A 72,089-nucleotide genomic window follows, 5' to 3' on the forward strand; every position below is an offset into this window, starting at 1 on the left:
GACTGATGATCTCCTGTTGAAGGGTTATATTGATGATCACCTTGTTCACGGTTAGATTGATGATCACATGGTTCAGGGTTACATTGATGATCACATGGTTCAGGATTTGCCTGATGATCACATGGTTCAGGGTTGGATTGATGATCATATGGTTCAGGGTTAGACTCATGATCACCTGGTTGACGGTTACATTGATGATCACCTTGTTCACGGTTAGATTGATGATCACATGGTTCAGGGTTAGACTGATGATCACATTGTTCAGGGTTAGTTTGATGATCACATGGTTCAGGGTTGGATTGATGATCACATGGTTCAGGGTTAGACTGATGATCACCTGGTTCAGGGTTAGATTGATGATCACATGGTTCAGGGTTGGAATGATGATCACTTGGTTCAGGATTGGACTGATGATCACCTGTTTAAGGGTTATATTGATGATTCACTTGTTCACGGTTAGATTGATGATCACATGGTTCAGGGTTACATTGATGATCACATGGTTCAGGATTAGACTGATGATCACCCGGTTAAGGGTTATATTGATGATCACCTGGTTCACGGTTAGATTGATGATCACATGGTTCAGGGTTGGATTGATGATCATATGGTTCAAGACTAGACTGAGAAACACCTGGTTCAAGGTTAGATTGATGATCACCTGGTTCACGGTTAGATTGATGATCACATGGTTCAGGGTTGGATTGATGATCATATGGTTCAGGGTTAGACTCATGATCACCTGGTTTAGGGTTATATAGATGATCACCTGGTTCACGGTTACATTGATGATCACATGGTTCAGGGTTGGATTGATGATCATATGGTTCAGGGTTAGACTCATGATCACCTGGTTAAGGGTCATATAGATGATCACCTGGTTCACGGTTAGATTGATGATCACATGGTTCAGGGTTGGATTGATGATCATATGGTTCAAGACTAGACTGAGAAACACCTGGTTCAAGGTTAGATTGATGATCACCTGGTTCACGGTTAGATTGATGATCACATGGTTCAGGGTTGGATTGATGATCACATGGTTCAGGATTGGACTGATGATCACCTGGTTCAGGGTTAGACTGATGATCTCCTGTTTAAGGGTTATATTGATGATCACCTTGTTCACGGTTAGATTGATGATCACATGGTTCAGGGTTACATTGATGATCACATGGTTCAGGATTTGCCTGATGATCACATGGTTCAGGGTTGGATTGATGATCATATGGTTCAGGGTTAGACTCATGATCACCTGGTTAAGGGTTATATAGATGATCACCTGGTTGACGGTTACATTGATGATCACTTGGTTCAGGGTTGGATTGATGATCACATGGTTCAGGATTAGACAAATGATCACCTTGTTCAGGGTTAGCCTGATGATCACTTCGTTAAGGGTTATATTGATGATCACCTGTTTAAGGGTTATATTGATGATCACCTTGTTCACGGTTAGATTGATGATCACATGGTTCAGGATTAGACTGATGATCACCTGGTTAAGGGTTATATTGATGATCACCTGGTTGACGGTTACATTGATGATCACATGGTTCAGGGTTGGATTGATGATCATGTGGTTCAGGGTTAGACTCATGATCACCTGGTTAAGGGTTATATTGATGATCACCTGGTTGACGGTTACATTGATGATCACATGGTTCAGGGTTGGATTGATGATCACATGGTTCAGGATTAGACTGATGATCACCTGGTTCAGGGTTAGACTGATGATCACCTGTTTAAGGGTTATATTGATGATCACCTGGTTCACGGTTAGATTGATGATCACATGGTTCAGGGTTGGATTGATGATCACATGGTTCAGGATTGGACTGATGATCACCTGGTTCAGGGTTAGACTGATGATCTCCTGTTTAAGGGTTATATTGATGATCACCTTGTTCACGGTTAGATTGATGATCACATGGTTCAGGGTTGGATTGATGATCATATGGTTCAGGGTTAGACTCATGATCACCTGGTTTAGGGTTATATTGATGATCACCTGGTTCACGGTTAGATTGATGATCACATGGTTCAGGGTTGGATTGATGATCACATGGTTCAGGATTGGACTGATGATCACCTGGTTCAGGGTTAGACTGATGATCTCCTGTTTAAGGGTTATATTGATGATCACCTTGTTCACGGTTAGATTGATGATCACATGGTTCAGGGTTACATTGATGATCACATGGTTCCGGATTTGCCTGATGATCACATGGTTCAGGGTTGGATTGATGATCATATGGTTCAGGGTTAGACTCATGATCACCTGGTTGACGGTTACATTGATGATCACATGGTTCAGGGTTCGATTGATGATCACATGGTTCAGGATTAGACTGATGATCACCTGGTTCAGGGTTAGCCTGATGATCACTTCGTTAAGGGTTATATTGATGATCACCTGGTTCACGGTTACATTGATGATCAAATGGTTCAGGGTTGGATTGATGATCATATGGTTCAGGGTTACACTCATGATCACCTGGTTAAGGGTTATATTGATGATCACCTGGTTGACGGTTACATTGATGATCACTTGGTTCAGGGTTGGATTGGTGATCACTTGGTTCAGGATTAGACAAATGATCACCTTGTTCAGGGTTAGCCTGATGATCACTTCGTTAAGGGTTATATTGATGATCACCTTGTTCACGGTTAGATTGATGATCACATGGTCCAGGGTTGGATTGATGATCACATGGTTCAGGGTTAGACTGATGATCACATTGTTCAGGGTTAGTTTGATGATCACATGGTTCAGGGTTGGATTGATGATCACATGGTTCACGGTTAGATTGATAGATAGATAGATAGATAGATAGATACTTTATTAATCCCGGAGGAAATTGCATATATCCACTGCTCAGGCATTACTTAACAAATAATACTGGATAAACACCAGGAGAAAAGGAAACACTGACATCACAGGACATACCACAAGACATACATTACACTAACAGACAGGCACATGCAGCACTAACAGGACTTATATACTAAACTATAACTAAAAATATAAACAGTATAAAATTTAAAAATATTACAGTATTAAAATATAAACAGTATAAAATAAAATCTAAACAGTATAAAATTGAATTAAAAATATAAAAACAGTATAAAAAGTAAATAATAAATTTTATATATATATATATATATACAACAGTATAAAATTAAATTTAAATTAAATTAAATCCATTTTCAACCCCGTGCTGACCTCACCACCTCCCCCCCGCTCCTCCTGAGAGAGTCATTGTACCCCCTGATGGCACGGGGCACGAAGGAGGACCTCAGCCTCTCTGTGGAGGCGCTGTGTGACAGCAGTCTGCCGCTGAAGGTGCTTCTCTGCTGGGAGAAGGTGGTGTGTAGGGGGTGCCTGGTGTTGTTCATGATGGCCTTAATTTTAGACATGGTCCTGCTCTCCAGAAGCATATCCACAGAGTCCAGGCTCAGCCCGACCACTGAGCCCGCTCTGCGGATGAGTCTGTTCAGACGGTCCATATCTCTTTTCCTGGCCCCCCCACCCCAACACACAATGGCGTATGACAGCACACTGGAGACTACGGACTGATAGAACATGAAAAGGAGCTTAGGACAGATGTTGAAGGAGGCCAGCCTCCTTAGGAAGTACATCCTGCTCTGCCCCTTCTTGTACACACAGTTGGAGTTGAGTGACCAGTCCAGTCTGCTGTCTAGCTGCAGTCCCAGGTACTTATAGTTTTCTACCACCTCCACCTCACTGCCATTGATGATCACCGGCTGTGGAGAGGGAGGTGCCCGCCGGAAATCCAGAACCATCTCCTTTGTCTTGGAGACGTTGAGCTGGAGCTGGTTCTGTTGGCACCACTCCACGAAGTCAGCCACCAATGCCCTGTACCCCCCCTCATCACCCTCCCGGATACATGCCACTATCGCGGTGTCATCGGAGTACTTCTGTATGTGGCATGTATCCGAGTTGTGCTTGAAGTCTGATGTGTAGAGGGTGAAGAGAATGGGGGATAGAACGGTCCCCTGTGGCGCCCCCGTGCTGCTGGTCACCATAGAAGACAAGCAGTCCCCCATACGGACGTACTGGGGTCTGTCCGTTAGGTAGTCCGTAATCCAGCTCACGAGGTAGGGGTCCACAGCCATGGAGGTCAGTTTATCCTGCAGGAGCTGGGGCTGGATGGTGTTGAAGGCACTCGAAAAGTCGAAGAAGAGCACTCTGACGGCACAGCCCCCGGCGTCCAGGTAGGAGAGTGTGCGGTGGAGGAGGTACATGACAGCATCGTCAACCCCAACCTTGGCCTGATAGGCAAACTGGAGAGGGTCCATAGCACCCTGCACTTGTGGACGCATGAGCTCCAGGACCAGTCGCTCTAGGGTCTTCATTACGTGGGAGGTAAGAGCGACCGGTCGGTGGTCGTTGAGCTCAGTAGGGCGTCCTTTCTTGGGTACAGGGACAATGCAGGAGGTCTTCCACAGTGACGGGACCCTCCCCAGCCGCAGACTGAGGTTGAACAATTGTTGCAGGGGGTCCCCTAGTTCCGAAGCACAGGCTCGGAGGAGTCTTGGGGAGACCTTATCTGGTCCAGCCGCCTTGTAGGGACGGAGCCTCCTCAGCGTTGTCGTCACCAGGTCTGCAGTGATGATGGTCTCGGTCGTGGTGGGAGCAGGAGGTCGTGGCGAGGTTGGAAGTCCAGTGGTTGAGGTGGGGCCGTTGAGCTTCGCAGTTCTTGGAGTGGGCTCGGGAGAAGTGGCAGGGGTGGAAGGAGAGGAAGCACAGGAGGAGGGAGCATCAGTGGAGCGGTCTGTAGGGCCAGGAGAGGCCTGTAGGCCAGGAGAGGCCTGGGACGAGGAGCCGGGAGTGGTGGGGGAGCTGAACCGATTGAAAAAGCTGTTAAGTTCATTCGCTCGTTCAATATTCCCCTCCACAGTGCTGCGCCCTTTCCCGTGTCCGGTGATGGTTCTCATCCCATTCCAGACCTCCCGCACTTGGTTGCGCCCCAGCTGCTTCTCCAGCTTCCTCCTGTACGCCTCCTTGGCCTCCCTCAGGCAGAGTCTCACTTCCTGCTGGGCCTTCCTCATCTCCTCCTCGTTCTTGCTCCTGAACGCCCGCTTCTTCCTGTTCAGGACAGCCTTGACTTCCTTGGTTACCCATGGTTTGTTGTTGGGGTAACACCTGATTGTCCTGACAGGGGCCACGGTGTCCACACAGAAGTTTATGTAGTCTGTAAAACACTGAGCTGCCCCCTCAATGTCTTCCCCATGTGAGCCCACAATAACATCCCAGTCGGTGGTCTGGAAGCAGTCCCTCAGCATCTCCTCTGCTTCCGGGGACCACCTCCTGACCTGTCGTGTTGTTGCTGGCAGCCGTTTCACCAGCGGGATGTAGGTGGGCTGTAGGTACACTAGGTTGTGGTCTGATTTACCTAGTGGAGGGAGGGGGGTGGCGGTGTATGCCTCCTTAGCATTAGCATAGAACAGATCGATGGTTCTGTTCTTCCGTGTGGGACAGTCTACACACTGGACCATTGTGGGCAGAGATGAGTCCAAGGTGACGTGGTTAAAGTCACCGGTGATGATGACGAGCGCCTCCGGGTGCCGGGTCCGAAGAGCAGAGGTGGTCCCACAGATGGTCTCTCGTGCCGCCTCAGGGTCCGCACGTGGAGGGATGTAGACGGTGAGGACGATGACGTGTGAAAATTCACGCGCCAGGTAGTAGGGTCTGATGCTAACAGCTGTTAGCTCCAGGTCGCGGTTACACAGTGTTGATTTCACCGTCACATGTCCCGGATGGCACCGTCTATCGTTGGTGTAGATGATTAATCCACCTCCTTTCTTCTTACCGGCGGTGTTCGTGTCCCGGTCCGCTCGGACGGAGGAGAAGCCGGTTAGTCGGACGTTAGCGTCCGGCACGTCACCAGTTAGCCACGTCTCTGAGAACACCAACAAGCTGGTCTCCCGGTAGCGATGATCAGTCCTGCACAGCGCCGTCAGTTCGTCCAACTTGTTGGGTAGAGAGTTCACGTTCCCCATGATGACGGAGGGGACGGAGGGCTTGACTCTCCTCCGGTTAGCGGCTCTAGCTGTTAGTCTAGCCCTTTCAACTCGACCCGCTCGGCATCCGCGATACCTCCGTCGGAGCTCAGCGGGGATGAGATCGCGTGTTGCTGGGTCTCCTTTGACCCTCATGGGACATCAACTCCTCCCTGGAGTACACTAGCATATTACTATACATTATATAATTTTACGTTAGAAAAATACACGCAGAAACATAGAAAAAAAACGCAAAATTATGCAAACAAACTCGCTCTGAGCAGAGGAAACTGCAGCCTGCTCGCGCATGCGCAGAAGACTCTGATGATCACATGGTTCAGGGTTACATTGATGATCACATGGTTCAGGATTTGCCTGATGATCACATGGTTCAGGATTAGACTGATGATCACCTGGTTAAGGGTTATATTGATGATCACATGGTTCAGGGTCGGATTGATGATCACACGGTTCAGGGTTAGACTGATGATCACATGGTTCAGGGTTGGATTGATGATGACATGGTTCAGGGTTGGATTGATGATCACCTGGTTAAGGGTTATATTGATGATCACCTGGTTCAGGGTTAGATTGATGATCACATGGTTCAGGGTTGGATTGATGATCACATGGTTAAGGGTTATATTGATGATCACCTGGTTCACGGTTAGATTGATGATCACATGGTTCAGGGTTAGATTGATGATCACATGGTTAAGGGTTACATTGATGATCACATGGTTCAGGGTTTTATTGATGATCACATGGTTCAGGATTGGACTGATGATCACCTGGTTCAGGGTTAGACTGATGATCACCTGTTTAAGGGTTAAATTGATGATCACCTGGTTCACGGTTAGATTGATGATCACATGGTCCAGGGTTGGATTGATGATCACTTTGTTCACGGTTATATTGCTGATCACATGGTCCAGGGTTGGATTGATCATCACATGGTTCAGGATTAGACTGATGATCACATGGTTCAGGATTAGACTGATGATCACCTGGTTCAGGGTTAGACTGATGATCACCTGGTTAAGGGTTATATTGATGATCACCTGGTTCACGGTTAGATTGATGATCACATGGTTCATGGTTAGATTGATGATCACATGGTTCAGGGTCGGATTGATGATCACATGGTTCAGGGTTAGAGTGATGATCACATGGTTCAGGGTTGGATTGATGACATGGTTCAGGGTTGGATTGATGATCACCTGGTTAAGGGTTATATTGATGATCACCTGGTTCAGGGTTAGATTGATGATCACATGGTTCAGGGTTGGATTGATGATCACATGGTTAAGGGTTATATTGATGATCACCTGGTTCACGGTTAGATTGATGATCACATGGTTCATGGTTAGATTGATGATCACATGGTTCAGGGTCGGATTGATGATCACATGGTTCAGGGTTAGACTGATGATCACATGGTAAAGGGTTGGATTGATGATCACATGGTTCAGGGTCGGATTGATGATCATATGGTTCAGGGTTAGACTGATGATCACATGGTTCAGGGTTAGATTGATGATCACATGGTTCAGGGTTGTGTTGATGATCACATGGTTCACGGTTGGATTGATGATCACATGGTTCAGGATCGGATTGATGATCATATGGTTCAGGGTTAGAGTGATGATCACATGGTTCAGGGTTAGATTGATAATCACTTGGTTCATGGTTAGATTGATGATCACATGGTTCAGGATCGGTTTGATGATCACATGGTTCAGGATTAGCCTGATGATCACATGGTTCAGGATTAGACTGCTGATCACCTGGTTAAGGGTTATATTGATGATCACCTTTTTCGCGGTTAGATTGATGATCACATGGTTCAGGATTAGCCTAATGATCACATGGTTCAGGATTAGACTGATGATCACCTGGTTCAGGGTTAGACTGACGATCACCTGTTTAAGGGTTTTATTGATGATCACCTGGTTTACGGTTAGATTGATGATCACCTGGTTCACGGTTAGATTGATGATCACATGGTTCAGGGTTGGATTGATGATCATATGGTTCAGGGTTAGACTCAAGATCACCTGGTTAAGGGTTATATTGATGATCACCTGGTTCACGGTTACATTGATGATCACATGGTTCAGGCTTGGATTGATAATCACATGGTTCAGGATTGGACTGATGACCACCTGGCTCAGGGTTCGACTGATGATCACCTGGTTACGGGTTATATTGATGATCACCTTTTTCACGGTTATATTGATGATCACCTGGTTCACGGTTACATTGATGATCACATAGTTCAGGGTCGGATTGATGATCATATGGTTCGGGGTTAGACTGATGATCACCTGGTTCAGGGTTAGACTGATGATCACCCGGTTAGGGGTTATATTGATGATCACCTGGTTCAGGGTTAGATTGATGATCACATGGTTCAGGATTAGCCTGATGATCACATGGTTCAGGATTAGACTGATAATCACTTTGTTCAGGGTTAGACAGATGATCACCTGGTTAAGGGTTATATTGATGATCACCTGGTTCAGGGTTAGATTGATGATCACCTGGTTTACGGTTAGATTGATGATCACATGGTTCAGGGTTGGATTGATGATCATATGGTTCAGGGTTGGATTGATGATCACATGGTTCAGGGTTATATTGATGATCACCTGGTTCAGGGTTAGATTGATGATCACCTGGTTTACGGTTAGATTGATGATCACATGGTTCAGGGTTGGATTGATGATCATATGGTTCAGGGTTAGACTCATGATCACCTGGTTAAGGGTTATATTGATGATCACATGGTTCAGGGTTGGATTGATGATCACATGGTTCAGGATTAGACTGATGATCACCTGGTTCAGGGTTAGACTGATGATCACCTGGTAAAGGGTTATATTGATGATCACCTGGTTCACGATTAGATTGATGATCACATGGTTCAGGGTTGGATTGATGATCACATGGTTCAGGATTGGACTGATGATCACCTGGTTCAGGGTTAGACTGATGATCACCTGTTTAAGGGTTATATTGATGATCACCTTGTTCACGGTTAGATTGATGACCACATGGTCCAGGGTTGGATTGATGATCACCTGTGTCAGGTTCAGGCAACCTAGAACATTCAAACACACTCAAAAAGGAGAAGACAACAGTTAGACTCGCGAGGGGAAACGAACAGAGATGTGCCCAGTTACAGATGTCTATCCGCTCCCAGGATTTCTCTGCCGAACCCTCTTTTTATTTAGGGCAGTCCCTGTTTACATTTATTTTTCTAAGGGATGGGGGGCAGAAAGACAACAGTAAAACAACATCTGGCATGAAGCAATAAAAAAGTGACACAGTCATTCTAATCTGTTTTAGGGCATCCTCTCCTTTGAAGATAACAACCAGTGTCATTCTTATTGTCATTCAGAGGTCGCATCCTGCTCAAATGGCTCCCACCAACACTCTGGTGGTCCCCCTGCTGGTCTCGTCTGCCTAGAAAAGAACTTAAAACATAGCAATACACTTCATACAGATATAAACATTAACATGGCCATGCTACAAAGAATAAAAGAATATAAAAAGAGTAAATATGAGATAAATTATATACATTATTCTAACATTTCCCTCCTGTTTATCACATATTTGCTCAAAATCTCATATCTCTGTATCAACTTCTTCATATTGATTTTTAGTTATCAGTTCATTCTTATGAGCACAAATATGTTTACACTTGGAGATCATGTCTATATGTCTACGTCAAAATTGTCACTGTCGTCGTCAGTGTAGTCGTCAGGAGCAAGCAAAGGATGCATTTGAGCCATGTTTTCCTCCAAAGGTGAGATTGCTGTGGTGATCAGACGATTAACAAGAGAACGCAGACAGGGTACACAACAACATCCACACAAACTCATAATTGCAGAGAAAACTGCAATTGACACCAAAAATGAGGTTACTAAGCCTCTATACCTGCCAAAGGTATTCATCCAGGAATCCCACATGGACGTGTCGACACCAGAGTGTTCCTTCATCTTGCCATTGAGAGTTCTAAGTCCCTCTATGGCTTTGGTGAGGCTTCCATCAGCAGCTGTGTTATTGGGGATAAAAGTGCAACACCCTTCCCCAAACATGGAACAAACCCCTCCCTTCTCTGCCAACAGCATGTCCACGGCTATTCTGTTCTGGAACGCCATGAGGGAGGTTGCTGATAATTGATTGTGAACTGCTTCAAATCCACTCTGTGTCCAGTTCCCCAGTTTTTGGACATTGTAATGGATGTAGTTGATTCTGTCTACATTTTTGTTAATCGTACACAAACAACAAAACAAGGACTCAAATCCTCCTGCTACCTGATTGACTAATTTGTATTCGTCAGGAACCCCACGCGGCACACCAATGGCATCGATATAAGTGGGGTCATTATCATGAAGTGAACGTTTTTGTTGGCGTATCATTGGGAAATCCTCTCTATCAGCTAACGCGGCGACTCTATCAACAGACATTTTGTGAATTGACACCGGCAGCATCAATGTAAACAGAGCACAGGTTCCTGTATAATTGTGTGGCAGTTCGTCAAAGAGTCTGTCGTCCCCACACCACCACCAAATATCTGCTCTAGCTACTGGTTTGAACTTTTTTGGTACTCTAATGATTTTGTCACATAAATTTCGAGTAAGATTTCCTAATTGTTTCCCAAGTCCAGTTATATTGATGCAAGAAAAATTACCAGGTGCAACATTTTTAGAGAACAATGGTTTTTCTTTATCAGTAGTGGTAACTGGAAAGACATAATCCCACTTGTCACACTCTGCGTTAGGGTTAGTATTGTTCATGACTTCTATTACACATCGTTTAGGGATGACTGCTGGAACCACTTGTAAAATCGGTCTTGGTCCCATGCATACAACGCAGTCACTGTTTGTCACTTTAGCAGCCTGTTCTACCATAAGTAGCCAATTGTTATTTATTGCACTAACACCGGTTTTAACGTGTAGCCAACCATCGACATTGTCAAAAGATACACTGACGGCTCTAACGCCAGCTTGTTGCGTGTAGTTATTCATTTTTGGTTGTTCCTTTGATTCCATGGTGCTGTTTACGCACACAACAACAGGGAAATAAGGGTCTGATCCTTGGGACCAGGCCCACAGCAGTAATCCCCAACAAGATGTGTTAAATAATGTGGCATTTGGGGGCCGTATTTCACCATCTGGAAGGGAAAAGGTTCATCTGAGTTGGTCTCCTAAATGACTGAGGGTCACTCTATCTTTAAAAAAGGTGGCCTCTTCACTATGACCAGGTGGCCAGTACTGCCCATCTTGGGTCGTAATAAAAGCGCTCCAATCAAGTCGTAAAATGTGTCCCGTCAAGTACCACCAATAGCCTGTCCAATATTTACCCAAGGTTTCTGTTTTACTCCAGAATCCTTTCAATGCTGTTATGGGAATATCTACAGAGGTCGTAGTATTAGGAGGCACAGTAAGGGTTATCGAGTTGTTATACACCCAGGATGTTATCCATGGAATGTAAGTTTCCGGTGCAACGTTTCTTTTTGCATATTTGATGTTTTGCAGCTGAAATGTGTGAGGCTTTGACACCTCACACAGATACCTTATAAAAAGAAAGATTGACAATAAAAAGAAAATCGATGCCCAAAATCTTAGAACTTGTTTTAAACATTTAGGGGTCATTTTGGCTGAAATACGATGCCCTCTACCAGGATTGGTGTCTTGTAAGATCTTCACTGACTTTCGGATCTCACCAGTCTCTACACGTCTGGATCCACCCTATTATCAGGCTTTTGCTCACCTCCCCTATAGGGCCTTTCAGCCGAAATGACCTTTTTACAATGTGGTATAATTTTGATGTATCTGTCCTACCATCCCTCCTGTTGAGACATGTGTAACAGCATGGCTCAAAATAGTGTGCTGTACACTTACAAATGGCTAAGGTTTTTGGCAGTTGTACTGCTTTTAAAAGATCAGATAAAAGTTCTGCATGTGTCACTGGTTTGCCTGTAGATGTTATCATGCCTTGGTTTTTCCAGTATTGAGCAAAGGTGTGAATTGTAGCAAATGCATACTGACTATCTATATAAATTGTCACATCCCTATCTTCAATTTGCATGCTTCGGTTAATGCTACTAATTTAGCGGCTTGAGCTGAATAATTTGACGGTAAGAATTCGGCCTTTACTACAGTTTTTTGCGTTACTACTGCATATCCTGTTTGCGTTTTACCTAAATCATTTTTCTTAGAGGAACCATCTACAAATAGCACTTCTCCTGTTTTGAGTGGTTGATCTTTTAAATTATTTCTGCTTTTAGATGTCTTTTCTGCTATTTCTTGACAATCATGTTTAATGCCATCATCAGGTAGTGGTAACAATGTAGCTGGATTTAACGTTGTGCACCTCTCTATAGTCAAATGTGGTTGGGATAACAATGTTGCCATGCAAGACAAGTGTCTTGCAGGTGATAAAAATGTCATATTAGTCTGTAGGAGCAGAGCAGAGACAGCATGTGGTACTCTCAAAATCAAATGATGAAACAAGACTTAAGTAGCGCTTGTTTCCACAGCCATGGATACTACAATGACTACTTTAACACAGTGTGGCAATACACATGCCACACTGTCCAATTTAGATGAGGCATACGGTATTGGCTTCATTTTATCTCCGCATTGTTGTACCAAAACTGAGGTCATAAAATGACCTTTACAATCTACCATCTAAATAAAAGGTTTACTATAATTTGGCAAGGCTAGATTCCAGTGCTAGATACCAGAGTTTGCTTTATTTCACAAAAGGCATTTTCAGCCTCTCCTGTCCATTTCAAAGGTGAGGTCATTTTAAGGTCTTCATCATACATCATTTTACTCAAAGGTGAGATTATCTCTGCATAATTTGGCACCCAGTTTCTACAATAATTTGTCAAACCTAAAAATGACATCATTTGCTTTTTAGTTTGTGGTATAGGTGATTGAAGTATTGCAGTTTTCCTATCTTCTACTATTGTTCTTCCTCCTGCACTCAGATTATGTCCCAAGTATTTCACCTGTTGTTTGCACATCTGTAACTTATTTTTACTCACTTTATGTCCCTCCTCAGCCAAATGTTTCAATAGGGCCACTGTATCTTTTTTGCATGTTTCTTTGTCAGGTGATGCTAGTAAAACATCATCCACATAAATCAAAATTTGGCTATTTCCTGGAGGTTGGAATTTTGTCATGCTAGCATTCATTGCCTGAGGGTAAATAGTTGGACTCTCACAATACCCTTGGGGTAATCGGGTATAAGTATATCTCTGGCCACCAAAGGTAAATGCAAACCAAAACTGACTGTTCTTATCAACAGGTATAGAGAAAAATGCATTACTGATGTCTACAACAGTGAAAACTTTAGCATCTGGTCTGAGTGAATTTCGCAAAGTGTAAGGGTCTGGGACACATGGTGCTCTTTGAAGACAGCATTATTTACGGCCTGTAAATCTTGGACCATACGCCATCCTACAGATGGTGCTTGTTTTTTTACTGGGAATATTGGAGTATTACATGGCAGCTATTAAGTCATTAATTACTGGTTTTATGCCTTCATATGCATCCTGTTTTAATGGATATTGTCGCACACAAGGTCTATGTTCAGTTTTAGGTCTAATTTGTACAGGTAGGGTTCCTTTTATTAAACCAACATCAGTGGAATTTCTAGACCATAATTTCTCTGGAACGTCTTTTAACAGTTCTTCCTCTTCTTGTGTGAGCACAAACAGTCATTGGTTAGACAGATTTTTAGTATACATGTGTACGCCTTTTTGTACTTGGATTGTCCAGAACAATGCTTTTCTGGTCAGTCCAGTGGCAGCACTTATAACCATAGTATCAGAGATGTGTTCCCAATCAACTGCATTTTCACCTTTTACCACCATTTTACTCCAATCTTTCCAATTTTCTGTATTACTTTTATACAAAGCAATAAAAGGTGCTGTCCACATTTTTAACAGTCTTACTGTCTCTGTTGATAACAACTTAACTGCTGCAGCTGCATTAGCTTCCCCATCTGAATAGACATAAGTTACTGTGACTCTTGTTGGCGTGGCTTTAGTTAAACTCTTTTCATAATTTTCATCAGGTCCTGGTGTGGTTTTGTACCAGAGTGTGATATGCAAATCTTCCTCTGACATTTTGTTCTGTATTTTAGGTACTATCTTTTGTCCCTCTGTCATCAGAGCTGTGGCTGTCTCATGAGGTGTTTTATTTGGAATATCAAGGGAGTAATAATAAAACAGTTCACCTGTTCCCTGGAGAACAAAAATGTCTCCCTTTTGAAGGTCTGCTTTTCTCTTTACTACAATGTTTCCCTCAAAACTTGGCATTAATGCTAATCCTAGCAATAGCAGACCGTCACGGCCTAATAGATTTACAGGACAATCAGGAAACATTAATATTGACATTTGACAGGACTGTCCTTGGGGATCTCTCAACCAAACGGGTTCTGATTGTGGTACAGCGGACATTTTGCCATTAGCAGATTTTACTATCACACTCTGGTTACTTTGTCTGGAGCCTGGAATAGACTCCTTACGTATCATTCTTCACGCACCAGTGTCACAGAAGAAAGTCATAGGTTTTCCATTTACCATTAGCAATGTTTCTGGTTTTACTCCATCCATCAAGAACAAATCTTTTAAGTTTATAATTAAGAACTTCTTTTGTCTCACATTCCACTTTAAAGTCTTTCTCTATCTATTTATTTATTTATTTTCTGTCAACGAATCACATTCTCTTAGTCAATCTTAATCTACTCTTTCCTTATCAGGACAATCTCTGGCTACTGTATATGTCCTTCCTTCCCACAACATTAACATTCTGACATGTTCTATGTAGCTCCACCTCTTCCATCTCCTCCTCCATGTCTCCTACCTCCAAAGCTGCCTCTAAAACTTCCCTGATAGAATATGTCTTCTTCTTTCTGATTAAAGGCTCCTGCTGACTTCCTGTTTCTTTTCTTTCACTTATCTTTACTTTCTCTTATCAACGTGCTTAAACTTTCTAAAGAATTCCCGTTCAATATTCCCATTAATGTAAACCCCTTTTTATGATTCGGTGCCAAAATAAAACATTTATAACCTCATATTTACCCCATAATTTGAATTGACTCAATGGGTAATATAAATTTAATACTTATACTTTCAATGGCTTATCAATCACACAATGCACACTCACACTGATCTCCCCATACGTATATGGTTGGATCTTATCAAACACGCACTAACTTGGGTGACTTTATTTCAGCCAGGTGGCTGGTATGACACTTTCATACTGAGCAGCTCTCACCTATAGTATACAGAGAATATATACCAGAAACTGAAAGACTCACCACAAAGTTTATATCACTTATATAATTTATACATTCATATGCCCATTTTATTTCAATGGAATATACAGTATGTGCTAATTCTTTCCTTTTCTTACTTTGTGTTTATACTTTTCTTTTGTTATTTCTTTTTTCTCTATTTTTATTTTTTCCCCATTATGTTGTAGCTACCCTTTATTATTATTATTATTATTATTATTATTATTATTTCATGAAGCGCTGCTATTTTTATGTGTTTAATTGACCTCCAATTTATACTATCCTCTATTATCATCTGTCTTTTATTTTAAACTTTTTTTAGGATCCTGTTTTTCAATAAGTTTCCAATCTTAACACTGCAGTGTATCTTTGGCCTTTATTTGACTTATTCCTTTCCCCATTTTAAAATTTTAGTCCAGTCTGTCAACACCTAGGGTGTTCTAAAAACTGGTTTTCTGTCAGTAGGGCAGCAAATCAATTTCCTGTTGTGGTAATTCTCACTTCAACTCTTTCGAGTGGAGAATTCTTGCCTTTGCATCCACACCAGTCTGCTGCTTACAATCCTACTGTTAGTATGAAATAATAACACCTAGTGGTATTTTATTTCCATTCACACTCTCACTTTCTCACACAAACGTTTGTCCACGGAATTTAAGCACCTATTTTGCAGGACTCCGCCATCCTTTGATTTAGTCAGCCAATTTACACGGATCTTCCGGACTCCGTCGTCCAAATTTGTTACACGGAATTTGTCGGACTCCGTCGTCCATCAATTATCACGGAATTTATCGGACTCCGTCGTCCCTCGTTTACCTGCTAGTGACTAGTATTTTCAGGGTTTGTACTCTTCAGCCAATTTACACGGATATTCCGGACTCCGTCGTCCAAATTTAGTTTACTTTGCGCATCGGCCCACATTCATTCATTTCCTTTTAAACAGCTTGTACTCACCACTGTTGTCTTCCCTCTCGGAATGCCGTCAACCCGTGGATCCCAGCTGGTGACTAGGAGGCCGGTCCTGGAAAGGATCTGTTAGGCTGCTCCTAGGCTAGCCTGCCGTGGCCACGGTCTTTCCGGTGTCCTCGTCACCCGCTGGAATCCTTAGGTGTATTGGCATCCGGCTCGAAGGACCAATTTAATGTCAGGTTCAGGCAACCTAAAACATTCAAACACACTCAAAAAGGAGAAGACAACAGTTAGACTCGCGAGGGGAAACGAACAGAGATGTGCCCAGTTACAGATGTCTATCCGCTCCCAGGATTTCTCTGCCGAACCCTCTTTTTATTTAGGGCAGTCCCTGTTTACATTTATTTTTCTAAGGGATGGGGGGCAGAAAGACAACAGTAAAACAACATCTGGCATGAAGCAATAAAAAAGTGACACAGTCATTCTAATCTGTTTTAGGGCATCCTCTCCTTTGAAGATAACAACCAGTGTCACTCTTATTGTCATTCAGAGGTCGCATCCTGCTCAGATGGCTCCCACCAACACTCTGGTGGTCCCCCTGCTGGTCTCGTCTGCCTAGAAAAGAACTTAAAACATAGTAATACACTTCATACAGATATAAACATTAACACGGCCATGCTACAAAGAATAAAGGAATATAAAAAGAGTAAATATGAGATAAATTATATACATTATTCTAACACATATAAAGGTGTTAGAATGGCCAAAGTCCAGACCTCAATCCAATGGAGCATCTGAGGAAAGATCTGAACACTGCTGTGCACAAATGACATCTATCAAACCTTAAGGAACTGGAGCTGTTTGGTACGGAAGAGTGGGCAAAGATTTCTGTCTAAAGATGTGTAGAACTTATAGAAACACACCCAAAAAGACTTGTGGCTGTGATCGCAGCAGAAGGACAAAGTATAACTCAAAGGGGGCCAATGCTTCTGCACGTCCTACTTTTCAGTTTTTTATTTGTAACACAATATAAAATGTTGAATAAATTTGGTTCAACTTCATTATTGTGTCTCACATGTTGTTGATTCTTGAAAAATATTTTCAGTTTTTTATCATTGAGTTTGAAGCCTGAAATGTGGCAAAATGTCAGAAAGTTCTTGGGGGGCCAATACTTTCGCAAGGCACTGTGATTCAAGCACCGGGGAACCAAAGTAAACCAATGTAAGAAAGTATGATTGCCCTCTGTAACCTTCATCAGTTTGTTCCTGTGCCAGAGAATGCATGGAGTTGCATCTAGAGAAAAAAAATATCATTAATAATTAATTGTCTCATGAAACACGTCATTTATATGCCTGACGTACCCCATTACCCCAATTCCCAAATGCCCCTCCGTGTCCTCTGTGAGAAGTGGTAGGTTGTGATGTTGGGGCAACACATAATGAAAACAGATCATGGTTTGCATTATAATATACCAAGGCTACTGCCAGTGCGGAAGCTGTCATATCTTCCATGATATAGTAAATTTATCCATGTATGATCATACAGTTACAACTTCATGTTTAAAATATCTGCGCCTGTGTTCTTTATATTAAACAAAAAAAAGTGTTTACATCCAATGTTCAACTAATCGATCACATTGTATACACTATCTATATCAAGTAACATTGTGTGTGGTAGTTCTTTATTTGTCAACAATATTGCAGTGATGTTTTTCTCTTACGTCATGAATAAGTAGTGGGGATCAATATTATTGCAATTGATGGGCTATTTGATAACTGAGACTCAAGTCTGATCACTCACGCATTTCTAATCAATTATAGACAAAATGATGTGCATATACTCTGCCTCATACTAGTTATATAAATCCTGGAATCGTCACTTCAGTAGAGTAGAATGAAGTGTAGAATGTGTCCGCTGCATCAAATCAGGCCCCTTCTAGACCACAAATGGATCTGAGAGGTCTTGAGATGATAAATTAAAGAGACAAATAATTTAAGTGTTACAAAATCTCTGATTTTTTAAAAATGTCTTTTATCATACTGTCTTTGAGTGTCAAATACTTAAATTACACAACCTCAGATGATAAAATCACTCAAAAACATGAAATATTTTAGTGGCCACTGGTGACGAATCACAAACCAAAAATGATTTCAACAATTCATTTATTATATTACGCTTCTTAAAAAAATGTAATCACACAAATATAGTGGCATCAAAATAAATAATGAGGTAAAAGTACATGAAGCCAAGATCACACTGCTGTCTCAGTACTAGTGTAGCACAGAATCCAACACACCATCTGTATGAATACGTGGTGAACCAGAAAGTTAATGTGGTCGTACTTGCCTCTCTCAAAGCAGGGCTCTCTCCTCCTCATGTCTGCCTCCCAATGTCCTAATTATCTGAAGGACTTATTCCCAACAAAATTAGTTTTGCTGATGCAGGTTTATCCACTTAATGTCTTAGTTGGTCAGATATCAGGTCAAGGATCTTCGAGGAATCGCTTCACGTCGGTAACAGTTTCTGAGTCACTGCCCACCCATCTCATGAATAATGGATGATTGGTACACATCACCCACTCATCACCCACTTCACCGCTCTGACTGGCCTCTCTAATGCCAACCGTACACAAATAATATGAAATAAATGTTTGTTTTTTCTTTACACCAACAGAAATGGAAGTGGTCGAGCTTTCTTATCTTCTTCAGGATTTCCTCTCCCATAAGTGAATAATGTCTTGTGTAAAATCTATTTGATTAGACCAACTGAGCCAAAGTACCCCACACAACTGGCATCGTTGTTGGTGCTGAAGACTTTAAAATGTGGCCTTCATTGTTGACTGGAGTGAGCGATGGAACAGAGGATGAAATTTGGTTTCTTGCCTATTAATTTTTATAAAAACCGGCAAATCTGTGGTCATGTGACCAATAGTGCTGCAACAGATGGAAAAGTTCCAAACTCAACAATTTAATTTCCAACCTTCTATCCTATAACACGCTGTGCCGTCCGGGTGTATCTCTTCCATTTGTTTCAGATGTTTCATCTCAACAATTAGAACACATCCAGTTTTTCAGAAAACCCAATTTTTCACAGAGCTTTCCACGTTAATATCCTTACAGGATGAAAAAGGTCAATGGAATTCATGGTTTTCAGTGAACTGTACCAAAGGAGACAGACGGACGGACGGACGGACGGACGGACAGACAGACACAGGAAATACAAAGACAAGCTGCATGTGTGAACACAGGTACCATCTCACGGTCATTAAGTCTTGACCCGTGCCGGCTGTCAGATACCCACATGGTCAGAGTGAGGTTAGTCATTGATATAAAATATTACTTTTCTGTTCAAATTTGTTGCTGATTACTCAAGATTTTATGTTTTTTTTTCATATTTAGAAATATGATCTGATGGATTGGACTCTCATATCTCTGAATCTGATGCTTTGCATCCCCTGGCCTCTCCACCCACAACAGACACACGACTTGCTTCTGACACACGTGACAAAAGCAGACGCTTCTCGGCTGTCAGACTTGGTCTCCTCCCCACCAGTGGAGCAAAGTGGGCCTGATAGTGAGCGGTGATCAGTGCCACCAACCCGACTGCACCCTGAAGAGGCAGACAGAACCAGGTCCAGGGCTCAGATGGCGTGTGGGAGGAGGCTTTCAGCTGCACAACCTACCTGCTCAAACCCGCTTCTCTGCCCTTTGACATCACCACTCAGGGATTGGGGTCCAGAGGATGGAGCAACACTGTTGTTGTGGAGCATTAAGTCATCACCGATTCATGATGGACAATTATACAAGCTGATGTTTTCACTTGAAGGTGACACAAGAAAGATTCAGACCAATTAATTAGAGAGGAAAATGAAAGCCTTCACCAACCTTCATAACAAGTCAACAAAGAGCTGCCGAGGCATTTTACTTAAGCGGCTAATGTTGACCCCATGGTGGTGCTAGAAGAGAAGTTAGCATGAAAAGGGTTCAACATCACACACACTGAATTTCTCGACCAAGGGGAACGCCACCGAAAAACAGACTTCGTCCCAGATGTCTCACACAACCTTGTTGAGCGGGATCTGACCAATCCCACTGCTCTATATAGAGTATGACATCATTAAAACCTAGAATTGGATGGGTATCGTGAAAGGAGGAGGAGGAGGAGGAAAAGGAGGAGGAGGAGGAGGAAGAGAAGACTCTAAAGGAGTGTCTTCATGTTGGAAGATTGCGACGGTGAGCGTCTCAGCGGTCACACCTTTGACAGGTGTGTAGTTGCTTCCCCTTGATGCAGTGGAGGTGGATTCTTCTCTCATTTCACATCATATTAGTCTTATCTATCACTTTGTCATCTTAAAGCAAATGACAAGAAAGATAACAGAACCCCGACGGGACGGTTGGGTCGCACCGAACAGCAGACAGGGCCTGAAAGCCTGTTAAAACAATTCCATTGTGGAATCCACAAATCAATGTGACATCATCTCCACCATGATGGGAGAGTGGAGTTAAACAGCAATGACCAGTCATGAACTCATTAGTCGATTAGGTTCAGCTTTCATTCAGCTCCCATCAAGCAATAATGAACAACAGGCTGCTTGAAAGACCAAATACTTTCAGTTGTTCTGTGTTGAGGCAGAACCACGAACACACAACCCTTAATATTCTATATTAATCATTTAATCCAAATATAAACTACAAAACAAGAAGGACTATCATGGTAAAATCAACATTTCCACACATGGTGGAAGAAAATTTAAATAGAGTGCCTGGCAGGGTCTCAATCAACAAATCACCAAACACCTTGAGTCAGACAGGGATGCTGGTTACCCCCACAATACAGCAGTCCTGACAGGGTGTATTATTCAGGATTTAAAAGCCACATCCATAGACAGTGACTCACTTGTAGTGAGTGAGTCACACACCCTAACCCTAAAACGGGGCTCCCTTGTTTGACACAGTGGGGTGTGGAAGCATTTACGCTTCACACAATGGAGGTAGCAACCATTGGATGTGACTCAGGTGCGCATCTCCATCAGGAACCGACTCATTCCCATCTCTGCTTCAGCACCCAGGCCCTCTCACTCATCCAGTCCCTGGTCCTGCTGAGTGCGGAGCGTTCTGCTCCGAGCACCAAGCACAACCTCGCCAGTTTGGGCCGATTTCTCTCCAGGTATCTCCGGGTGTCCCCCTGCAGCAGGTCCAGGGCCTTCGGCCGGCTCTCATCCAGGGACACCAAAGCGCTCAGCATGGGGTTGAAACGGAAGTAGACATCCGGAGCCAGTAGATCGTCCAGAAGGGTGTGGACCCCTTCGGTATCGGTAGCGCTGCTGATCAGGTTACTGATTTTGGCCCTCAGGCTAGTGGAGGTGACGGGGCCGCGCTTAGCATTGTCATAGCGACCAGTGCCAAGAGACAGAACGCACTGGAAGGGCTGGTTGGGCCACAATAGACGGCTCTCGTGAACAGCCAGGGCGCAGGGATTGTTCAGGATAATTCCTCCGTCCTACGAGAGGACGGAGGAAGAAGAAATCTTAAAAGTGTGGAAGTCGTGTGAAAGATGCAAACTCTCCTGACTGACTTTTTACATTTTAATAGCATATCAATCCTTATTTACCCTATATGACTCATTTGCAGGTCATGAGTAAGATAATTTTGACTCCACTGACAACAGAAGCAACTCAGTCGTACCTGGTGAACGTCACTTTGTAAGGGGAACTCCTGGAAGTATCCAGGGGCAGCTGAAGATGCTCTCACTGCCTGCCACATCTGGAAGCTCGACCCTCCTGCGTAGCGGCTCAGAGAGCCCGGTTTGTGGTTGTAGTTCCGGAAGACAAAGGCCTTCGGACCGGTACCCCAGTTTACCACCGCGCTGACTGCTGAAACCTGAGCAGCAACAAAAATCTATTTAATGCTTCCAGAAACACAACAGTGTTTTTTCTGGGTTTGAACTTCAGGGAGCCATAAATCAACTCACCTTAGGACTCGACGCATCCCCGGCTGTTTTAATAAGTAATTTATGTCCCAGCTTTTCCCTCAATGAGACAAAAGCAGGAAACTATAAGATAGTTCTGATAAAGCAGATGTACTTATCTTGTATTCGTTTGTGCATACTGTAGTATTGTCTCCCAGGTCTCAGTGTTATAGTAGGAGTGACTCCAGCCCATCTTCATGGTGCCGACCAGCGGGTTCTGCTGAAACACTTCAGAGCCAAAGCGTCGATACATGTCAGCACACTCCTCCAGAGAAAAGTGGACCAAGCCCAGCATGAAAGCCAGAACAGCCCCTTTAGAGAACATGAGACAGACGCCACAAAGGAGATTAAACCTGAGATTATTTTGTCATTTTTGGTGACTTTCAGTTCTTGTGTCCAGCACCTGTGCTCACGCCGCAGATGTAGTCGAACAGCTGGTGGATTTTCTTTCCTGTCTCGGCTTCCAGCAGCTTTAACACCTGCAAAGGGACCACGCCTCTGGAAAGAAGAATTAACAGTTAGCATGACATCAAATCAAATCATCAAATCAAGTATCTCTTCGGGTTTGATAAATCAATAACATTGCATTGTGTTAGAATGAAATGAGAGATATGTTACAGTGTAAGTGCTGTGTGACGTAGGTACTTTACGAAATGAAATGAAATGAATTTTTTTTCCTGACTCAGGTCTTAAACGGGCCGCCCTCTGGTCCCCAGCTCAAGACTCTGCTACCCCATCCCCCTTATGCTATGAGGCCTTCATTCCATGATCAAATGTCTTACAGTTACCTTGTGCCGCCACCATCAATGGAGAGCACTCTGATGCCACGACCTCTGACCGGATCAATATAGCCAATCAGAGCCAAGGTTTCTCTGAGGGCGCTCTGCAGCGCTTGCTGCTCTCTGTGGGCTCGTCGCTTTCTCAGCAGTGTGACTGTGGTTTTCTCCTGGAGGCCAAACATCAACTCAGCCTAACGTGGCTTTGCTCAACACTTGTGAAAAAAGATTCCAACACACCTGCCACATTAATGCTTTGCATGATGGGTAAGAAATGAGATGTTTGTTGAGAGCTTCCACGCAGGCGGTCAGAGCTTCTGGTGATGAAGCCTGAGCCAGGCTGCCGATCAATCGCTGTGTCACCTCCTCCGCTGGTCGACGGCTCAGGACGAGCTGCAAACCCACACAACTTTAAACTTTAAGGTCACATGATCAAACTAAGCCAATGACTGCAGGTGGTTTGAGCTAAATAAGAGAAGGATTCTACCAGTCTGCCCTTTGCCCCTCTCAACAACTATTCATCCAATCTGTCACACTAATGTTGCTGGGGATACGTGGTGCTACCGTCGGTGCAGCTTCAACACACAAGTTCTGATCTCACAAGTTCAGTGTGTAGTCGGGGGCTTGAATACAAATCACACAAAGAAAACACAAGACAAAAGGTGGAGAGTTTAAAGCTAGAGGAAAGCAGGTCACATGGTGTGGTCTGAGAAGAAAGGGAGAGTTCAGAGCAGATGATGGAGCTGCAGTAGTAGGACATGACGTAGGAGACGGAGCAGTAGGCTCCACTGTAGATGGAGGCCTACAGTCAAAAATCAGGCTGAGCACCAGGTGGCTGAGGAGCGCCTCCATCCCCTTCCACTGCTCGACGGGGAGGGGTCGCGTGAAGAATGAGAATTTCTCCACAGGGACAATAAACTAGAGCTTATCTTATCTCATGTATGAACAGCTCGTTCCAAGGGTTCCAGCCTCTCATTCTCTCACTATTCCATCACGAGGGCCGTTTAAAGGTTTTTGCACCTGTGCTGCCATGGATACAGACTGTTGCACAAGCGCTGTAGTAAAAAAAAGAAAAACTTGTTCTCACGTTCCCAGTTGGTATGCATAATAATAATAATCATAATAATAGGGCGGCAGTGGCTCAGTGGTAAAGCCAGCAGTAGAGCGGGTCGATTCCCGCTCCCGCCCCCCCAAAAACATACCCGGAGGTGAGCTGACAGTGGGAGGTGTCAGCTCACCTCCGGAGCACTGCCGAGGCACCCTTGAGCAAGGTGCCGTCCCCTTTACAAATTGCTCATTTGAGGCGCACCAAGAAGGAGCTGCTGCCACTCTACCTCCCCTGCATGCCTACAGGCCCCCTTGTGTGTGTGTGTGATACAGGGGCCTGTACTCACAAACATATATGTATGCATGCGTTTGAATCAGTAGCTAGAGTGTGCGTTCTTAATTTCCCTTCGGGGATCAAACCAGTATATAAAATAAAAATAAATAAATAAATAAAATAATAATGATGATGATGATTATTATTATTATTATTATTATTATATCAATATTATTATAATAATAATAATAACAACCACCATCATTATCAATTAAATACAGTATGATAGACATATCTCCATCTGTTATGTGTTAATTGATCAATGACAAATAATCATTAAGAAGACTCCATGTTATACGCAGAGCCCTCCAGACGGCTCGGGTTCACCTTGTCTCTGAATAATTCTATCTAGTGAGCAATTAATGCATTGATAACCCCACACAAAGTCGAGTGTGACAGCCCAAAGCAAACGATACCAGCCAATCAGGACGACTCAACAATCAGAATGGGTCATTTTATTGTGATTAAATTTGATTCTTGATCAATGTCACACCACACTTCATTTCAGCTCACCTTCTGATGTGTGGTTGCGGATGTTTTGCGTTCCCCAGTCAGGGTTGAGGGGCTCGGCTTTAGATAAGCGCCCAGGAAGCCGGGAATGATGCTTGTGGGGTGGCGAAGGCAGTTCATAAAGGACACGGTTTTCTCAGACGTAACAAATCCAGGGTCCGTGTCCAGCTCATCAGTGTTCGCATCCAATCCACTTTGCCCCTTGAAATACTGATTGATGTGCCTGGAGGTCTGGAAATAGTTCTCTCCAAATCCGGTGGTATTGGTGCTGCTATGAAAAAGGCCTCCGTATTCAGGGACGGGAGCCTTTTCTCCCTTCTGTTGTAACATGGCATCTTGATTTTTTGAGGTAGCTTGTGGTAAAAGGCAGTGTTTAGGTTTCTGCTGTGAATTGCGCTGATCTTGATCGACTCCATCGGGTACCTTCACGCCAAAGTACTTATTAATGTGTCTGCCAAAGTGAGTGTAGCTGGCGCTGTAATCGGATTCCACTTCCGTCTGCTCAGGACCTGATTCCGACTTAATGATCTCAGTCCTTTGGACTTGTCTTCTCCTCCGTTTTCTTCTGGTGCTGGGCATCCTTTCCAAATCCTCCCGCTGAGGAACTTTTGCAAAGTTGCGAGAAAAGACCGAGTTAATATGATTAGCAATATAGCTATAGCGCTTGCCAAATGTTGTCACCAGTGAGCTAGTGTGACATAGCTGCGGTCCAAAATGTTCCTGTGATGAAGGACTTGTTTCTAGACTCTCCTGTTTATCTTTGAATTTCAGGGCCTGAGTTACATCTTTGCCTTCAGATAACTTTTGCCCTCCGGCTGCCTGATGTCTTTGGCTTCGTCTCTTCCTGCGTGACCTGCCTAGATTGTCTGGAGTTGCAAGACATGCATTTTCAGTTTGGGTTACAAAATCCATTCTTCTGAAATAAATGTTAATATGTCTGCACAGTCGATTAAAAGATCTCAGTGAACTGAAGTTGAAACTGGTGGCTGAACGGTCCTCAAAGATCCCGATTGGAGCTTCGGCTTTGAACACATTCCTTTTGGATGATGAACAAAAACGCACAAACTGGACATAAGAGGTAGCGCTTGTGTCAAGGTGGTGGAAATATTTAAAATGAGGTTCCCTCATGAATCTGCAGGGATTAGGAGGTGACAGCGAGCTTCTGTGGAGGTCCCGGTGGAGTTGTGCATTAGTCACACAAGGAAACTTCCTAAGGATGCTCATCAGGTATCTTATTTTGCAGCATGAGGGTAAATTCTTGCTCACAGAAGCTGAACACAAGGTGATGGTGAGGTAGCGACACATGTTTGACCGGAGGACCGATCAATCAAAGCCCAAGTGTCACTCTTGAGCAGTCACTGATTTAAGTTGTGGTAGCATCTCAACTGGAAGCTAGGACAATACAAAAAAGTTAGACAAAGCCATGCAAGCAGCTATCTGTACGCTAATACCCAAACAATCATAGAATGCTGTTTAGCCGGTATGTTAGAATGATAACACTGGCTAATGTTGTTACTATGCATAAAGAATTATATGAAAATGAAGGGAATGCTGTGTTTTTTTAATCTGATATACTTTGACATAATGATGGGCATAAAAGAAAATAAACAAAGGAAGTTATTACCTTATGATTGATACAATCATTGGAAATCTGCCCAAAAGCTGAAGCCTTGTTGCTAAAGTCATGAGGAAACATTGTCTGTCAACAATGACTGATTGATTTTTCTCTTCCTGACTGTGCCATTAGCATGGTCACGATGCTAGCATGGCTAATATGTGTATGTGTCTTGACTCGAAGTGAATTACCCCCTGCAATAAGCACAAGCGTCTGGTACGTCTGGCCTCGTGTCCTCCGGCTGTCTGCAGCGCAGGAACGCTGTCACCTCCACCAACAGGTGCGCACACTTTGTTCAACAATAGCTTTGACCTTCCAAAGTTTCCGAACACAACGTCTGCGATGTGAATGAAACAAGACACCTCCTAGCAAAATGCTTGGCTGGGAAATAACTACATTCTGCCAATAGTTGACAGACATGTTACAGAAACACAAGAATGCACACAGCTGCCCTTGGAGTCTATCTATTTTTTGCAAATATGAGAAGGACAATGTGAAATAACACAAACCTTCTCCGCTGTGTCTTCACAAGAGAATGACGTCAGGTTTGTGATAGTCAGATGTTTAATGTGGCTGTTTTCACCTGCAGTGAGGGAAGGTCGTGGACCTGCGTCCCTGAAAGCCTCTCTAACCTTGACAGATTAGCATTCACCAGAGATTTACCTTGAACACAACCCTTAAGTCTTCTTTCTTCACAATGCTTCTTCAACTTTTTTCCGGTTCTTTGAAATCCAGTAAAGCATTTTGACAGAAGGAAGCGAAGGGAAAGTGCTTCTGAAATTCTCTGTTTTGAAATTCAATACAGCTCTTCTTGCCCCCCCTCAGTGCTTTGATGTCATTGGCTGAGCTGGACTAGGTGTCGGCAAGCGTGACCAATGCTTGGGGAGTCCATACAGGCTTTAGGTCATGTGTTGTCAGCACTGACTGGAGACCATCTAAAGTTAGTGGGGGCCGGGGGGTAATTTAAGGGTCAGCTAATCTTAGCAGCTTAAGGCAAAGAACCACGGAACACACACAAACACACACATTCACAGCGACACCGGTCGCTAGGAACTGTGAGCAAGGTCATGTGATGCAAACCAATAACAAATAACAGACCCTACAGTCCCCTTCAAGTCAATCAAGTCTCAGGCCCCGTCCACGCGATGACGGATTTTTTGAAAACGCAACTTTTCTGTTGCGTTTATACCTTCCATCCACACGACAACGCAGATATCCGGAACGAAAATGCAACTTTCTAAAAACGCTGGCCGAGGTGGATTTTTTTAAAAACGCTGGGTCTGCGTTGTCGTGTGGACGGTGTATCTGCAACTTTTTAAAAACGCTGACGTCTTGTCTGCAACGAAAACCTCCGTGACGTCATATTTATGGGCCCGTGTGTTGTGACAACACAACACGGAGGATTCCTATTGGATAAAATTTGACTCAATACTGCCACCACATGGTTTGGCATGCTTATAGCCGTCTTTGAAAACGCACTGCTGCGTTTACGTTTTTTTGAAAATGCTGTTGTGTGGACGCGAATCGTTTTTGATGCATTTTTAAAAAGTGGCGTTTAAAATAAAATCCGTCATCGTGTGAACGGGGCCTTAATCTCTTAATCAATAAACATACGTCCGATTCATGTTACAGGATTTTTAAGCCATCTCTTTAAAAAATGATTTTTTCCATCTGCATCTAAGCATTATTTCTTGAGAAACTCAAAAAAATATGGCATATTAAATGAATGATTGAATTAGTTCATTTAACATAATCTAACAAAATAAATCTACTTTATTCATAATTACTGTTTCCAACGCTTTCAGGGGACAAGTCAACTGTGAGCCAACCTGGTCATCATGGTCCCTTCCATCATTTTGATGGCCACAGGACAGCTTTCATCTCAAGGCATCTACCCACAGATGCCTCACAAAAGGGTCTGTGGGTAGATGCCTGATTTTCTGGGGGGGGTTTTGTTATCGACCTCAGTGGGCGTCGGCAGGAAACTGCCTGGATTGTGGTTGATTTTCTACAAATTTGTCCTGGTATGACATCATCACATGCAGCAGACCCCGCCCGCCATCCTTTGTTGCTGCCGATCTCTTCATCTTCAACAGGGTTCTCCCACACAGTGTTATTAACCCTAGTGATCTGCATTTACTTTTTTGTTTTTTTGTTATATATCTTTGGATGTTAATATGAGACCTACAGACTGAGATCAGCTCCACTGGTCGTTTCCTGTCGGTGGACAAACCTCCAGTCCAGCTAAAAGCCGGTCCCAGCAAAACATCCTTCACTGAACAAAAAGAGTCACGACCCGTGTCGGACAGTCTGTAGTGTGAGCTGGCAGTGGGAGGTGCCAGTTCACCGCCGGGGCGCCTTTGAGCAAGGCACCGACCTCTTTTTAAGTTGCTCATTAGGGCGTGCCATGAAGGAGCTGCCCCTCCCTCACTTTCATACAGGCCCCTGTGTGTGTGTGTGTGTGTGTGTGTGTGTGTGTGTGTGTGTGTGTGTGTGTGTGTGTGTGTGTGTTACAGGCCTGTACACACTATCTACTGTATATATCTATTTATATACATATATATACACACACACACACACACACACACACACACACACACACACACACACACACACACACAGTATATATACAGTATATATATACTGTGTGTATATATATATATATATACAGTATATATATGTGTGTGTGTGTGTGTATGTATATATGTATATGTATATATGTATATGTATATATGTATATGTATATATGTATATGTATATATGTATATGTATATATGTATATGCATGCGACTAACTGTGTGCTAGAGTGGACTAACAATTTCCCTGTGGGGATTAATAAAGTACATTACATTTAGAAGATAATGACTGAATGAAACTGAAGCATGTTCACACGATGACGAGGCATGCAGATTTCACCAGGCGGTTGGGTTTGGCTTGAAGCACAATGACAGTCAGAAGGTTTCCGGCCCTGCTGGTGTTCCTACGGTCCAACAGGAAAAACCTGTGGTGTTTTCCTCCTCCGAGTCAATTGACGAGAACTGAACACACATGTCAAAGTGTTTCCCTTACAGCATAGCCGCTGCAGTGGTCCAGGATTGGATATGAACCTGTAGTGAGACAGGAGGCTCATCAGCTGGGATCGTAGAGCACAGGACACGTCCAAAGCGTCTCGTCGAGACGTCGTTGAGCTTCACTCCGCCAGTCTGGCAGGGGGGTGTCAGTTAAATCTACTTTTACAGGTGTTGCAGATTATTTTTCTGTACAAACTAAAGGATCTCTTTCACACAGTGGACAAAGTCCATCGCAGAGCTCCTGAAACCGAGCAGGGAAAGACGATAACAGCACTGTGGTTCTCTCATTCCTGATCACGAGGATCAAACAACTGAAACCACACTTGAAGATGTTAAATGTACCCTCTAGCAGTTGAATATCCAGTACTCCTGTACTTCTATATACCAGCAGACCGCATATTAAAATGTCCCATATTGATATGCAGACCGTTGATGTGTATAGATGTCAGTAATGTGGGACAATTACAAATACAGGGAACTCTCAAGAGAATGAGTGCTAAAATTATATTTACTCAGTACGGATACAGGGGTATGTTTGTTATAATCTCATGAAAAAAAATGTTGTTTTAAGAAAACTACTGAATGACTAAGTTCATCCACTAAGTTTGATAAACTCGCTTAATACTAACATGGATTGACCATAATCTGTATCAGAGAAGAGCAATGGAAGAAATGCGTTAAAAACTGTTTATATTCAAATGTGGCTCAAAATCTCTAAACAATTTAATGCCAGATGTTATAATCCTTCCTGTTCTCCCATAATTATTACTTCTAGTCAAATATTTGACTTGGAAGACAATAAAGAACCTGAATATTAATTGGCTGCGGCTATTCGCAGCACCACAGTGTGAATTCAGTGTCGACCCTGTCAGGATGACATTCTAGTGAGAAGAGGAGAATTTGTGCTGCGGATCCAGTTGGTCCTTTTATGGTAAGGCATGACTGACATGTGAAGGACAGCCTCCGGGACCGGCGTCATTCCCCACGTTAGTCTGAGCCGCAGCTGAAGCACCGGAGACGGACGGACGTCCCTCCTGCTCCCGGTGGTCCCGACTCAAGCCTCAAGGTGAGAACTGATTTTACTGACGCAATGTTCAACGTCCTGCGTGGAATTTAACGTTTTGGAAGTCCCCCCCGCCCCCCCTGTTGGAGTTGACTTCTGGTAGCCAGAGCCCGTTAACGGAGTGAAAACGCGGTTTTAAACGAGCCGTCGTGAGGCGGCCGTCGGTTTTATCGCCATTACGAAGTTATAAAAACACTGGAGGATTTAGTGTCTGAATCTTACTGGCGGAGTGGGACTCCCTCTCACATCAACGATCTTTGGGAGACGTGGTCAAAGCCCTGAAAGTGATCACGTGGTTCGCGCTCAGACAGTCCGTGGGTGTTCGGGTGTGGAAACTAGGGGTGCGCGATACTGGGAATTTTGGTATCGATCCGATACCAAGTAAATACCGGGTAGTATCGACCGATACCGATACTTTTTGCTTGGACATGTCATGATCATTGAATAATTGACCCCCCCCCCCCAGGTAGTTTATTATAATTGTGATAAAAACAGCACAAATACTTTGGGCAATAAAAATGTTTCATTTTTTAATAAATAACTACAATTCAAACTTTAGCAGTATAAAATAAAGTACTTCTACTACAACAACTGTTTCAGAACAAAAGTCAAGAGAGTCAAACCAAAGGAAGCAGCGACGTAACGTAATGTTATTTCAGGAGTTAACGTTTGTTCAACACTTTAATGTACACGCTTCACAATAAGTTAGAGATTATGAGACGCATGTTTGGGGTAATAAATATTACCCTAATGGAAATGGTGTTTCTTCTCTTTCACTATATAACTTTTATTTATGTCACTACAATTCAGACCAAATAGGAAAGCAGTCACATCAATAACAATATCAATAACATATTGGGAACCTTGTATTTTTATCTGATTACTTTAGTAATAGAATTAATCAATAGATGAATCGATTCCTTGGGTAATGGATAGCTGTAGGCCTTAGTGAACAACTGGGTGAACATAGAACCATTGAACCCATCTCCTCAAACTGATCCCCAGTTACATGTGAAAACAGGTGACGTGGGTCTTGTTGGTTTTTGGCTGAAAAGCCTCTCCCAGAGTCCTTCGTCTCTGTCCGGAGGATGCAGCAGGCCAGTGGCCAGGTAGGGGGAGGGGCTACAGGTGTACCTGAGTCACTCAGGCAGAGACTCAGAGGGTAGCAGGGGGCGATGGGAGAGAGGGGGGGGCGCTGTTTGCACAGAGAAGCGGCGCTTTGAGGAAATTGGTGGAGGAGCAAAGTATCGATCCCAGGACAATAGTATCGATCCGATCCAAGTAGTTAGTATCAATAATATCGATATTTGGATCGATCCGCCCACCCCAAGCCGAAACAACTCCGGAGCTGGACTTCCGGCGGCCACGCCCGCGGGGGTCACCGGTAAAGACATACCGGCATCAAACCGGAGGCTGAGCACCCCTCGCTTGACAACATTCTAAAAGCCTCACCTCAGATCACGTTGTCGTCTTACCTGTCTGCCTTACACACGCGGTTGTCAAAACCAAATAAAGCCACACACACCTTGTGGGTGCACCCCCCCCCCCAAGGCATATGACCGCAAAACCGGGAGGCAGGAATCTCCGGCACCGATTCCACGAGGTCTCATCTGTGCTGTTTTCCAAAGACGATTCTATGAAGGGTTCAAGCGGACCCCCCCCCCCCACATATAAAGCTCTACTGTCTGACTTTATAAAGCTCTACTGTCTGACTTTATAAAGCTCTACTGTCTGACTTTATAAAGCTCTAGTGTCTGACTTTATAAAGCTCTACTGACTGACTTTATAAAGCTCTACTGTCTGACTTTATAAAGCTCTACTGTCTGACTTTATAAAGCTCTACTGACTGACTTTATAAAGCTCTAGTGTCTGACTTTATAAAGCTCTACTGTCTGACTTTATAAAGCTCTACTGACTGACTTTATAAAGCTCTACTGACTGACTTTATAAAGCTCTAGTGTCTGACTTTATAAAGCTCTACTGTCTGACTTTATAAAGCTCTAGTGTCTGACTTTATAAAGCTCTACTGTCTGACTTTATAAAGCTCTACTGTCTGACTTTATAAAGCTCTACTGTCTGACTTAAATCTTCTGAACAGATTAGAACAAATCATTCGGTTTGTTGTTGCTCGGATTAAAGGAACAAACTCACATTCAAGTGATTTTAATGCTCACCACTGTTTACCTTAAATGTGTTTGGGTAATTAATACAATAGCCCCCTGGTTTAGCTCTGGTTTAGCTTCTTTTTGACATTGATTTATTATGATTAGCAATAAAAATCTGGTGTGGGGGGGTCTTTTATTGTTCTGTCTGGCCTCAGAAACACGCGTGTGCAGACGGCCTGCGGTGTTCAGATAGAACTCCTCACTGGGATTGGGCAACACCTTCATTCTGATGTTCAGGGGTTTAGTTTGACGAGCGAGTTTCATTTCAGCGGTGGTCGAAGCGGCGGTTCACCTCAGGAGACGTGTTTGAACCAGACCCAGTTTGAACGAGAGGAAAACAAGCTTGGAGCGTATCAACGTCACAACAAGGTAAATATGACCACTTCAGAAGAGCGGACATTAAAGTAGAATTTACACTCTCCTCCTTCAGCGTATCAGTCATGATGATTACTTTCTATACTTCTGACTCTAATCTTATTCAAACTTACATCATCCGTTACGGTTAATGTTTGAGCGTGTCCTCATTTGTTACAGACACATCTATAAATGATTCTAAACGTGTTTTTCGTATTCCTACTGTTCACTCGGTGAACCAAATGCGTTTCCATGTAATGTTTATTAAATTAGAACAATTTGTCATTTTAAACGTAGATAAAAGAAACTCTTTTTTTGTCAGCAAACACGGATCCAAAGAGACTTTGTTCCACGGACTCGAGGGATGTTTTCTTGCTGGAAGCTAACAAAACCTTTCTGCCTTTGAAATCCTTTGGGGGTCCAGTCCCAGAATGCAGCTGTGGTGTTCACACACGTTTAGGGCAGAGGTGGGAAGTGCAGTCCTTCAGGGGGTCTCCGATCACACCCCTTCCTGGTTTTGTTTAAGTTCCAGCTTTAAGTCTCCTGTTGGTCCAGAAACAGAAGCTCCGTTCGTCTCCAAACGGTTTCTGGGTGACCTCCTGTGGTCACATGACTGAAACAGTTTCTGGGTGACCTCCTGTGGTCACATGACTGAATGTATGTTGTTGTTAGAAGATGTTTAGATTCCTGTCCTTTCACTGCTTCTCCGTGCCGGGGGCAGGGCGCACCTCCCTGAGGGATCCTCGTAGGACCTTTGTCAGGGTTGCTGCTTTTCGGTGTGTTGGTCATGTGTTGGAGTGTGCAGGCATGCGTGACGCGATCAAAGGGCTCAGGGCAGTGTTTTTGTCTGGGGGGGAGCTGCAGCCTGGTACAACGCTAAAGTTCATCGCCTGGACAACACGCGTTGCAGCAGGGTGCAGAGGTGAGCCCTGGTGACGCTCGGCTGTAGAATCTGTATATTTGCCTCTTAATGTTTTGATGACTGCCGTCACCTTGGATATGTTCTTTTGGACTCGGTTAACTTCTCTTTCCTCGCCCCACTACCCAGATGGTGAAACGGAACATGGCCCCTCCGGCAGCGACTAAACTGGGCTACACTCCCCCGGACGGAGGCTGGGGCTGGGCTGTCGTCTTGGGCTCCTTCATCTCCATAGGATTCTCCTACGCCTTCCCCAAGTCTCTCACCATCTACTTCAAGGAAATCCAGAAGTATTTTTCAGTTTCTTACAGTCAGACCGCCTGGGTGTCGTCAGTCATGCTCGCCTCGATGTACGCAGCAGGTCAGTCGCCGGCACGGCCGTCACGCTCGTTGATCTCTGGACCACAGCGAGAGTTCTCCACTTGTCTGCAGGACCCGTGAGCAGCATACTGGTGAACCGCTATGGCAGCAGACCAGTGGTTATGGTCGGGGGGGTCATGGTTAGTGCTGGCATGGTGCTGGCTTCTTTTGGCAGCACGATCATACACCTGTATCTTTGTGTTGGCGTCATTGGAGGTAAATAATACTTTTATTTGTTCATTGCTGATTGTGTCAAATAACTTTTGTGGGATTTTACCGCTAAGGCTGCTGTTGTTTGCGAGCTCAGCTTCATAATGTTTGATGGGATTTATTAACAGAAGGGTGCTGTGCATAAAAGGGCAGTTTTGGGATGAGCATCCCTGGTCCAATGGCATCGTTTGTGCCCCTGTATGGCCTGAGAGAGTCTAAAGTGAAAGTATTTACTCCAGTCACAAAGTTTGACAATGTGTTACTCAATCAGAATCCCTGTAGGCATTCCCGTAAACCCGACCACATGATCATGTAACAGCAAGTAAACAAAGTGTAATCCAGCAAATATTGCTCCCTGATGTAGCACAGGAAGAAAAACACTCTGTGTTACAGACTGCACATCTGTCATGGACACAATGGTTTTATTCTTGCTTTATTGTTCATAATAAATCCAAAATGAGGATTCGTCCTCATGGTGATGTTATTTTAATAAATTCTCCTATCAAAACCTGCTGCTGATACAAACAACTCAAAGTTGGGTGTTAGAATGTTTCCATTATTTCTCTAAACCAGGGATTCCCAAAGTGTGGTGTGCGCACCCCCTGTGGTGCGCAAGCTGCCGCTAGGGGGTGCGCGAGTGTGATGGCAGCTGAGCACCTTGAAATACATAAATAATTAAATACATAATTTAAACACTTTTTAATGGAGGATTAAAAGTTTAAATATTCACGGAAATCATTTGTAATTTTCAATTAAAAAACGTTTTGGGAGAATTAAAAAGAAAAAATGCACTTGGCTTTCTCCTAGCTACTTACTAGCTTGTTGTGATAGCAACAACAATAATATGCTGAAATGCAAACGGGTTGAAAACGGGCAGTCTGTCGGGGATTAAATCAGGGAGGAATGAAAGAGGACAGGATACTTTGGCCCAACTGAGAGCTGTGAGGTCTACCAGGATGAAGAAACCCAGCAGGAAACAGAGAGTGATGATGACGAGACAGGGAAACTGAAAACGAGGAGCACAGAACACAGAAAACTCACCCGGACACTTCATCGGGAGAAGGGGGTAAAGAACACAATGAGACTCGTACTCCAAAGAGAAAACATGGTGTTGAACTTGGGCCTATGTTATTTTGATTTTTAGTGGCGGAGTAGCATGCTTGTTAGCATTTAATAACTGTTGCAGTTTGTTAAATAGGCCTATTTGTTACATAGTAATAACTGTTACAGTTTGTTAAATAGGCCTATTTGTTACATAGTAATAACTGTTACAGTTTGTTAAATAGGCCTATTTGTTACATAGTAATAACTGCTGTTATCACTCATCTGTAGTCGGCTCGCTCGGCGACCATTTTGACTTAAAATATTATTATTGTCATTTTTATATTGTTACTATTATTCTCCCCACCGTCTAAAGTGAGAGATCATTAGGCCCATTATTGATCAATCTATTTTGTGTTAACAGGAGCCGATATTATTAAACTTGATACCTATATGGCTATAAAGACTACACCTTTTCTTTCTTTTTTTTCTTTTTTTCGAGCATTGGGCTGCGTCAGCTAAGTCGGGAGGTAGAAGTGGGTGTGCGGCCTGAAAAGTTTGGGAACTGCTGCTCTAAACTAATGTTCTTCTGTCGGCTTTGCATTATATTCGTATGAGCCGTGTAATAATTCAATATTGATTGTGTGATAATGGACCACTTCATCATGTCAACAGGTTTTGGCCTTGCCTTCAACCTCCAGCCAGCCCTGACGATCATCGGCACCTACTTCCACGTCAAACGGCCCCTGGCCAACGGCCTGGCGATGGCAGGAAGTCCAGTCCTTCTGTTCACCCTGGCTCCTCTCAATCAGCTTCTGTTCGACTCCTTCGGCTGGAGGGGGAGCTTCCTCATCCTTGGAGCCATTCTTCTGAACTGCTGCGTGGCCGGATCTCTGATGAGACCGGTCAACAAAAATCTCCATCGCAAACCAGAGTCAGATTCCCCAGAGTGCAACGGTGCAGCCGTGGAGGAAGGCGCTGCTGCGGACGCCAGCGCTCAGTCAGATAACCTTCTGACCCAGGAAAGCCAGAACAAGAGCAAGATTCAAGGCTGCCTGCAAAGATTCATAGATATCTCTCTGTTCAAACACCGGGGCTTTCTCATTTACCTTGTTGGTAATGTTGTCATGTTTTTGGGCTTTTTTGCACCGGTGGTTTTTCTGGCTCCTTACGCCAAAGATCTTGGGATTGATGAATATTCGGCTGCTTTCTTGCTCTCTATTTTTGCTCTGGTAGACATGTTTGTCAGACCGGCCACCGGTCTCATAGGGAACACCAAGTGGATAAGGCCACGGATACAATACTTCTTCAGCTTCGCGGTCACATTCACTGGCGTGTGTCACCTTTTATGCCCATTAGCTTCTGGATATTCGGGTCTTGTCACTTATGCAGTCTTCTTCGGGATAGGATTTGGGATGGTTTGTGCACTGCTCTTTGAGGTCCTGATGGACCTTGTCGGAGCTCATCGCTTCTCTAGTGCGGTTGGACTAGTCACCATCATCGAGTGCGGACCTGTGCTTCTCGGCCCTCCAATTTCAGGTTCATGAATTGAAGATTTTTATTTCAGATTGCATTTTGTCCACAAAAGCATGAAGGCATGTGACATGGTAATGACTGAAGTGTGCATCTTCTCTTTCAGGTGCTCTAGTTGATATATCCGGAGAGTACATGTACATGTACTATGCGTGTGGAGTGCTGGTAGCGCTACCCGGTGTATTTTTCTTCATCATGAACTACTACAACTACAGGAAGCTGGATGAGGAGCAAAGGCAGAGCGTGGCTGTGGAGATGAGGACTGGTGAAGAGGCTCCACAGCCTCAGGTGAACCAGGATGAAAGCAGATGAGGACTTCTGTCCATGTTTATTTTAGCACAAGGCAGGACTGTGCAAATGGCATTATAGAGAAATTTTCCATTCAGGATGATGCTGTTGGACTCTTTGGACCTTTTCTACCTGCAGATAAACACTTGGTGTAAATTCTGATTTTGTGTGCATTATTATTGCATTACGTGACCACTGAAGCTCTCGTGGCCTTTTTTCTCTAAATGTTCTTCTGCCTCGTTGTCCTGAAGTTGTCACAGTAACAGACACCAACATAGCTGCTCTTGCCTTTTCAGTGGCTGATTAAAACGTCCTTTTTATGAGGGACCGATCTAAAATATTGGGTGAAGGTCCCATAATTCAGAGTAGAGGTAAGATCGGGCCTACAAAAATCCAGCCCGACCCAGCCCAAGCCCGTGGGTATAAGCCCGACCCGGCCCAAGCCCGTGGGTATAAGCCCGACCCGGCCCGAGCCCGTGGGTATTAAAGCCCAACCCGGCCCGAGCCCGCGGGTATTAAAGCCCGACCCGGCCCGAACCCGCGGGTATTAAAGCCCAAGCCGCGGGCCGGGTCGGGTTTGGACTCTGCTTTAGATTTTACCTGTAATTCAGAGCCACAAACCTGTTGTTATCCCAACCTTTCCACTAGATGGCACTGGACACTTTCATGTGTAACACGTGTATTGAACTGAATGTACAAAACAGGAATTTTCATCTGTGTTAACAGATTTCAAGTATGGTTGCCTGCCTTTTTTAATTCATTAAAAAATCACTTAACACATGGGAGTAACATTTTATTTCTGTTTTATATCTTAAGAGTGTCTTCTGACACACTATTGTGCTATATCTCTTTTACTGTTCTCTACTTTTAAGGTGTGAATTTTTTATATGTTAAGACAATAAATGTCCCAAAGGAAAATTATAGAAATGTGAAGGGATCCAAGCTGTGTAAATTCTGAACAACTCTGTTAAGAATCTTTGACAAACTAAAGCACACAATCAATTCTAGCTCGCTTACACATGATATCATAGGTACTATATTTTTAAATCACTTTACATGAACTGCTACAATATTGGTATAACCCAAGTAAGACTTGTTATAGGTTCTAGATTTCTGTCAATAGAATAAATGGCATGTAAAACTAACATAATTTCATTCATCATTTAATTACATATAATGACACGATTACTGCTTGGCCAGGTAGTTAAGTATTTCAGACTTTTCCAGGGTACATTTAAATGGCTGCTGACTGGACGCTAGTTCTAAAGCTCTGTTGTAGTCTGACTGCTCAGAGCACCACCACCACCCCATCAGGACTGGTTACCATTCACACACCAATGGAACAGCCACTGGGAGCAAACTGGGTTCGCTTAGTTGCCCAGGGATACTTGGACTACTAGCTGCACAGGCGCTGGCAGAATGTTAGCTGATGTTCTGCTTCTCCTTTACGTGTATATCAAAGAACCTAAAAACACCAAAGCGCATATACAGCCGTGATGACGTGACTTCTTGCGTACAGATTGCTCCCTTCTAATATATCTAAAAAACGTTTCAATCTGTCAGATCCAGACGTAGAATCCAGGTGTGGATTGAATTGCACGCAGTTGTGGAACATCAAATGTTGGTGTCTTCAGTTCGATGTCACTCATTGCTATTCATTTTGAAGATGCTAACGAGCTGTATTAAAAGCAAGGCCCTATCTCATACTGTTGGAGAAAGTGGAGAAAGAGATCCAGAATCTGCATCATAATCAAGGTCCTCTACAAAACGTCATGAATACGCATGGACAAACACACGGGTGATGTCGTGACCTCCTCCACTCTCACTGCAGATGTCGAGGAGGAGGAAGCTCTGACTCATGTGTGATGATCTCCGATGGGGTCATATCTTCCTACCACAGGTCAAACCTCATGATTCCAGTCTCTGCAGCGCAGATACCTGCTGGAGCTATTCAGCAAACCAACAATGCCATTATTACAGATGTTCACTTCAATGATCCATTCTTATCATGTCCCTGCAAGGTGCATATCGACGTCCTCCTCAAGATGGATGAAAATTGCTTAAGTGAGTAAATCAATATGTTTATTTGAATCCTTAGATACTGTTATCTGAAAATCAGATAAATAGAGTTAATGGTTTATAAAGGTGGGTGGTCTTCTCTTTCTGGGGTCATTATAGCACAAATGCAACTCTAATTATGCAGCGAGTTGTTTTCCCACAGTTAAAACTGTGTTGTGTTTCACAACAAGCTCAAATCTGACCCTGAATCCGGTTGACTGTGTCTGTCTGTACGACATGATGTGTATGTCAGCTTCATCAAGTGAACAACATAACATTCACAGAGATTTGTAAAGTATGTGGAGACTATTAATTATGCTGTCAGGTTGCGATGAATGCAGTAAAACCACTTCGTTCCCATAACCTCTGCATCTTGTCCACAGCGACCAGCTTGAGCCGTGATCAACTGTGACGCATGTCAGGAAATCTAACTTTCATCGGGATCTGAGCAGATTGAATGGAGGCGTTCCAATCACGATTCCTCAACCCACAGCGCAGGTCTGAGCAGCTGCAGCTGTTTTAGCCTGTAAAAGAAGACAGTGATTCTGTCCATTTAATCCGACATGTTTGTTAATAATCTCTGCTAATCTCCTTTACCCACAGCAGCAGAACTAATCTGTTTTCAGTGTTTACACTCGGAGGGAGGACGATGCCATGCTGATACCAGGGGCTGGAGGTTAGCAGCTATTAATGACAGATCACTGATGGCCAGGGCAGTGAGCATGCATCTATACAAAGGCATCTTGATATGTTCTAGAAGACACATGCAGAGCTTCCATGTTGGTCAATCCAATGAGTTCTCAAGGTCTCTCCACCCTGTCCAGGAGCGTCGTGCTCTGCAGTGTGTCGAAGCGACGGTCGTCCTTGAAACACAGGCATTACTGAGATCATTGGGTGAAAACAAGCCACAGAGTATACCCCGCTCCACAAATCAATACTATCTACAAACAGTTACCTGAACATTAATGAAGGTCCCGTTGACATTTATGTAGGGGAAAAGCATCTGTTTCTCTCACATACTTTGAAAATGAGATTTTCTGTACAACATAAGCCAACAGCTAAATGCAAAGAAAGAAAAAAGAAGAAGAATAGATTTTATTTCACTTTCCTCAAACCCTGGGGGGTTGGACCCACATCAGATAAAAGATATCTGCTGTAGAAATAATGAGATACCTGATTATACTTGTTCATGTTTATCCTGAAGGGACATTTGTACACAATATGAGCTGCACATGGTGGTGGGAAAGATCAGAGACTCAGTAGGACGAGTCTCTACAGTCTGAACCTGAACTGAGGTGTGAGCAGATCTTCAGTAGGACCAGGGCTTTGAACCGGTTCATGGAACGAAAACGAAAACCGGAAACTTTATATTTTTTAATGTTCCGGAACAGAATCGGAACAGAAAATAATTGTAAACCGGTTAATACCAGTTTTTTTTCTTTCTTGAAAAAAATATTTGACCTGATGTTTCTCTTCCTGTCCTTCACTGGAGGGGTGAGAGCAGAGAGAAGTAGTGGCTATCAGCAGCAGGTAAGAACAGGGAGGTCTCCCAGTCACCATTAATCATTACAGGTGAACACTCAGCGTGTCAGTCTGAACATGTATGATTTAGACATGAACTCATTGGCTGCAGTCATCTTCAGAGCAGTGTGTTCCCGTACTGCCAGCGCTTTGTAGTAATACTGAGCTATGGGAGAAGAACAATGAAGATCTGTTGTTCAGCAATAAATGACATGGTGGGAGTTATTCTGTTCTTATGTCATGTAGTGTCTAAGTAGGAGGCATAAGCCTGAACTACATGATATAACTGTCATAAAGCAGAGGTGTAGTGCTGTGGTTCTGTTTACTGGAGGGTGGGGGCATATCTATAATTATAGTCTATAGTAAATAAACTAATTGTTTTAGTTTCCTATTTAAAGTCCTTCAGTTTCCGTGTTTTGAGCCCCATTCAGCTCCTTGTTGAAGAGGCTCCGTCTAAATAACGGAGTTTCTTTCTCTACTTTTACACACGGCCCACATTATTGGTTCATGGTTGTTAACGGAACAAACAGCTGACTGGTTGGACTGTGTTGTACTACGTGTTTAAATTTAAAAAAAATACACCGACACTATTTTTTAAATCTGTTTTTATTTAGTGATAAATGTGTAGTAAATCCCTGAAGTCCTCGTCTCCGGTCTGCATTGAATCTGTCGGTAGTTTCTCCCCCGCTGACCGGCTGGTTTCCGGGGGTCTGTCCGGTAATGATGCTTTAGAGAAACATCGGACAGAAGTCTGAGCAGACACGTTAGTCCAGGACCCACAATCCACCACTTATTGTGGGGGTGTAACTCCTCTGCACTGCCCCCAGTCCTGGTAAACCTGTGTTCACGTCTCTCATCCATCGCTCCACGACCCCCCAGCTTAACCTTAAAGGCTCTGTTCACACCGATGTCCAGCGGGTGGAGGTCTTTGGTTAATCCTCCAGGATGAAGACAAGCTCCGAGTTCAGCCGCTGGACGTGTTTCTGACAGAAGCAGTGGTGTGGGGGGGGGGGGGGGCATGGAGTCACAGATCAAGAGAGATGGAGAAGCGTGAAAAAAGCCCCCCGGTCTCTTTACGTGAACCGGAACTGATAGCCTGGAGTTTACATGTTGTGTCGTAAGCGTGTCTCTTCGCTGACGTCATCGTCGGGGGTCTTCAGCCAATCAGATGTGGTTACCAGCATACCTGCGGTCCAGTCCCGGTATCCCCCCCATACCGGTACCTACCGGAGGTGTGCAGGACGGAGCCTCGCGTCGTGTTCTCTGATTGGTCCATTGCTGCCGGCGTACGTAGTGACGTAATACGTCCTCTGATTGGTCCATCGCTGCCGGCGTACGTAGTGACGTAATACGTCCTCTGATTGGTCCATCGCTGCCGGCGTACGTAGTGACGTAATACGTCCTCTCGGTGGACAGTGGTCGGTCTGGAGGATCTCTGACTGACGTCACAGAAACATTTCTACAGATTGGTGAACTCAGTGAACACAGAAGACGCTTCATGTCAGAAGGAGCAGCGTTGGTTTTTGAGACATTTTAAGGCCTTTAAGCGCGTCTTGTGGTGCACAAAATACGGCAACTACATATTAAAAGGAACGTTATTAATCGGTTCTGGAACTTTATTTTTTTGTTCTAACCGGTTCAGGAACGTCAGTCAATGGGTGGAACGCTGTTACGACCCAGCTAAAGGACTGGATAAATAACATAATAACATTTAAAAAGGGGGAACATAAAACATTTATTCAAATTCTCGCTATAAGCGCAAAGGTTTAACTAATATTGATTTCTTTACAAACTAAGGATCTCGGCCAATGGGCGCAGTTCAAAGATGAAAAAAAAGGTGAAATAACAGAGATCTCACTATAATATATAAACTTCCAAAACTTCATTAACAGAAATACTCAAATGGAACAAGAAATAGTAACAAAGGTCGGACACGAACTCAATACACACAAGGTCACAATTTGACGGAGTCAAAGGCGTGCTGACGGGCGCCCTGACTAAACTGGCTTGCAGAGCTTTTAAAGTGTCCCTGCCAGGTGACGTGGCAGGGCTTGGTCCAGGCAGGAAGACAGCACACCAATCAGGAGATGGTCATGATGAAGGGGCGTAGTCAGGAGTCCCAGAGACACCACACCTGGCACTGACGGAGGGCGGAGCATCTGGGAGCAGAGCAGGACAGGGCCGCAGAGGGACACAATACAAACAGATGAGCTACGGCCGTAACAAACGCAAAACCAGAAGCGTTATAATTCTGTTTCTGTTCGGAACGAACCGATTGGCAAAAAATTCTGGTTCAAAGCCCTGAGTAGGACGAGTCTCTACGGTGTAAACCTGAACTGTGAGCAGAGACTCAGTAGGACGAGTCTCTACGGTGTAAACCTGAACTGTGAGCAGAGACTCAGTAGGACGAGTCTCTACGGTGTAAACCTGAACTGTCTGAGCAGAGACTCAGTAGGACGAGTCTCTATGGTGTAAACCTGAACAGTCTGAGCAGAGACTCAGTAGGACGAGTCTCTACGGTGTAAACCTGAACTGTCTGAGCAGAGACTCAGTAGGACGAGTCTCTACGGTGTAAACCTGAACTGAGGTGTGAGCAGAGACTCAGTAGGACGAGTCTCTACTGTCTGAACCTGAACTGTCTGAGCAGAGACTCAGTAGGACGAGTCTCTACGGTGTAAACCTGAACTGAGGTGTGAGCAGAGACTCAGTAGGACGAGTCTCTACTGTCTGAACCTGAACTGTCTGAGCAGAGACTCAGTAGGACGAGTCTCTACAGTCTGAACCTGAACTGAGGTGTGCTGCAGCTGCAGATTCATCTGATACTCAGGTTCAGAACTATGATTAAATACATGTATATATTATATATGATAATATGAAGATATTGATTATACCTTTAATTAAGAGATCTAATAATTTCTCTGCCACTAGACTGAGAATACGTGAAAAGCTTTTCAAATAGAATCATGTTAAGTTTGTTCACATTGTTGGGCTGAAAGCAGCCATACACTCCCCCCACCAGGGCAACAGTTGTGTTGCTGCGTCTGCGCGTCAGGCTTCACCCTGGAATGCAAGTCGGCAAAGTGGAGGCCTATGAAAGTTCTCCGCTTTTTGTCAAAAAGGGCCGAACTGAAACCCCTCAGCGACTCCATCATGACCAATGCTTGTAAAAGAAATTGAGTCACAAAGCAAAAGGACCTAATGAGATTATGTTACCCACAATTAACAATCTGTGAAACACTTCCCGGAACCGAAAACAGTCTGTTATTGCCTAAGAATGTGTGAATTATCATCCAAACACACATTTAGCCCACTTTTCACAATTGACAATGCAGAGCCCCCGACTAACATCTTCAGTCTGCCACTCAGGGAACGTTCAGCCTTTGTGAGAACAACTGCGAGGCTCAAACTGCTTGTGGAGACTCTCTGCTGCCTATTAGACCCATTGTTCTTCTTTATCTGGCAAACACAGACAAGCGCTGAAGCTTGTGCGTCTGGGGACGGCGGTGTTGTTGTGTGCATATTAGACAGAATACAAGGGTTATTTTTGTGGATTATAATCTCTTGAATACCACACTGAATTAAAGCGGCATATGAATAATTCTGATTGAAGAGCTCAAAAGCTGGATGACATGAATGTCCTGCCAGCGTCCCAGCATCTGCTTATTCTGAACACAGGCAGTCAGAATAAAATGGTCGCGTGGGGATTCTGAAAACTAAGTGGTTTGTGTGATCAATCTATCACAGAAGCACACTTGAAGGACTAACAGTACCCTAGAGATAACACTGTAAAATACATTTAATTTCTCTGTTTGATTAAGATAGTTCCTGATGTGTAAGAACCCCAGCATCATGTGTTCGGGGGTCGACACCCAGGTCTGGACAGACGCTGGAAACATGACGGAGAAACCGGGCATGGGAACGGGAGAGGAGCAGAAATAATTATCAGAGCCACTGAGGCGTGTCAGCTTGTCCTTGCCTCAAAATGAAAGCAGGATGAAACATGATGGCATAAATCAACTGTAAACGCGTGTACAGTATAGCGGATCCACCCCGAACATCTGTGTAATTACACACCAGGAAGCTTGTAATACCTGGACTCTGGTATTTGGTACATTTCTAGCCAGGACCCAGAATAACTGGTAATCATTACCGTGACCTGAAAGGCCTCATGAAGAGGGAGGATGTGATGACACTGGTTCTGTCTGGAGATGTGGGAGGCAGCATGATTTATTACTGAAGCATCTTATTTTGTTACCCAGAACAAAATGAGATGTTTTATTGCTAATGTGGAGGTTTGGAGTACACCGGCCTTTGTAGGGCACAAAAGAACTACTGCGACCGAATGGAATCAATGTCATCAGAGGCTCTTTGTGTTTCAAGGACAGTCCCTCCGAGTCTGGGCTGACATGACGAGGTTGTTGGCTGTCGCAGCCGCCTCACTAAGCCTGCCAGAGGTGTGTGATTAAACTCCCATTCCCTTCCTAAAGCCAAGTGGAGCCATTCAGAAACCTATACACCATATGGACAAGTCAATAAACTGTCATTTAACTGGGTCCTATTTGTTCTCTTGGAAGAAAATGACAATAGAACCTAAATGCTTTGGTGTGCAGCACATATTATCAATGAAAACAACAGGCTTTTTTGATTTTCCTATCATTTAAGGTTTCAATAGCATCACAAAGAAAGTCATTTGAAGCCTAATTTTCTGGTATGTGGGTTTTTAGAAGTAGCTTAGAAATATTGTGGAAAAATAGGTCTAGCGTGATTAATCTGCTAAAATGGCTCCTACTGGTCAAAGCCATTGATAATACACATTTTAGCTGCAGGTTATAATTTCCTTTTTTTACTTTTATATAAACTACTAATACATGATGACTTATTGCAGATGGTGCATTTCTTTTAAACATGTCTCAATTATCAAATAATATTGGTTAGACAGTCAAAAACGACAAAACACTTTGATTCCTCACAAGCTTTCCACTTCCCATCACGTTCAGGAGTTTTCACTGAAAAGTTAGGATTTCATCTGAGAACCCAAACAAGAACAGGACCAGTCCTCTTTGATGGGAATCCCTCGATAGAAAAAATTCCATCCTGGAAAAAGGAAAAAGAATCTCTGTCAACAGATCAGGCAAGGAAGGAGGAAACAGAGCCTCCGCTGAGAGGGGACAGGATGGACAGACTCAATAGAGACTGGTGTGGTTCCCCACTGAAGTGTTTTCCTGCCCACTGGATCCACAGAAGGTTCACATGATCCTGATGGATCTGCTTGTGCTGAAGCGGTGAGTTACACACGTTTGTTCTTCCTTCACCAAGGAGATAGGAGTATTCTAACTGTTTAAGCAGTTTTGGGGTTTTTTATTTACTTCGGATAGAAGCCAGGTTGCTAACGGTAACCATCCTGGTAACACTGACACTAGTGATCTGAAAACAAAACAGGAACTGTTTCAGCTCCCATTTTCGAGACCAACATTTTGTTGTCCCATCTTCATAATAAAGTCACACCACTTCCTGCAACATGGAATTTTCTCTATTCCATTTATTTATATTTAATCATTTATAAGGGCAACACACATTTTGAGAATTAACAGTGCAAATGGATCTAGATGTAGACAGGTTAACATCAAGTTATAATAATAATAATAATAATAATAATATAAATTTTATTTATATTGCAGTTTACATTATAAAAATCTCAAACTGCTACAAAGACAGAGCATAAAACCTATGGTGAAGTAAACTAATAAAAACAGCACAACCCAACAATAAGGCATATATAAAAGGTGGGTCTTTAAGCCACGTTTAAAGAACCTCAGTCTGTGGCGCTCTCAGATGGTCAGCGAGAGCATTCCACAGCCGAGCAGAAGGCTCAGTCACCCATGCTGTGTAACTTGGTTCTGTGGACCCTGAGGAGATTAGCTGTGCTGGAGCGGAGGGTGCGTGAGGTGGTCTGGGGACGAGGAGCTCCTTTAGGTAGGCTGGAGCGTTACCGTGTACGCACTGGTGGGTGAGGAGGGAGATCCTATATTCGATCCTGAGTCCCACAGGGAGCCAGCAGTGATTCTAGGATGGGGGTGATGTGGTCGTATTTCCGCACCCTCATCAGGATCCTAGCAGCGATGTTCTGTATCGGAGCTTGTGAATGCTCTTGCTAGGGATCCCGATGAGGAGCGCATTACAATAATCCAGCCGGGAGGAGACAAAGGCGTGTACCAGTTTTTACGCATCGGACAGAGAGAGTGTGGGGCGGAGCTTGGCAATGTTCCTAAGGTGGTAGAAGGAAGTCTTACACAGATGCTTTATGTGGGTGTCAAATATCAAAGGGGGGTCCATTCTCACGCCCAGGTTAGTGACTGCTGTGGAGAGTGGAACGACCCGACCAGCAAAGGTGATAGAGGTTATGGGGGATGATCGTACTTGGTGTGGAGTACCGACAAGTATGTCTTCGGTTTTGGAGCTGTTGAGTTGAAGGAAGTTGTGGTTCGTCCACACCTTAGTCTCCTCCAGACAGGCTGACAGTGCAGCTGGTGATGGAGATGATGACAGGGCTGTAGGAGGCGTCGGCGCCGTCCTTATGTAGAGCTGCGTGTCGTCGACATAGCAGTGAAATGACACGCCGTGCCTGCTGATGACATGGCCGAGGGGAGCATGTATAGGCTGAATAAGAGGGGGCCAAGGACAGATCCCTGTGGGACACCACAGGTGACAGGCTGGGTAGATGATTTAGTGCCTCCAAGGGAGACGCACTCGCTCCGTCCAGCCAAATAGGACTGGAACCAGCTCAGGGCCAAGTCACAGAGACCAACGGTGGAGTTCAGAAGATCCAGGAGGATGGCATGATCCACTGTGTCAAACGCCCCGATAGGTCAAGGAGGACAAGAAGGGATGAACATCCAACGTCCGCCGCCATCAAGAGATCATTGGTGACCCTTACTAGAGCTGTTTCAGTGCTGTGAGCTGACCGAAACCCAGACTGGAACTTCTCAAAGTTGTTGTTGTCTTTGAGGTGGGTTTGGAGCTGAGCGGCAACTACCTTCTCCAGCACCTTGGAAAGGAACGGGAGGTTGGAGACGGGCCTGTAGCTACCGAGGGCTTCTGGGTCCAGAGTTGGGCTCTTCAGGAGGGGAGTGATGATGGCAGTTTTGAGAGCTGGCGGAACACGACCAGCCTGTAGGAAGAGGTTGATGACATTGGTGATCAGGGGACCAATGGCACCGATGTTAGCCTTCACCAGGCCTGATGGGAAGGGATCCAGGGCACAGGTAGAGCTCTTCATCCTCCCGATGATGCGCTGTACCTCTGGCTGTGAGGTGTTGTAGAAACAGCAGAGCTGCTGGGAGACTTCAAGCTGCAGGACCACAGCTGGAGCAGGGGGAGCAGAGGAGCCGGGGAGGAGAGAGCGAATACCATCAACCTTAGTTTTGAAGAAAGACATGAAGTCATTGCACTGCTTCTCAGTGGTCTCTCTGTTACCTGGGTTGGGGGTTTAAGGAGATTGTATATAGTGGAAAAGAGCTGTTTGGAATTGCCGGGGCTGTTACTGATGCTTTTGGAATAAAACTTCGACCATGCATATTTAAGGGCTTTGGAATAGGCCCTTAAAGATGAGTTAATCTTATCCAACTTTCAAATGCAGTTTTTTTGCTTCATTTACATGATCTTTAATCATTAAGTGAAAATTATTAACTCTGCTTGAGTAACTTTCTGTCTTCCTGACACAGACTTTACATCACTTTGACAGTAGTGTTTTTGTTTTTCCCTTTCTTAAATCAGTCCACTGATTCGCTTCCTGTCACAAAAGACAAATCAGTCTAGAAATGCCTAAAAGTGCATTTAGTCATCAGGCGTTTGTTTATGGGATGCGTGTGGAAGTTCCACTGAAACCCAAAGTAACAATGAGAAACTTTTCCATGTCGAAAATGATCCCCGTGAGAAGCATGGGGCACACATTTTTCAGGGATTTTAGTAATTACGGCAGTGTCTATCTTTGTAATGTAGAAGAGTTAGAGCTAACTCAACGTGATGACAAACCACATTACTCACAAACTGACTCCTGTGCAGCCAATCAGCTTTAATGTATTGTAATATATTCATAAGGTTGTTCATTGTTGATGGATCGGCTGAGCTTCAGAAAGTGGAAACCGTACAAACAAATTTGTTAAGTCTTTATCTTCCTTCACTGTTGCAGCTCAGGATGCATCGCCACAGGTACAGCATTAAATATGTCAGAAATATTTCTGCAATCGAATCTACAAACATCTCATGTCTATGGTATGAAAAAAAATCCCCACACTTGTTCTACAGAACCCTTTTGGAACAAAATTAAAACCACGGCTAATGTAATGAACTTGTGATTCTCACAAAAAAGGGACCTGTGTTTCAAATTGAAAATGAGCTCGTAATCTGCTTGTGTAAACAAATGTGCAAAATATACAGAAAACAGTAACATTAACCTCATCATGCCGGAGTGAAGTGCATGATTGCAAGCTCAGGCAGCATTATACAATAGCGTGTTTCAGAAAGCGTCCCTCTCAGCTGTCTAAATAGGATGATTGCTGCTGGTCTGGAGGGTCCTTCAGCGAGAGGAGCTTCGGCTCCAGCATGTAGGAGTTCGCCCAGCAGCTTGTTTGGGGCTTTGCGGGGATTTCATGCATGAGAGTGCGTGGTTGCGCTTGTCTATTCTTGCAGCTGCAATTTTGCTGCATCCACATGTATAAATGTATATGACCTGTATGATTTACTAAAACATTCAAGAAAAGAAAATGGAAAGAAACTGAGCCTGGATGCTTGTTTTATTTCCTGGTTTCTCTCTAGCGGGGAGGCGTTCAAGGCCGGCTGAAGGACAGAGTCAAAGCAGGTCATCCTCTGTTGTAACTGAGCGGTCCGGATCATTCTTCAACAATATGATCTAATTATCTCCTCACACATAGCTTCTAAGTATATCTAATAGCAGCCATGAATGGCTTATTAATTGGCAGAGATCCCCCACAAGAAACATCAGATATTCCAGCTGCTGCCATTCGTCACTTCACTTTGACACTAAAGCAGCATTTTCCATCCCTTCAAACCGCTGAGACGTCTCATAGTTGTGGGGTCACAGGTATTTCACTCACCTAAATGAAATGAAACACTTCTTAGCATGCTCAAGACTGCGCTCCGTTCCAGCCAAAAGCACAAACTTTAACTCAAAGCTTGTTGATATTGTGATCTGCATGAAAATGGTGAGAGCAACCATAAAATACTGGCATAAAACAGTCGACAGAACAAAGGAGGAAGTCACTCCACATATCTACCGTGTTCCATGTTCCGCTCCTCTTCTGAGTGATGGCAGCAGCATACAATGGATGATAGGACTATAGACTTATCAATAATGCATAAGATAGTAAGAGGAATGACAGACGCTCTGCTGGTAGGTTCTCTCTGGAAGCAAGCCATAAATTTGCAGGGCGATAATAATGACTCTTCTCAGGGAAATAAAGGCCACCCTCTGCTCCCCACAGTCATAAACCTGACTCACTCTTCCATTGGCTGGAAGAAAAATGCTTCCTCTCCCCCCACACAGGAGTGGAACACCGGAGCTCCTCTAACCAGCCAACTTGATATGCAATCATCTCCCTTTGCAGAGGAAAGAATACATTTCCTTTTTTATATTAGCTATTTTCCTATTATGTGTGGAGGTGGGGAGCATGCTCAGAAATAGGGAGATGAAATTCACCAGAAAAGCTTTTCAAAAATATTTGAAAGAAATTGCCAGTACAGTGGTCCCTCTACTTACGAATGTCTCTACTTACGAAATGTTCTACTTATGAAACGCCTCAACAGGAAAGTATTGCCTCTAGTTACGAAACAAATATTGACTTACGTAAGGTAAAAATACAGTATGGGCTGATACTCACAGCTCCCACAAGTTCCTGAATGCAACATTCTTATAGCTGATCTGCCATTGGCTATTACCTAGTATCATCCTGGCATCCAATTGGCTAAGAGGGACCTCTGTGTGGAGCTAGATAGGTGTCTTTGCAGCGTCCTCGTCATTTGGCCCTCGACCCATGAGGTGTTCTGATAGTTTTACGTAAATATATTAACTTTTAGAGTATTCACTATGGACCCCAAGAAAGTGACGGAGAAAAGAGGAAAAGAAAAGACGAAGAAAAGAGTTGTTTTGTCCGTTCAAACAAATCAAGAGATGATAGAAAAGCCTGAAAAAGGGACGCGTTTGGTTGATCTCACCAAAGAATATGGCCGTAATGCATCTACAATCACCACGTTATTAAAACTAAAGGAAGTTTAAGGAGTTTAAGGCGTCGCGTGGGTGGTTGGAGAAGTTCAGAAGGAGGACTGGAATTCACTCTGTTGTTCATGGGGGGGCAAGAGGGCATGAACCAAAGAGGGCAAAAAACAATGAGGACAGCAGTTAAAAGGTAAATGACCATCATTTTTACTCTTTACTCTATTCTTTGTTTTTTACGTTACACACAACTCTCATTTATTGTGTAATAATCTAATTGTAACATGTATTTGTTACATGTTTTGATGCATTTTTATGCTTTATAAAACATTTATGTCGGAATTTTTGGGGGGCTTGGAACGGATTAGGGCATGTACATGGAAAACGCGTCTCTACTTACGTAATTTTCTACTTACGTAATTTCTTACGGAACCAATTAATTTCGTAAGTAGAGGTACCCCTGTAATTATTTTACTGTTTCTAATGCTGTGGATGTGCCGTGCAGTGGACCGCTACTTAATGATGTATTTTTATAAGTCAGGAGTCTCCTCCTCAACTTTAAACACCTCTTATTAATGGAAGGTTTTTTATAAAGTAACACGAAAAAAATGTAGATTTCTGGAGCAGAAAAACAACTCACTTTAGCTTAGCATAAAGGCATTATAGAGTATGGCTCGTCAGCGTCACAGCATGTTATAAACTACTGTATATAAACTATATGTTGCTGTTCAATGTCGTCTTATTTCAACCTCTTTTTGTGTCTTTTTCTATGTCTGGATATTAATAAAACCACACAAACACAAAAACCACCTACTAACTATATACCCACTAACTATATACCTACTAACTATATACCCACTAACTATATACCTACTAACTATATACCCACTAACTATATACCTACTAACTATATACCCACTAACCATGTACCCACTAACTATATACCCACAGACTATATACCCACCAACTATATACCCACTAACCATGTAACCACTAACCATATACACACTAACTACTGTATATACCCACTAACTATATACCCACTAACTATATACCCACTAACCATGTAACCACTAACCATATACACACTAACTACTGTATATACCCACTAACTATATACCCACTAACTATATACCCACTAACTTCTTCTTTTCCTTTCGGCTTTTCCCTTCAGGGGCGCCACAGCCAATCAGTGTCCTCCATCTAACCCTGTCTTCTCATCCTCTTCTCTCACACCAACTACCTTCATGTCCTCTTTCACTACATCCATAAACCTCCTCTTTGGTCTTCCTCTAGGCCTCCTGCCTGGCAGTTCAAAACTCAGCATCCTTCTACCAATATATTCACTATCTCTCCTCTGGACATGTCCAAACCATCTCAGTCTGGCCTCTCTGACTTTATCTCCAGAACCTCTAACATGTGCTGTCCCTCTGATGTACTCATTCCTGATCCTATCCATCCTGGTCACTCCCAGAGAGAACCTCAGCATCTTCATCTCTGCTACCTCCAGCTCTGTCTCCTGTCTTTTCCTCAGTGACACTGTCTCTAGACCAAACAACATGGCTGGTCTCACCACAGTTTTGTACACCTTTCCTTTCATTTTAGCTGAAACTCTTCTATCACACATCACACCTGACACTTTCCTCCACCCGTTCCATCCTGCCTGGACACGCTTCTTCACCTCTTTTCCACACTCTCCATTGCTCTGGACTGTTGACCCTAAGTACTTCAAATCCTCCACCTTCTTGATCTCTTCTCCCTGTAACCTCACTCTTCCACTTGGGTCCCTCTCATTCACACACATGTACTCTGTCTTACTGCGGCTAACCTTCATTCCTCTCCTTTCCAGGACAAACCTCCACCTCTCTAGCTTCTCCTCCACCTGTTCCCTGCTCTCACTGCAGATCACAATGTCATCTGCAAACATCATAGTCCATGGAGATTCCTGTTTGACCTCGTCTGTCTGCCTGTCACCATAGCAACAAGAAGAGGCTCAGAACTGATCCCTGATGCAGTCCCACCTCCACCTTGAACTCCTCTGTCACACCTACACACACCTCACCACTGTCTTACAGTCCTCATACATGTCCTGCACCGCTCTAACATACTTCTCTGCCACTCCAGACTTCCTCATACAATACCACAGTTCCTCTCTGGACACCCTGTCATCAGCTTTCTCCAGATCTACAAAAACACAATGCAGCTCCCTCTGGCCTTCTCTGGACTTCTCTATCAACATCCTCAAAGCAAATACTGCATCTGTAGTACTCTGTTTTGGCATGAAACCATACTGCTGCTCACAGATGTTCACTTCTGCCCTTAGTCTAGCTTCCACTACTCTCTCCCATAACTTCATTGTATGGCTCATCAGCTTTATTCCTCTGTAGTTGCCACAACTCTGCACATCTCCCTTGTTCTTAAAAATGGGCACCAGCACACTTCTCCTCCATTCCTCAGGCATCTTCTCACTATCTAAGATCCTGTTGAACAACCCAGTCAGAAACTCTGCTGCCACCTCTCCTAGACACTTCATAAGCTTCTTGTTTGGCCTTTGCTACCTCTACCTTCACCTTACGCTGCATCTCCCTGTACTCCTGTCTACTCTCCTCAGTCCTCTCAGTGTCCCACTTCTTCTTAGCTAACCTCTTTCTCTGTATACACTCCTGTACCTCCTCATTCCACCACCAAGTCTCCTTATCTACTTTCCTTCCAGATGACACACCAAGTACTCTCCTACCTGTCTCCCTGATCACATTAGCTGTAGTTGTCCAGTCATCTGGAAGCACCTCCTGACCACCCAGAACCTGTCTTAACTCCTTCCTAAAAGTCATGCAACACTCCTTATTCAGCTTCCACCATTTTGTCCTCTGCTCTGTCTTTGTCCTCTTCATCTTCCTCACCACCGGAGTCATCCTACACACCACCATCCTATGCTATTTGGCTACACTCTCACCTACCACTACTTTACAGTCACTGATCTCCTTCAGGTTACACCATCTACACAAGATGTAGTCTACCTGTGTCTCTCTTTGTGCGAACACACATTCCTCCTCTCCTTGTTCGACCAACAGTAATCCAATTTCCACCGGCGCCCTGCAGGTCAACAGCGCCGATAGCAGTCATTGTTAACCCGGGCCTCAACCGATCCAGTATGGAAGTGATAGGTTTGATTCGCATCTTTGATTTGGCAATAGTTTTACGCCGGATGCCCATCGTGACGCAACCCTCTGTTGTTATCTGGGTTTGGAACCGGCACAATAAGACACTAGCTTGTGTCCTCTTGTGGCTACATTAACTACTGTATATACCCACTAACGATATAGCCACTAACTATATACCCACTAACTATATACCCACTAACTATATACCCACTAACTATATACCCATAACTATATACCCACTAACGATATAGCCACTAACTATATACCCACTAACTATATACCCACTAACGATATACCCACTAACTATATACCCACTAACAATATACCCACAAACTATATACCCACTAACGATATACCCACTAACTATATACCCAATAACTACTGTATATACCCACTAACTATATACCCATAACTATATACCCACTAACTATACACCCACTAACTATATACCTACTAATGATATACCCACTAACTATATACCCACGAACAATATACCCACTAACTATATACCCACTAACGATATACCCACTAACTATATACCCACTAACTATACACCCACTAACTATATACCCACTAACTATATACCCATAACTATATACCCACTAACTATATACCCACTAATGATATACCCACTTACTATATACCCACTAACTATACACCCACTAACTATATACCCACTAACTATATACCCACTAACTATACACCCACTAACTATATACCCACTAACTACAGTACAGACCAAACGTTTGGACACACCTTCCCATTCGATGAGTTTCCTTTCTTTTCATGACTGTTGACATTGTAGATTCACACTGAAGGCATCAAAACTATGAATTAACACATGTGGAAATATGTACTTAACAAAAAAGTGTAAAACAACTGAAAATACGCTTTATATTGTAGTTTCTTCTAAGTAGCCACCTTTTGCTCTGATTACTGCTTTGCACACATTCTGCATTCTCTTGATGAGCTTCAAGAGGTAGTCACCGGAAACTGTTTCCACTTCACAGGTGTGCCCTGTCAGGTGTAATAAGTGGGATTTCTTGCCTTATAAATGAGGTTGGGACCATCAGTTGTGTTGTGCAGAAGTCAGGTGCATACACAACTGATAGTCCTACTGAATAGACTGTTAGAATTTGTATTATGGCAAGAAAAAAGCAGCTAAGTGAAGAAAAATGAGTGGCCATCATTACTTTAAGAAATGAAGGTCAGTCAGTCCGAAAAATTGGGAAAACTTTGAAAGTGTCCCCAAGTGTAGTTGCAAAAACCATCAAGCGCTACAAAGAAGGGGTCTCACATGAGGACCGCCCCAGGAAAGGAAGACCAAGAGTCACCTCTGCTGCGGAGGATGAGTTCATCCGAGTCACCAGCCTCAGAAATCGCAGGTTAACAGCAGCTCAGATTAGAGACCAGGTCAATGCCACACAGAGTTCTAGCAGCAGACACATCTCTAGAACAACTGTTAAGAGGAGACTGTGTGAATCAGGCCATTATGGTAGAATAGCTGCTAGGAAACCACTGCTAAGGACAGGCAATTAGCAGAAAAGACTTATTTGGGCTAAAGAACACAAGGAATGGACATTAGACCAGTGGAAATATGTGCTTTGGTCTGATGAGTCCAAATTTGAGATCTTTGGTTCCAACCACCTTGTCTTTGTGCGATGCAGAAAAGGTTAACTGATGGACTCTACATGCCTGGTTCCCACTGTGAAGCATGGAGGAGGTGGTGTGATGGTGTGGGGGTGCTTTGCTGGTGACACTATTGGGGATTTGTTCAAAAGTGAGGGCATACTGAACCAGCATGGCTACCACAGCATCTTACAGCAGCATGCTATTCCATCCGGTTTGCGTTTAGTTGGACCATCATTTATTTTTCAAAAGGACAATGACCCCAAACACACCTCCAGGCTGTGTAAGGGCTATTTGACCAAGAGGGAGAGTGATGGGGTGCTGCGCCAGATGACCTGGCCTCCACAGTCACCGGACCTGAACCCAATCGAGATGGTTTGGGGTGAGCTGGACCGCAGAGTGAAGGCAAAAGGGCCAACAAGTGCTAAGCATCTCTGGGAACTCCTTCAGGACTGTTGGAAGACCATTTCTGGTGACTACCTCTTGAAGCTCATCAAGAGAATGCCAAGAGTGTGCGAAGCAGTAATCAAAGCAAAAGGTGGCTACTTTGAAGAACCTAGAATGTAAGACATATTTTCAGTTGTTTCACACTTTTTTGTTAAGTATATAATTCCACATGTGTTAATTCATAGTTTTGATGCCTTCAGTGTGAATCTACAATTTTCATAGTCATGAAAATAAAGGAAACTCTTTGAATGAAAAGGTGTGTGCAAACTTTTGGTCTGTACTGTATATACGCACTAACGATATACCCACTAACTACCGTATTGGCCCGAATATAAGACGGTGTTTTTTGCATTGAAGTAAGACTGAAAAAGTGAGGGTCATCTTACATTCGGGGTCTAGACATTATACCCATTCAGAACGCTAGATGGCGCCAGATATCTTTAAAGCGAATGCTGAACTTAACTCCCCAGGCCAAAGCGAACCTCTGTCACGAAGAAAAAAAATAAAACTAGCGGTAGCACAAAGAATAAAAATAAAAAATAACGGTAAGAAAGAAAAGAGAAGAAAATAAGGGAAGAGATAACAGAAAATGGAGAAACGTAGCGACAATCTGGAGAAAAGTGGGTCTAAGATCGGCCAGGTTAACCGGCAGCTGAGGAGAAGTTATGATGCAAACTTCAAGATGATGGTGATAAATGAGGCAGAGTCTTCAAACAATTGCAAAGCGGCTGTGAAATATGGTGTTACAGAGTGTAATGTACGAAGATGGAGAGCTGAAAAAGATCGCCTAAAAATATTCACAGTCAGAGAAAAGCTGTCCGTGGTCCTCAGAGCGGCCACTTCCAAGAGCTTGACTGGAGGGTGTGTGCTTATGTGGACGAGAAAAAACAGGACGGGATGCCCATCAGCAGAGCTGTCATTCAGCTCAAGGCCATGGAAATACACAAAGAGCTAAACATACCCACCGCTTACTTCAAAGCAAGCCTTGGCTGGTGTAAAAGAATGATGCGGCGTAACGGACTAACGCTGCGTCGCAGAACGAGTCTAGCCCAGTTCCTGCCCTCTGACTTAGGAGAGAAGCTGTTATCTCTTCAGCGCTATGTGATCAACTTAAGGAAAAAGCACTCTTAGTGGATCAGATTGCCAATGCTGATCAGACACCTGTGTTTTTTGACATGCCAACACCTGTCACTGTACACAAGAAAGGTGAGAAATCTGTTATTATAAAATCCACTAAAATCAAAAGAGCCGTGTTACCGTTATGTTAGCCTGCCTCGCAAACGGAACCAAACTCTCTCCATATGTGGTGTTCAAAAAGTCTTTTTTCAAACTTGAGTCTTGAAAAAGAGGGGTTCGTCTTATAATCAGGGTCAACTTATATTCGGGCCAATACGGTATATACCCACTAACTATATACCCCTGTATATATGCACCCGCATACATATACACACACATGTGACTAACTACTGATGTACTAGACTGGACAAATAATATCCCCAACAGGGATTAATAGAGTTGACTTCATTTCATTTCTAATGCTGCTAATGCTTCTTGAGGAGACATTTGTGACAGTGGTAGCCTGTTTCTGGTTATTTATTTTTAAACTAAGAAGAATGTCCCCTGATTTCAGTATTGAAGACAAATCCCTTTTTATACTCCTCAAAATTTATCATACACAATTTTTGCTCAAACCCACTGCTAGGCTAGCTGCTCAGATCTTTTTATGCTACAGCTAACTAGCTATAACTTCATAGGACAAAAGTAAATTTCAAATTTTACCTGCACAGCATGTCTCAAGACTTCAGCGTGGAACACAAAGCCTTAATTTTACATCTTGAAAGCTAGAAGTACAAGCTAGAGTTACAAACACCAGCTTGGAAGTGTAGGTGACCACACCCACTCAGGAAACAGGAAGTGTACTCCTGGTTACCATTAGTACGGCACATATTGTGTCATCCTTGCTGTAGTATTAGTGGCTGCTGACATAGTTGTTCACCGGCTGTAAAAGAGCCTCATGAAAATAGATCATTTAAAGAGACGTCTGGAAACCTCACGAGAGAAAAAGCGTGGAAATACCATCGGCTGTTGTTCAGCCTGCTCTCCAGGGGCGAGGTTTTCCCACTTCAAATGAGAGATAACTCATTTCATCTCATCTCCCCATGATTTAGACTAGAAATGGTCACATCCCTCAAGATTACATTAATCCTTCAGGAGTGAAAAGTCTGAAAAACAAGTACGAATGAATTGTGTCTCAGACACCAATTGCATATTTGTAAATGAAACCATCCATCATCTCCCCTTGAGGTGCTTTGCTGAAAAAAAATATTTTATAAAACTTCCTTTCTTTCCTTTGCGGTGATCAAGTTAATGGCTCAAAATGCGTAAATATGGTTTCTTGCTGGATGCATTGTTTGAATAAAAACTTTCATTTTTGAGCTTGACACTAAACATAGCTTGATCTGATATTTTTAGGGAGGAGACAAAGCAAAATTCTGGCTTTATGTCCTTGTCATCATAATTCTCTTATAATGTGGTATTTTCAAGTTTTTGACCACTCCGACACCAGAAATTGGGTCAGCAAAGAAAGAGGTTTTATCCTCTGCCAGGATGTTCCTCCAGCTGGTCCAGTCATGTTCAGAATACTCTGGCATGGAGAGTCCTGGGCGGCTGTCTGTAGTCAAATCATTGCCTTCTAGAGAGCAAACAGCAGGTATCAAACTGTTTAAGCTCTGTTTGTGCTCTGAGTGCTTTGCACAAAAGGTAGCATGAGACAGTCCGACCTTGTCAGGTGAGTTCTGTTGAGATTTCTTCCCAATCTCTTTAAGAGTGTCAAGAAGATTTGACGCATGTCTCCATGCTTTGGACAGACTGACATCCTGGAACAGCCTCTTGAGGTCTTCACACAACCACTTCCTGCCCTCTTGATGTGGATGTCACTGTGTGAGGGTTCCTGTGCTCTGCATTAAACCAGTTTGGGTGGAGGTTCATACATGTAGATACATGTTGACACATCAGGGGATGACTGGTAAATTATGGGGTTGTCGTGAAACGCGAGTGATCCGACAAGAATTTGCCATCGACGACACAAGGTAAAAATAATTAATTGTACAACTTCAAGGTATAAAATATTTCCTCGCTTTTTCAAATTCTGTTGGAAAAGGTGCTAGTTTTCACATCATACTATAGTCACAAATCTAACTAACATAAAATGGTATATAATGTAAATTTAATAACGCAATACTGCACGCGTAACCCAGATGGTGATGGCTGGTGACATTTCTAAGAGCCACCCATTGTGTTGGTGCTATTCCTTCACCTGGAAGCCGTGAGGAGCGCTGGCTTTACAGTAGCAATCTCTGGAGCTGGAGCTGAAGCTGAAGCTGAAGCTGCAGCTGGAGCTGGAGCTGGAGCTGGGGCTGGGGCTGAGGCTGAAGCTGGAGCTGAAGCTGGAGCTGGAACTGAGGCTGAAGCTGGAGCTGGAACTGAGGCTGAAGCTGGAGCTGAAGCTGGAACTCTAGCTGGAGCTGGAGCTTCAGCTGAAGCTGGAACTGGGGCTGAGGCTGAAGCTGAAGCTGAAGCTGGAGCTGAAGCTGAAGCTGAAGCTGAAGCTGAAGCTGGAGCTGGAGCTGAAGCTGAAGCCGGAGCTGAAGCTGGAACTCTAGCTGGAGCTGGAGCTTCAGCTGAAGCTGGAGCTGAAGCCCAGCCAGAAGGGAACCACATCTGCCCTCTCTGGAGACGTCATCTGAAACAATGGCCACTTCTGTTGAAATACGCCGGCTCTATTTTGCTCTGCCTGATATTGTCTCTGTTAATTTGAAAATTTCTCGATATGCATGCATTGACATTTGACTTAATGGTGGATCAAACACTGCAGCATCTCAGTAAATGTCAGTGGCAGTCAGGTAGTAATGGAGGAAAAAGGTATTTCTACATCTTAATTAAATGCTTTAGAACTGTCCAAACAGCAGGAAGTGTTGCTTCGGCTGAACTAGAAGGTAATTTTTCCCTTTTTTGTCAGAATTGATTTTCACCTGAGCTTCCTCACATCACACAGCTCAGGCGTGGAAAGGTTTGTGTCCGGGAAGTTAAGGACATATTATTCTGCCTGAGAGGAACGTGTCACTCTGATCCACAACATAGATATAATGGAAAATATTAATATCCTATAAAGAATCTATTAAATGTTAAGATCAACTGGTGTAGGAAGGTGAGACTTTCAATTTCCATTAGACACAAGAGGCTTGGTGAACTGAAAACACACCACTCAACACTTTGACTATTTTAATTGCAGTTTGGGCTGATTCTACCCACTAAGACATTAATACTCCAGTGAATACGATTCAAAGGCCAGATCCGCACACCGCCTTCTATAAAGATAATCTCATTTCTTACTTGGCTGAACTTGAGAGTTGGCTCATGCAGATAAAGTAGACACCAAAGCGTTTCCCATTGACCTTTCCAGAAAGGAGCAGAGAATGCCTCAGAAAACAAAAACACTCAATGAAAATGCAAATTATTCACTTGAACGGCGTCCCTCAGTTATTCACTGAGTAATTTCTGTCAGTGATTTATTGATCTGGGATCTCTCAGATATATTTGAGTTGTTACACCAACAGTGAGATAATATCTTCCTCTATTGTTGAAGCTCTGAATTGGTTTTCACACTGTTTTCACAGTCCTGCATGGGAACCGCATCAGTAATTGAGGGGCTGATGTGTGATTATAGCTGCTATGCCTGTAGAAATGTACGACTTTTATTTACCACCAGCCCCCTTTCTGCTCCTCTATAGTTCAGAAGGAATTGAGCGCTGATGCGTGACATGATCTACAGAATGACGTGTTCTCCGTGTCTAATAGAAATTGGCCTTCTGGGATTGATGTCAGTGTAATCATCAGTAATATTTTAAAATGCCACATGCTTTTTTAGGCCAGCTAAACCTTTAATGATCCCTGTTATGACAGGAGGGGGTACCGCCGGGGGGGAAACCACAAAGAAAACTGTTCCATAGTTCTTCCTCAGATGTGTCTGACTCTCCACCGCCAGCGAAACTCAATTTATTGACATTTTTATTCTGCTTAGCTTCTCTCGGCATAAAGTAGAAACTAGCGCCTTATCTTGTGGGCATGCCATTTGGAAGTGAAATTTGACATGGAATCAGACAGGCGTGAAGATTAGACCCGTGTTGGTGCTGCTGTTTGTAAAATATGTGACTGTAAGTTGTCTCCCTGCAGATGGAAGTGGAAGCAGGACGCTTTGGACGTGTCCCTGAGAATCTCATCACCATATGTACCGTTTGGACCGAAGCCCACGGGAGCTTATGGTCCGTCTGCTCCTTAGTCATACGTGTTCAGTCAGGAGGCAGCTCAGGTGAACGTCCTCACGAGACCGCTTCTCTTTTCAGGGTTCATTTTCTGAGAGCAGCCGTCAGAACCTTTCAGGGAGGAGTCGGTGGAATCAACAGACCATAAACCTTTTCTGGACAGAAACTGGTGTTCTGCAGGTCAGGACAAAACCTTTCTGATTTGTTCATTCTACTGCAAACGTGACAGACATACATTCATTGACATTTATATTTCTGGAATTATAATAATTCATAATCGAGTTAGTTTGTCAGCTGAGAGCCTGACAGTCAGTGAAGCTTCTATCTGTGGAGAAAAATCTAAATGTAGACTTAAATTGTGCGTCAGAGCAGCGAGACACACTTTAATATTTAAGAGTAAAGCCTGTTTCCTTCTGTTGCTCCTGTGAAGCCATTTTATTTCATCTTATCATTCCATTTAAGCATGAAACTCAATGATGAATTAATCACACTGGCAAGTATTGATTATTCCTCTGTGTCATAAAGACACCCCGCCAACAGTTCGTGCTACTCAGTTACTCCGAATGCATCCATGTAAATAAGCAGTGTAGTTTATTTTAGGTTAATCCAAAATACACATACAGTATATGTATAGTATACAACCCTCTTCACCAGAGCACCAAATGTTTATTCAGTATGCCGCTGGAAAATGAGATTAAAGATATTTATTTGTGATTAAACAGATGCTACAATGAGATACATTACATAGGACATTATTTACTTCTTTTGGGTTTTAAGTTCAATTCATTTCCATTTTGTTTAATGATTCCCGGCATTAAAATAATTAATAATAATCAAAAACATATCCTAAAATGTTATGAGATACATCTACTAATAATTTGTCCAAGCTGGTGGCAGACAATAGAGCCGAGGAGGAAAACTGACCAAACATAACAGGAATGGTGTGAATTTCAAGCATCATCACAGCGTGCCAACCACATTTATTCAGTAATAATCATTGGAAGCAAACATTGTATGTTTCCATATGAAGCCAACCATAAAGTGGATATTCATGAAGATAATAAATGTCGCAGGTCAGCATCGAGAGAATTAGCAGTGAAATTGCGGATGCAACACAAAATCTCAGGTATCACCCCTGTCTTTAATAGGAGCGATGCAACCTGTCTGCTTCTGAGCCAATAAAGAAATTGGAATCATCTCCAAGCACCAGAAATTACTATAAAAACATACAAATATCAAAAGTTATTGGTGGCAAATCGCAGCACCTGGGGATCTGTTTTCTTTCTTGTGTTGTCTTCTGTATGTCATACTCTTGTTACCCTTCCATATGGAATTGCTTTAGTGCATGAAATGAACTGTATAGAATTACCTGGTCTTGCCTCAAAGTGGAATTTGTGACCATTTTTCTAAGTATTTAATGGTTGGTGTTGATGGTTTTATGTGGTCGTCGTTTCATATGACAGAAGATCTGCTTCAGCTTCTTTCTTTGCATGTTGGAAACGGGTCGACTGGTGACTCTGAACAGTTTGTGGCATCAGACTGAAGCTGAATTTTGTGTTCTCGTCCTTTTCCGCTCACAGCCACGGCACAAGTTTGACTCAACCGTTTGGATAATTGTCTGTGGGAATAAAAGTCAATGGTGTTAATGATTTCAGGGCTCTCTGTTCTGCTGCACACCTCCTTTTTTCGTCACATGTATCTTGATAAACTCCCCTGAAACCGATGACCTGACGTTCAGTTCCGTTGTGTCAAAGCAGGGTGTCAGCAAAGCAACACCTCCCAACAGGTAACGGGTGGCTGGTCAGAAAGTCTTGTTGTGTGGGAGCAACGCAGCAGGTTATGGATTGGCTTCCTCCTGCTCCTCCTGTCCCTCCTGCTCCTCCTGTTCCTCCTGTCCCTCCTGCTCCTCCTGCTCCTCCTGTTCCTCCTGTCCCTCCTGCTCCTCCTGTTCCTCCTGTCCCTCCTGCTCCTCCTGCTCCTCCTGTTCCTCCTGTCCCTCCTGCTCCTCCTGTCCCTCCTGCTCCTCCTGTCCCTCCTGCTCCTCCTGCTCCTCCTGTCCCTCCTGTCCCTCCTGTTCCTCCTGCTCCTCCTGCTCCTCCTGCTCCTGCTGCTCCTCCTGTCCCTCCTGTCCCTCCTGCTCCTCCTGTCCCTCCTGCTCCTCCTGCTCCTCCTGCTCCTCCTGCTCCTCCTGTCCCTCCTGTCCCTCCTGCTCCTCCTGTCCCTCCTGTCCCTCCTGCTCCTCCTGTTCCTCCTGTCCCTCCTGCTCCTCCTGTCCCTTCTGTCCCTCCTGTTCCTCCTGTCCCTCCTGTCCTGCTCCTCCTGTCCCTCCTGTCCCTCCTGCTCCTCCTGTCCCTCCTGTTCCTCCTGTCCCTCCTGCTCCTCCTGTCCCTTCTGTCCCTCCTGTACCTCCTGCTCCTCCTGTTCCTCCTGTCCCTCCTGCTCCTCCTGTCCCTCCTGCTCCTCCTGTTCCTCCTGTTCCTCCTGTTCCTCCTGTCCCTCCTGTCCCTCCTGCTCCTCCTGTTCCTCCTGTTCCTCCTGCTCCTCCTGCTCCTCCTGTCCCTCCTGCTCCTCCTGTTCCTCCTGCTCCTCCTGCTCCTCCTGTTCCTCCTGTTCCTCCTGTCCCTCCTGCTCCTCCTGTTCCTCCTGTTCCTCCTGCTCCTTCTGCTCCTCCTGTCCCTCCTGCTCCTCCTGCTCCTCCTGTTCCTCCTGTCCCTCCTGTCCCTCCTGCTCCTCCTGTTCCTCCTGTTCTTCCTGTTCCTCCTGTCCCTCCTGTCCCTCCTGCTCCTCCTGTTCCTCCTGTTCCTCCTGCTCCTCCTGTTCCTCCTGTTCCTCCTGTCCCTCCTGCTCCTCCTGTTCCTCCTGTTCCTCCTGCTCCTTCTGCTCCTCCTGTCCCTCCTGCTCCTCCTGTTCCTCCTGTTCCTCCTGTCCCTCCTGCTCCTCCTGTTCCTCCTGTCCCTCCTGCTCCTCCTGTCCCTCCTGTTCCTCCTGCTCCTCCTGCTCCTCCTGCTCCTCCTGTTCCTCCTGAATCCCTCTGAGTCTCAGACGTTACGGCTGCTGTTGGACTCCTTTGTCTCAGACAGGTTCTTGCGTTTCCTCTCTCTGTGTTCTCTCTCCTTCCACCCCATCTTCCTGAGCAACCATCGAAATAAAAGAGAACGCCTTGATGCCATCGATGGCATCATTGGGGTTAGGATTAAGGTTAGGATTAGGGTTAGGGTTGGGTTGGGTTGAGTTTAGGGTTAGAGTTGGGGTTAGGGTTAGGTTTTAGTGTTAGGGTTTAGGGTTAGTGTTAGGGTTTAGGGTTAGGGTTGAGGTTAGGGTTGTGGTTAGGGCATGTTCTGCATGTTGCCGATAAAAACACAGACACAATGCAGACGTGGTTAGGGTTAGGGGTTAGAGTTGGCGTTAGGGTTAGTGTTAGGGTTGGGGTTAGGATTGGGATTAGGGTTAGGGTTTAGTGTTAGGGTTGGGGTTAGGGTTAGGGGTTAGAGTTGGGGTTGGGGTTAGTGTTAGGGTTGGGGTGAGGGTTGGGGTTAGGGTTGGGGTTAGGGTTAGGGTTGGGGTTAGTGTAAGAATTAGGGTTGGGGTTGGGGTTAGGGTTTAGTTTTAGGTTTAGGGTTAGGGTTGAGGTTAGGGTTGTGGTTAGGGCATGTTCTGCATGTTGCCGATAAAAACACAGACACAATGCAGACGTGGTTAGGGTTAGGGGTTAGAGTTGGGGTTGGGGTTAGTGTTAGGGTTGGGGTGAGTATGGGGTGAGGGTTGGGGTTAGGGTTAGGGTTAGGGTTGGGGTTAGTGTAAGAATTAGGGTTGGGGTTGGGGGTTAGGGTTTAGTTTTAGGGTTTAAGGTTGGGTTTAGGGTTAGGGTTGGGGTTAGGGTTAGTGTTAGGGTTTAGGGTTGGGGTTAGGGCTAGGTTTTAGTGTTAGGGTTTAGGGTTGGGGTTAGGGTTGGGGTTAGGGTTGGGGTTAGGGTTAGGGTTGGGATTAGGGTTAGGTTTTAGTGTTAAGGTTTAGGGTTGGGGTTAGGGTTAGGTTTTAGTGTTAAGGTTTAGGGTTGGGGTTAGGGTTGGGGTTAGGGTTGGGGTTAGGGTTAGGGTTGGGATTAGGGTTAGGGTTTAGTGTTAGGGTTAGGGTTGGGGTTAGCTTTAGTGTTAGGGTTACGGTTAGTATTAGGGTTGGTGTTAGGGTTAGTGTTAGGGTTAGGGTTGGGGTTAGTGTTAGTGCTAGGGTTAGTGCTAGGGTTAGAGTTGGGGTTAGGGTTTAGTGTTAGGGTTTAGAACTGGAGATATTGTTAGTGTTGGGGTTAGGGTTAGTGTTAGGGTTAGGGTTGGGTTAGGGTTTAGTGTTAGGGTTTAGGATGGGGCATAGGGTTAGTGTTGGGGTTAGGGTTAGTTTTAGGGTTAGGGTTTAGTGTTAGGGTTTAGGGTTAGGGTTAGGGTTAGTGTTAGTTACAGTAAAAGGAACTACGAAGTGCACTGGCACATGGGGCCAATTAGAATCAATTAAAATCAGGGGAAGGGAAAAGAAAAGTTAGGGGAATGAGGAAAAACTGAGGGAAGTGAGGTAAAATGGATGTTAACATTTAAAGAAACACTTATGTAAAAAGAAAATGGAGCAGGAAAGAGCTAAAATATTGGAATAAAATAATAGTTAATAAGGTCCACAATAAAAAACTTGCTACAGATGTTTGGGGAGGATGATGGAAGTGATGGGGAACGTAGAGAGTGGGACTTGAACCATGCTCCCCTGACTGCAAAGCTTGTGTTTAAAGCTATAGGTTGGGGAGGAGCTATAGCTTCTTGGTGGTGACTGTGGGGAGATGCAGATATAAGGAAAACTTTGGTTAAAAGAATGTTTAAAGGAGATGTGGTCCGGTTGGGGTTTGAACTCTCGATCTCAAGTTGTAAGGTACCAATATTACCTCTATATCATTCTGGGGTTACCCTGACAATGGGAGAATAACTAATCCAATTCAGAGGTGTTGGGGTGAGGGGAAAGAAATGGAAAGTTTTGGAATTAGTAGATTAGGGACAGGGGGCAGGGGGGGGTTAGGGTTAGAAAAATCAGGGGTTAGGGTTTAGGGATAGAGGGGGGGATGGGTGTTTGGGGAAAGAAGCAGCTGGAAAGAAAAAAGAAAAATATATTTATATATTTATATCCATACAAATAGATATTTAAATAAATAAATAAATAAATAAATAACTGAAATAATAATAATGAACAACAAATTAGTGCTATAATAAATTTTAGGGTCCCTTCTGGTAAAAGAACAATTAAAATATGATCTGAATAATAATGGTAAGTGCTTTATTAAGAAGCCATGTTATTGAAATACATACAATAAATATGTAAAATGAAACATGCAGTTAAAGACAAAAGTAATAATTTTAAAGAGAGAAGTTTGTATTTATAAAATAAGGCATTCACTCGGTGAGGGTCAGATTCAAAATAGACTCGTTGGTTGTTCTGAACCAGAGGGGCGATTGACATTTGTAATTAACTAGATTCATACAAAAAAATAATTTTATAAAATTAACTATACTCATAATTTATAATTAATTTATTGTTTATTATTATTACTCTTTTCTAAAGAGGCAATGAATATGAAGTAAAGACAAATAGTCCATATTATCTATAAATATAAGGATAAATAAAGGATAAATAGAAAGGTCTTAAAAATAACTTAAATTCCTTAATTTTTTTGAAATAACGGGAAAGGTGCCTTAAACAGAAATATTAATCAAATAAAATACAAAAATTATTGTTAGTAAAATAATTTCAGAAATAAAAAGGGAGACATTATAAAAACAAGTAAAGGTCATCCCCAAACACTTATTTGTATTTTTAATGTATAATAAAATTCCATGCAAAACATCAAATATAAGAGATTTCCTTCTTTATATTTCTGTAGGCTTAACTTTTAATAAATAAAGTAAATAAAATAAATTGATAACATTAACAATAAAATTAAATAAGGTGAAAATGGACTAAACATGGAAAATAAAAGGAAAAAAAGGAATGAGGGGAAAGTTTAATGGGGAAAGAAGGGTTAGGGTTAGGATTTGGGATAGGGTTAGGGTTAGGGGTTAGGGTTAGGGTTTGGGGTTAGGGTTAAAGAGGGAATTGGGTCTGGTTTGGGATAGAGAGAAGAATTTGACTGAGTGTTAAAATATTGTGGGACCTAAAAACAGAGTAAAAGTGGAATAAAATAGAAACTGTTTTTCAATGGAATTTTCCTTTCAGGCCGTGGGGATCGATCGTGTCCAGTTTGGCGATCCAACGTCTCTCTGCTGCGTGTCGTTGTGTCAGGGACCAGCGGCTGTCGCTCTCGATCCCCAGGCTCTGAACATTGTGTGGTCCATGAGTTTTAAAATGATTGTATAAGATGTTATTTCCTGCTCCGCTTTTCATAATATAAAGGTGCTGTCTAATGCGTAAAAATATCGCATTTTTGGTTTCCCCAATGTACAGTTTCTGGCAGGCCCGACATCTGATGCCGTAGACGGCGTTCGAGGTTGAAGGTGTGGGGGCCTGCCAGAGGTTAAAACCCGCCCGACTGAAGGGGTTGAAAATGTAGCGGGTATTGATAAAATGTATCTCCCGGGTTCGAGACGCCTCCCCAGGAGTGACTGGTTTCAGGGCTGCGTGGACCAGGAGGTCTTTGAGGTTTTTGTTCCTCCTGTAGGCGGAGATCAGACGATAGCCCCCCAGGGGCGGGTGGGTAGACTGTAGGTGTGTGAAATTATGGCGTATGGTGTTGAGGAGGGGTTGGGTGGACTGGGCGTATGTGGTGACCAGTGGGATGAGGGATGGGTTGGTATCTATACTAACCGGGGTAGGGGTGCTAGTTCGAGGGGGGGCCGCATTAACCTCCGCCTTAACACTCCTAAGGAAGCGCCTCGAATACCCCCGCGGCCGAAGTGCACTGAATAAAATTTTCGTCGCCTCCTCAACATCTTTCGGGTCGGTGCAGATCCTGTGGAAACGAATTAGCTGTGATTTAATTACCCCCTTGAAAGTGTGCTTTGGGTGGTACGACGATTTAAAGAGGAGGGCATGTCGGTCCGTCTGTTTGAAATAAACTTTTGTGGCCAGTTTTTTAATTTTGTGGTTGTGTTCTTGAAAAACTGTGGTGTCTAGAAATTCTATCGCTTTGGGATGGGTTTTGTGTTGTAAAGTTATTTTGGGGTGTTGGGAGTTGAGGATATGAATAAACTGTAAGAACTCTGCCTCTGATCTGTCCCACAGCCCAAAGATATCATCCAGATACCTCACGTAGAGAAGGGGCTGGTGGGGGCAGTTGTGGAGAGCGGACTCCTCCCACTCGGCCAGGTAAATGTCGGCGTATGAGGGGGAGTATTTCTTTCCCATCGCACAGCCACAGACCTGGAGGTAGTGCTGGTTATTAAAGGAGAAATCATTCCGGGTGAGGGTTATTTCCAGTAGTTGTAGTGTGGCGGAGTCGGGTCGGGAGGGGTCGGGGTGACGGAGGAAGATGTTCTTGATTGCGGTGAGGCCGAAGTGGGTTTCTATGTTCGTGTACAGCGAGTCAATGTCTATTGAGAAGAGGAGTGTGTGGGGCGGGACCTGAACAGAAGACAGACGGTGAACAAAGGTATAGGTGTCCTTGATATAGCTGGGGTGCAGGTGGGAGGGGGGGTTGATATAGTGATCTATATATTCTGCTATGTGTTGGGACTCGGACCCGCAATCGCTGATGATAGGTCTCCCTACTGGGACCACCGAGGGGACCGTCCAGGTTTGGGGCGGTTTGTGTATTTTGGGAAGTAAATAGAAGAGGCGCAATCGGGGTTGGTCTGGGCCGTCCAGGTAGGTCTTTTGTTTGTATGTGATGTATTTTTTGGTGTAAAGATCTGATATTATGTGTCGGATGATTTTTTGTGTTTCTGCTTGTAATGACGTTTCCAATTTTAATAGTAATTTGTATTGTTGAGTTGACGGTTTGCTTCCAGGATGTAGTTGTTGAGGTCTTGTAGTACTATTTGGCCGCCTTTGTCCGCTGGTTTGATTACTATGTGTGTGCTTGTTGATAATTGTTTGATGATCTGCTGTTGTGACGGGGTGATGTTGGGGGTGGTTGGAGTGTGCGGACGCCAGCGGCTGAGGGAGCGGAGGTTGGCATCCACCAGGTCACGGCTGGAGTAGCCTTCTTGGTTTGATTCTCCGGTGCGGCTGCCAGGACTGAAAACCGGTTTGACAGGTGAACCGACATGTTGATTCCTCCCCAGATAAAAACGGATCTAAAAGGATAAAGGGAAGCACAAGCACAGGGGGCAAAAGCACAGGATTTGCACCTAATTAAGACCAAAAATTTTTTTTTAAATATAATAAAATAAATAAAAAGGGGGGGATAAAATAGATAAAGAAAAATTAAAAAATAAAATTGCTAAGAAATTAAGATCAAGATTTAAAAAGTTAAATTTTAAAAACTCATTAAAAAAGGTGAATAAGAAAAACAAATAACGAAAAACAATGTAAAAGTGGAGTGGTTGTAAAATTAACTAAAACCAATTGAATTCAAACCATAAAAATAATAAAGATTTAAAATATAAAAAGCTAACCTTTAAAAGCTCATTAAGAAATTGGATAAGAACAAAAGAATGAAAAACAATGTAAAAGCGGACTCGTTATAAAATGGACTAAAATCAATTGATAAAAATTTTAAAAATTAAGATATAAACTGGGTTGACGGAGGCGACGAATTGAGGAAACTTAAAATTTATCCAATGTTAAATGGAATTCAGTGGGTTTACATTAAATAGAACAAACAAGGGAGAGATGGGGGGGGCTCCAATCTTCAGTGTGCACACTCTTTGTGATAGAAGGTCAAAGTTACCCACCCCTCTGGAGTTCTGGCCGCTCTGCGGTGTGAGGGCTGCTCCACGATCGTTTGTTCCTGGGTTCGTTCAGTGAATGTGAGTAAAACTGAATGAAACGTTAAAATCCCTGCATAGTTAAAACAATCCAATTAGGAACAATGTCGCCCAAAACAGGCTTCATCAGGAGGAAGATGACTCTGTCATCTGTTAGGGTTAGGGTTAGGGTTAGTATTAGGGTTTAGGGTTTAGTGTTAGGGTTTAGGGTTGGGTTTAGGATTAGGGTTGGGGTTAGGGTTAGAGTTAGGGTTAGGGTTAGTTTTAGGGTTAGGCTTTAGTGTTAGGGTTGGGCTTAGGGATTAGGGTTAGGGTTAGGCTTTAGTGTTAGGGTTTAGGGCTGGGGTTAGGGTAAGTGTTAGGGTTAGGGTTTAGTGTTAGGGTTTAAGGTAGGGGTTAGGGTTGGGGGTAGGGTTTAGGGTTAGGGTTTAGTGTTAGGGTTTAGGGCTGGGGTTAGGGTTGGTGTTAGGGTTTCAGGTTAGTGTTAGGGTTAGGGTTTAGTGTTAGGTTTAGGGTTGGGGTTGGGGTTAGGGTAAGTGTTGGGGTTAGGGTTTAGTATTAGGGTTAGGGTTTAGTGTTAGGGTTAGGGTTTAGTGTTAGGGTTAGGGTTTAGTGTTAGGGTTAGGGTTTAGTGTTAGGGTTAGGGTTTAGTATTAGGGTTAGGGTTTAGTGTTAGGGTTAGGGTTAAAGTTAGGGTCAGTGTTAGGGTTGGGGTTAGGGTTAGGGCTTAGTGTTAGGGTTTAGGGTTAGGGTTAGTGTTAGGGTTAGGGTTAGGGTCAGGGTTAGGGTTAGTGTCAGGGTCAGGGTTAGGTTTAGGGCATGTTCTGCATGTTGCTGATAAAAACACAGACACAATACAGACGTGGTTAGGGTTAGGGTTAGAGGTTAGAGTTGGGGTTAGGGTTAGGGTCAGGGTCAGGGTTAGGGTTAGGGTTAGGGCATGTTCTGCATGTTGCTGATGAAAACACAGACACAATGCAGACGTGGAGCTCACATGAACGATCCCCACACATAGAGGATTAAACCAAACAGAAGCACTTACCTGCCTTCCTCTTGTTCCATCTCATCGGTGCAGACTGGAGGACTCGTGAAGAACCCTCCACCTCCACCTGAAGAGCTTTTGTTTCTTTCCACTGAGGACTGAGGGCTCGTTTCTCTCCTTCCTCCCATCATGCAGTACCTTCACTCTCTCCGACCAACTTTTAGAGTGTTCCTGTGTGGACGGGCTGCCTCATCCCGTCTCGATGTGAAGACACGTTGATCATGTGATGCGGCGATGTGAGCGGCGTGCTGAGAGCAGAGCAGTCTGGCTTTAAGACACTC

General features: G+C 43.8%; 2 protein-coding genes across 12 annotated transcripts; one reads left to right on the forward strand and one right to left on the reverse strand.

Moving 5' to 3' along the window:
• Positions 1-16,557: 16,557 nt before the first annotated feature.
• Positions 16,558-27,284, reverse strand: LOC137614178 (calcium-independent phospholipase A2-gamma-like). 9 transcript variants are annotated; one of them, XM_068343870.1, is made up of 10 exons: positions 27,013-27,278; positions 26,695-26,840; positions 24,892-25,493; positions 23,238-23,390; positions 23,010-23,167; positions 22,625-22,719; positions 22,362-22,533; positions 22,225-22,282; positions 21,939-22,133; positions 16,558-21,753 (listed from the first exon to the last, which is right to left on the reverse strand). In XM_068343870.1, exons 3-10 carry the CDS (start codon positions 25,465-25,467, stop codon positions 21,295-21,297), a joined length of 1,866 nt encoding a protein of 621 aa, XP_068199971.1. In that variant the 5' UTR covers positions 25,468-25,493; positions 26,695-26,840; positions 27,013-27,278; the 3' UTR covers positions 16,558-21,294. The 9 variants fall into 9 exon arrangements, 8 of the variants coding, with proteins under 8 accessions (XP_068199971.1, XP_068199940.1, XP_068199921.1 ...); XM_068343839.1 differs by having other exon boundaries at positions 24,892-26,280; XM_068343820.1 differs by having other exon boundaries at positions 24,892-26,564.
• Positions 27,285-30,510: 3,226 nt separating this feature from the next.
• LOC137612159 (monocarboxylate transporter 2-like) lies at positions 30,511-38,287 on the forward strand. Of its 3 annotated transcripts, XM_068340535.1 has the most exons (6): positions 30,516-30,640; positions 33,072-33,171; positions 34,205-34,436; positions 34,508-34,651; positions 36,362-37,225; positions 37,326-38,287. In XM_068340535.1, exons 3-6 carry the CDS (start codon positions 34,205-34,207, stop codon positions 37,529-37,531), a joined length of 1,446 nt encoding a protein of 481 aa, XP_068196636.1. In that variant the 5' UTR covers positions 30,516-30,640; positions 33,072-33,171; the 3' UTR covers positions 37,532-38,287. The 3 variants fall into 3 exon arrangements, with proteins under 3 accessions (XP_068196647.1, XP_068196636.1, XP_068196656.1); XM_068340546.1 differs by lacking the exon at positions 33,072-33,171 and having other exon boundaries at positions 30,511-30,640; XM_068340555.1 differs by lacking the exons at positions 30,516-30,640; positions 33,072-33,171 and adding an exon at positions 33,212-34,078.
• The last annotated feature ends 33,802 nt before the right edge of the window (positions 38,288-72,089 follow it).

This window comes from Antennarius striatus, chromosome 2 (genome assembly GCF_040054535.1).
Source record: "Antennarius striatus isolate MH-2024 chromosome 2, ASM4005453v1, whole genome shotgun sequence".
Lineage (NCBI taxonomy): Eukaryota > Metazoa > Chordata > Actinopteri > Lophiiformes > Antennariidae > Antennarius > Antennarius striatus.

What these genes read in the sequence shown, in the direction of transcription:
- LOC137614178 (XM_068343849.1), bottom strand. Translation starts at nt 26,193, where the DNA reads ATGTGTCGCTACCTCACCATCACCTTGTGTTCAGCTTCTGTGAGCAAG. An exon ending in GCAAAGCATTAATGTGGCAG is followed by an intron (nt 23,168 to 23,237) that starts GTGTGTTGGAAT and finishes TTTGGCCTCCAG; the next exon opens with GAGAAAACCACAGTCACACT. An exon ending in TACAAAGTGACGTTCACCAG is followed by an intron (nt 21,754 to 21,938) that starts GTACGACTGAGT and finishes GTCCTCTCGTAG; the next exon opens with GACGGAGGAATTATCCTGAA.
- LOC137612159 (XM_068340546.1), top strand. Translation starts at nt 34,205, where the DNA reads ATGGTGAAACGGAACATGGCCCCTCCGGCAGCGACTAAACTGGGCTAC. An exon ending in CGCCTCGATGTACGCAGCAG is followed by an intron (nt 34,437 to 34,507) that starts GTCAGTCGCCGG and finishes ACTTGTCTGCAG; the next exon opens with GACCCGTGAGCAGCATACTG. An exon ending in TCTCGGCCCTCCAATTTCAG is followed by an intron (nt 37,226 to 37,325) that starts GTTCATGAATTG and finishes CTTCTCTTTCAG; the next exon opens with GTGCTCTAGTTGATATATCC.